The sequence below is a fragment of the Physcomitrium patens genome, chromosome 5, assembly GCF_059467195.1.
Source record: "Physcomitrium patens ecotype Gransden chromosome 5, ASM5946719v1, whole genome shotgun sequence".
Classification (NCBI taxonomy): Eukaryota; Viridiplantae; Streptophyta; class Bryopsida; order Funariales; family Funariaceae; genus Physcomitrium; species Physcomitrium patens.
In genome coordinates, this window is record NC_143414.1 from 14,286,916 (window position 1) to 14,347,863 (window position 60,948).

Genomic DNA, 60,948 nt, shown 5'->3' on the forward strand with positions numbered 1-60,948 from the left:
TGGTATTTTAGATCTATGTATTTAGTTTTGTTATGCATTATTAGATTTCTTACTAATTTGATGTTGCTTATATTATCACATAGTAAATGAATTGGTATTGTATTGCTAATTTATAATTTTGCTAGCAATCTATAAAATTAAGTACGTTTCTAGGAGCCTCAAAAAATACTTTGTATTCCACTTTTGTAGAAATATTGACAAAATAGGTTGTAACTTACTTAACCATGTAATAGGCAATAATCTAAGCTTGTAAAGAATACTGTATTGAAATACCAAAAAAAATAATCAACTACATATTAAATATCCTATACTAATTGTCACATACTATAGGCTATCAATAGGATTCTAACAAGTGAGTTTGTTAGTTGTAAGGATTCAAATATTGTATTATAATATAACTATTAAGTGAAAGAAAAAATTATGGATTATATTATAGAAGATATTAATTAAAAATTTATAAAAAAATTACCTTATAAGTATAGATAATAGTCAAGGAGGTAGTAATATTAATAAGTGTTAATATTGTTTCTTTGAAAAATAAGCTTCTATTTACTTTATACGGCCATAAATGAAGAAAAATAAAGTAGATAAAAAGAAAAAATTAATGGAAGCTTCTTTACAAAGAAGTTAGAAGTAATTTATTGCATCATAAGCTTAAAAAATCAAGAAATAATATCTACAAAGAATTGGTTGTAAATCAAGATCAAAATCAAATCCCAAGATATAAAACCATGTTCCTACAATAATTCTAAGGTTCTTTGATTAATTAAAGAGTAAGGTTTAAGAGTAGACTAGAAAACATTTCTTTGAGCATTGATTTTAAGTGATTTGAATCTATGATTAAATTATTAGTTAATAGCTATTATAAAAATTTTAAAAGCCATTGAACAGTGTAATTAAGAAATATTGGTATTGAAAGATTAGCATAAGATTAGAAAAAGAGATCAATCAAAATCCAAGCATATTTTAGAATTTATCTTTTATTTAGTAAGTTTGATCTTCTTCAAATTTTTTATATTTGTTTTCAACTTAGTAATTAAACGATGTATAATTTTTGAGTCAAAATCTACAATTAAATTATTAGTTATTTAGATTTTAATTTACTAGAGGATTACATTAGGATTTGGTTTAAGATTTAATTAAGATTTATTTTAGAATTTAAGATTTCATTAAGATTTGGTTTAGGATTTGATTAGGATTTGATTTAGAATTTAAGATTTGATTAGAGTTTAATTAGGATTTAAGATTTTATTAGAATTTAATTATATTTTTTTAAGATTTTATTATATTTTATTTAAATTTTTTATTTTTTTAATTTTAAAGGTTTTTATTTTCAATTTTTTTAGGATTTTTTTATTTTTTTAGAATTTTAGTAATTTTCTTAAAGAATTTTTAAGAATTTCTTTATATTTATTTAATAAATATTTTAAGATTTCAATAGGATTTGATCAAGGTTTTATTAGAATTCTTTAACTTTAATTGGAATTTATTTTTAATTCTATCAGAATTATTGGGACCTTGTTATTACAATTTCTATTTTTACCTTCTATAATTAAGTACCTCATGCATTTTCAAGTAAGAATTCACATAATATAATATTGGTTTCATTCTTCACTTTGTTTTTTTAAATCATTGGTATATTTTTTGGAATAAAAAATGTCATCTTAAATTGTTCTAAGAGCTTTTTTATATATTGCATCAAATAGAAGTAAATCCTTGTTGACAATAATGAAGTTTAACTCCAAAATAGATCTTTATGTAGCCTAAATCTAACATTTTAAAGGTACATATTATTTCTTTTTTGAGCTATAAGATATTTTTGTTGTCATTTCTTAATATTGGGATGTCATCTAAGTATAATAAAATAATTCTATATATATATATATATATATATATATATATATATTTTATCAAAAAGTATAGATTTTAGTCTTCTCTACTCTTTTGTAATCCTTATTGTTTTAAGTAGCCATCTATGTGACTATACCACGCTATAAAAGCTTATTTTAATCTATAAAGTATTTTTTTCAATTTGCAAATCTTGGCCTTGAATTCTCAAAATTTATCACATGTTTTATCTTTACTTTTTGTAAAGTAGACAAGATTTTTCTTTGAAATATTACTTATAAATACAACAAATTATTTAGATCTTTTTAATGATAGACTATAAATGGACGTTGTAAGGTTTGTATATATTAACTATAATACCTATGTAGATATTCTATATAATTTTTTTTGAAACTTTTCTAAGTATTGGCATTTGGCAAGGTAATTGGCAAAAAATTTCTTAGTTGTATTAAAAGTAGGTAGTCCATACATTCTTTTTTTTCTTGATAGATGTTGTAAGTTAGCATAATAGAGTTGTCCATATTGTCTATATCATAGGTCTATATTTTTATTTATTAAGATTAAATTTACTTTTGGTGGCTATGATATATGTATAATTTTTTTTAATCCACTCAAATAATCCTTAGTTTCTATTGCTAATATATATATAGATTTTTTTTATCATCTAGAATAAGAAATTTTTTGTTGGTAAAAACTACAACCATTCTTTCATTTGCTAAAAAACCAACTACCACAAGACTATGCTTTAATATAAGTAAAAGAATTTTTTTAAGTTTATTTTTTAAAAATTAGTATTTATATTTAAAGAACCAATTGCCCTAACTTTGTGAACTCTACTATTTGTAGTTTTCATGTTTCAATCAAAAGATCTTTTTTTTATAACAAGTTAGTTAGTTTTTTTTTTTTTTTTTTTTTTTTTTTTTTTTTTTTTTTTAATTACATAATTTATTGTACTAGAATCCATATACCAATGTTGATTTTGGTATTTTTCCAAGTTTATATCTACTAGTCATTCTATAACTTATGAATAATTATCTTTGTAGTGATCTTCTCTAATATAGTTTGTATTTGTTAGGTGATATCTTTAATTTAGATATTTTCTATAGATATGTTCATATCTTTTGTAATTATAGCAGATGATGCTCTTGCTATTAAACTGTCTTGTTCCAACTCTGTAGGTTGTTAGAAAAGTGTTTGCCATCACAAATGATATTGGTCCCTTAAATTGGGTATAAAAAGCTTGTTGGTGGAAGGCTTTGTCTTTGATGCTCATAGCCCTTATGATATTATGGTGGACTTTGTCCAAAGCCTTTTCTTTTGTAATTTCTACTAATGTATTTAAATATATTTAAAGTATTTAAAGTATTTAAGTATTTAAGTATTTAAAGTATTTAAAATATTTTGTAACTTCTACTAAGGTTTAAATATACCTTCACTAGGTTTTAAAATCATATAGATTAAAAAACATATTAATATACTTAAGCAAATAAAACTCAACTATGACTATATGGCAATTATGCCTTGTATAGTATATTTGTATGTATCATTGGCTTAATTCCAAACTAATAATCTGTAGTCAACTTGCTATCAAGGACATGAACTAAAAGATGATGCATAAACCAACAAAATTCTTGTAAAAGAAAGAGTAACAAATAATAATAAGGAAGTATGTATATTAAAAAGAAACTGGAATGGCTTATTGCCAAAAGATAAGAAAACTTGAGAGTCTTGAAACTAGACTAGAAGCAAGAAAGGAGTTGACAAGAGTGTAAGGCTTCACTCTTGTCTTTATATATACTATCTAACTAGAGGCTATATCGTGATGTTCTATAGGACCTCCAATATGTGTTGATTTTGTAGGATATATGCCTTGATAGAATAGGTTGTTTTTGAATTCAAACTTAGAAGTATTTTGGGACTTAAAAGAAGGATTCTTAATATTATAAACAAGAGGATCAAAAGACATACTTGATTGGATTTGTTTCACAAGGATCAAATCAACAATCAATGTTGATTTCATTACTCGAAGATGAAAATGCTTTGGCTTTAAGAGAGTTATTCAGGTCGATATATGATCTGAAGAAGGAGATGTATCTTTCGATTAACTTTCTTCATCAAAAGATACATCTTCTTCAAAAGAGTTTTCCAGATCGATATATGATCTTAAAATCAAATCTTGATATAGACATGCTCCAATGGACTAAGCGACAATTTAAAACACGCCCTAACATAAAGTACTTGAGATTCTTGTGATCCGTATATACAGTTATTGGATTAAAAGTGCCTTCTAGATGATGACACCATTCTTAAAATGAATCCATGATTGCAAGAGGTTCTTTGTCATAGATTTCATAATTAATCTTGGTTGGTGAAAGTTTTTGGAATAAAAAGCTACTATATGAAGTTTATCATTTATTCCTTTTTGTGATTATTACGCACCCAAAGCAAAGTGTGATGTATCTGTTTCTATAAAAAATGCTTTAGAAAAGTTGACATGATATAAGATTGGTGTAGAAATAAAAGTTGACTTGAAAGTTTCAAAAGATGCTTCAATTTCTTTGCTTCATTCAAGTTTATCTTTGCAAGTCAAATATGTAAGTGGAGCTGCAACTCGAGAGAAGTCTTTGATGAAGATCCGATAATAGTTGGCAAAGTCCAAAAAGCATTGGACATTTCTTATCGTTTTTAGAATCTTCCAATCTATAATTATATGAACTTTCTTAGGATCCATCATAAGTGCATCATTTGAAATGATGTATCCTAAGAAATCAACTTAAGTAGTGTGGAATATACACTTTTTTATCTTGGTGTAGAATCTTACATCTCTTAATTTTTATAAAAAATAATGAACATAAAGTTCATGTTCATCTATGTTCTTAGAATAGATTAAGATATCATCCAAATAACAGACAATAAAATTATCTAAAAATTCTCAAAAAATATCATTTATTAAATATTGAAAAGCTATCGGTGCATTCGTAAGTTTAAAAGGCATGACATTGTATTCAAAATGTCCATACCTAGTTTGAAACGCAGTCTTCCATTTATCTCTTTCTTTAATATGTACTAGATTGTATGCTTTCCATAGATCTATTTTTGTGTAGATCTTAGCTTGATTAAATTGATCAAAAAGTTTGGATATCAAAGGTAGAGGGTACCTATTCTTCATGGCGATCGTATTGAATTCTTGATAATCAACATACATCCACAATGATCTAACTTTCTTCTTCATAAATAAGATTGGAATTCCTACTGGTGATTTGGAATGGCATATGAAATTCTTGGTTAGATTTTCTTTAATATATTCCTTGAATTCAGCTAATTTATTTTGTAATAAACTATAGATTGGTCCAAATGGCGATTATGCTCTTTCTTGAAGGTGAATTGAATAGTCATAGAAATAATGTTTTGAAAGAGTATCTGCATTCTTCTTCTCAAATACATCTTGAAATTTTTGATATTGGCTGGGAATGTAACTTGAAGTCTTTGCATCATTAAAAACAAGCATGGCATAAATAACACAAGGTGTTCCTTCTTTTGTAGCATGCAAGAAAGCTCTTATATCTACAAACATAAGTTTAATTTTACTAAACTTATGACTTTCTATTGGATTAATTTTATTCTTCATTATGCTTTTAGAAAAGTCAAAGGTACAAGAAATCTAATCTATGTAAGGATTATACTTTTCTAATCATGATAAATCTAAAATGACTAGATTAGAAAGAGATCTAATTATATTAAAGATTAGGCAACTACTGTGACCATTTATTGCTACATCTATAAGAAGTATTTCATAATTAATATCTCCAAAAAATAATGGATGACCATCTATGATTTCTACATGAACAAATTTGGTTTTTTGTATTAATAGTATTTTATGACTTTTAACAAATTCTACATCTAAGAAACAAGCTAAGGCTCTTGAATCTATCAAGGTTGAGGCTTTATAATTATTAGGTTCTAAACGTACATCTATTATAAAACAAGGAGAGGATTCTAAAGAGAGGATAGGACCTTCATTAAAAATTGTATAAGATTTCAGTTGCATGATCCCTATTGAAGTTGGACAAATTCATTTTTTGATATATTGTCTTCTTTGACAAATGTGCTCTTCATTTTGTAATTTCATCACTTCTTTGAACAATGTTCATGAGTGTGTTTAGATTCTCTATAATATAAGTAAAATCCTTCTTAACAGCGATGAGTCTTTTCTTGCTCAGTAAGAGATTTGAAATGTACTATATCAATTTACATATCCTCTACTTTTGAATGTATGTGTTGAAGAGATGTTGGTGTTGCCATCAAATTATAGTAACGTTGAGGCCTATTTGTGCAACTCTCAAATTGAAATTCAAAAAGTTGATTGTCATATTTTACATCAAAGTCAATTGCTTGATTCAATGTTTGAAGATTAGGTGAGTTGAGCATCAATTTCTTTACTTCATATTGTAATCCATAGAAAAATTAGCTAATAAGTGCAGCATCATCCTACTTGATATTAATTGAAAGTTGTCAAAATTGTGAAGCATATAACATTACAAATCAATTGTTTTGTCACAAAATATGGATCTTGTTGGTTGCAACACGAATTGCATCATGTTTTCCATATATGGACCAAAATTCTCTCAAAAATACCTCTAAATTATACAATATTGGATCTTGTTGTTCAAAAAAGATGAAAACCATGATAAAGCTGAACCTAAAAGAAGTGTACTAATGAATCTAACTTGTGAACTTGGAATTGGATAGCTTTGAGGTTGAAGTTCAATCACAAGTTGTATTTGATTAATAAATCTTCAAAATTTGGATCTTTTACTATGAAACTTCTTGAACAAAGAAACTATTAGTTTTCTAATACTTGAAGAATGTTCCACTATAGGTAGAGAGACATGATTTGGTACAAATATTGAAGCAGCTCTAATCATCTCTATATCCTCACTTCTTGCCATTTTTGTTGATCCTTGTGGTGGTAAGCTAATTTGATGCATCGCAAGTATCAACTCTCTCAATTGCTCTTGCATTTGTGCCATTGCACTCTTCATTTCAATAAGCTTTGCCAAAATAATACTCAAAAAAATATCTAATAGCACTCAAGACAAGTAGAAGAAAGGGCTTGATGACAAAGAAAATACTAAGAACAATATTAATTTACAAGAGGGTAATCTGTAACTTCTAATATGCTTATGTCTTATCATGAGAAAGAAGTAATCCACTCTTAATCAAGACAAGACAAAGCTCTGATATTGTAAGTGTACTCTTGTCAATCTATCAAGGACATGAACTAAAAGATGATGTGTAAACCAACAAAATTCATATCAAAAAAAGGGTAATAAATAAAAATAAGGAAGTACGTATATTAAAAAGAAACTAGAATGGCTTATTACCAAAAGACAAGAAAACTTGAGACTCTTGAAACTAGACTAGAAGCAAAAAAAGATTTGACAAGAATGAAGATGGCTTCACTCTTGTCTCTATATATACTATCTAACTAGGGACTATATGGTAATGTTCTATAGGACCTCCAATATGTGTTGACTTTGTAGAACATATGCCTTGACTTACAAGGCAAGTTTTTCTATGTGTGGGCCACATAGTTAGCTTGGTCTTCAAGCTAACAACATGTGTGGTACATGGCCAACTTGTTGACCACTTTTTTAATCCAAAAAGTCAATTATAGAGACCTATAAAGTCAAAAAAATATTTATGTAACTTCTTAAAAGCTTCTATAGAAGATATTATAGAATTAACTTATTTTTACCTACTTCTATTTATTTCTACCTATTTATATAGATAATTACTAGCTTATATATATATGTCCGTGTGAAAAGATATTATATTAGTGGAATCTAGCGAAGAAATTACAACATGGGAGATATGGTAGAATAATTCCAGATGGAGGGTCAAATACAACACCTCTTAGGCTAGATAGCTTCTTTGCAAGGGCAAATAGAAGCCTCGAGGATAAGGGAGTTGACATTTGCTAGGCTAAAATTGAGTAAGCCTAGTACATATTTTGGGACTTCAAGATAAGAAGATATATGTCAATGGCTCTTCAACATATGACAATACCTCTAACTATTTGGGACAAATACCACTGAAGAAATTATGTATGCAGCTAGCTATTTGAAAGATGCAATGACCATTTGGTGATGACATCAAGTACAAAGCTACAGAGCTCAAGGTAGATTTTTTGATTAAAAAGAGTTTGAGATTGAGTTTAAGAATCAATTTTAGTACATCAATGTAGAAAAGATATTATGTGATCAGTTAGCAAATCTTACACAATCTAGATTGGTGCAAGATTATATCTCCCAATTCAAGTCCTTATGTCTCCAAATTAGCAATGTTTCAGAGATGAAGATAATGGATTGATTCCTATGAAGTTTGAAACCTAGGATCCAATGAGAAATGGAGCTAAAGAATAAACAAACATTTGAAGAGGTAATTTGGATTACTAAGAGGGTCAATACTATAGATTTCAAAAATTATAGAGCACGACCTATAGCACAAAGTCCTATACTGCTATTTAATACTATGATACAACAATCAATATCAATAGAGATTGATGTCCTACAAGGATCATTGATACTATAAAGATGATAAATATTGGTATAAAAGGGATTATATTTTTATTGTCGGGAGCTAAGTCATGAAATTAGACATTGTTCAAAATATCAAAATTCAAGCACCAACAAAATAAGGTGATTTCACAATCTCAAAATTCACTAAGTTGATAATGAGACAAAGCAAAAAAATGGTGCTTTCCAATAAAGGCATCAAGGATTAGTATAGGAATAGCTACTATCTCTAAAAAACAAATAGTATGGCCTTTGACAATTATAAAAAGAATTGATTGGTGCATCTAATACGATTATTAAGAAGACAACCATGTCGAGTGCTTATAGATTGTAGTTCTATGGAAAATTACATCTCAATTGAAATTACTGACCAACTTCGAATTAAAACTAAAGCAATCAGTGGAAGAAGTTTATATCTTGCAGATAATCAAGAAGACGTATTGAATCAGACATGTGAAGAAAAAACCTTGAGATTGATTGATACCTATGTCTTAAAAGAGAGGTTCAAGGTGTCAAAGCTTAGATATGATGTTATCTTTGCTATGCCATGGCTAGAGATGGAAAATAAGTAAGTTGATTGTATAGCAAGGACAATCTCCTTTAGAGATAGTGGACGTAAGTTGATTCTTTGCACCTCTATATGAAATGAAGAGGAAAGATAATTTGTAATTAAAGACTTACTTGTAGAAATGAACTTTATGAAGAAACAAATATAACATAAGCAATTGGTATATATGGTGATTCCAAATCTTGCACTAGTAGTGGAAAGATAATGAAGGAAGTAGAACATGTAGATCAATTCATAAGAAAATATCATGATGTTTTCTCAATTGACCTACCTAGTGGCGTGCCTCTTAATTGAGGTACTCTCTTTTAAATAAAACTATTGCTTGAAGCCAAATTAGCAAGTCGATCAATTTATTATCTAACATTAAAAGAACTTGAAGAGCTATGAAAGATATTGGACAAATTCTTGGAAAAAGGCCTCATTTGAATAAGCACATCACTATAGGGAGCACATGCATTCTTTGCACCCAAGAAGGATGGTGGACATTGCCTTTGTATCAATTATTGAGGCCTTAATAAGTAAAATTTTAAGAATGCATATCTACTTCTATGCGTGGATGATCTTCTTCACCAACTTCAAAGTGTGACCATCTTTAGTAAGTTGGATCTTCAGAGCGGCTATTGGTAGACACCTATTATAAGAGAAGATGTAAAAAAGATGGCATTTTATACATGCTATAGATATTTTGAATGGCTGATTTTAACTTTTGGCTTCATCAATACTCTAGCCTCTTTCATGGGTCACATGAATAGATTGTTTCAGGACCTTTTGGACAAGTGTGTAGTTTTCTTCATTGATGATATCTTTGTATATAGTAAAATTCTTGAAGAGTAGGAGCAACACCTATGAGAAGTGTTGTACCAGCTATAAGATAATCACTTCTATTTCAAGCAATCAAATTGTAAACTTTGAAAGTTGGAAGTTACTTTTTTGGGACATGTGGTGTCCTCCAAAGGCAAAGGCATGTATATGGAATAAGATAAGGTGAAAGCAATGGAAGATTTGCCAACTTCCAAGGATGCTTCTAAAATTCACTCATTTTTAGGCCTTGTTGGATATTATTACCATTTTATTTAGCAATTTGTATAGATTGCTACATCATTGAAAAATCTATTAGAGAAATAAATCCCATTTGAATGGAAATTGGAGCAAAAAAGTACCTTTGATAGGATGAAGTAGGCACTCATTACTGCTCCAATATTATAACTGTATGATCCCAACCTTCTATGTACGCTTGACATTGATGCTTTTGAATTTGCTCTTGCAACGGTTTTTCAACATAAATTTGGTAGGAACCTTCAACATGTAGCTTATGAATCATATAAGCTCAAAAGGGTAGAGCACAATTATTCTATATGTGATTCAAAGCAATTAGCGATTATACATGCCACAAAGGTATAACAACACTATCTGTTGGAAAAGCCAGTGGTTATTTGGACTAACCATCAATCCTTGCTATAAAATTTAAATATAAAAAATATGAAATTGCAACATCATTTTTAGGAAGAATAGTTGTAGCTTTTTGATATTTGGCTTGAGTACAAATAAGAGCAACAATATACTATGCTAGACAACTTATTACAAGAATCAAACTTGAAGGAAAAATAGAGAGATAAGGTAGAAATCGCTACCATTAATAATATCACTTCAAATCTAACCAAATAGGTAAAATAAAAGGGAGCTATGCATCGGGATGTTTATTTCAAGATGATTAAGAATCGGCTGAAGCTGGACAATATATAGTATGAAGATTATAATCTTAGTGATGGTTTACTCTATTTTAAGAAGCAGATTTATGTATCTGACAATGCTATACTTTGGATGCACATACTTCAAGAGAGATATGATATCCGAATATCTGGATATTTGGGGCAAGAAAAGATTTTAGAAAAAATTTCAAAGATATGGTTTTAGGAAGGTTTGGATTATCATGTTCAAGCTTTTCTACACTCTTGCAAGTCATGTCAATGTAATAAAGCACAAAACATCACATCTCCTAGACTATTGTAACTAATCTTGCTACCTACGGTATGTTGAAAGTAGGTGACTATGGATCTCATTATGTATTTATTAGAGATGCCTCATAATTATATCACATTTGTCGTCTTTGTGGATTGATTCTTGAAGCAACTTCACTTTATCACGGTGCACTCAAATATTAATGTCCCAATACTAGCACGAGACTTCTTTGATATTGTCATTTGTCACCATGGATTATTTTGTGTCATCATTTCAGATTGAAATCCACGCTTCACAAGAAGTTTTTTTCAAGCCTTATTCAAGCTACTAGGCACACGACTTATCATGTCTACAATCTTCTATTTCCAAATAAATGAACAAATAGAGCATGTAAATCAAACCTTAGAAGATATGTTGCAGATATTTGTGGTGATTCATTATAATAATTGGGATGAATACTTGATGCCCTTAGAGTTTGGTTATAATGATAGTATTCAAGCAAGTACCAACTATTTATCATTTTTTCTTAATACTTGTCAATATCCGATTATACTAGCAACTCTCCATCGTTCCATTAATACCAACAACCTGACAATAGAGTTTATATAATGGCTTACAACGGCATTACAAGAGGTACAACACCGCCTCTTTATCACATAAAATTGACATAAGTAGTATGCACATAACCATCAATAATACAAGACCTTCTAGGAGGGTTATGACATGTTATTTTCTAATGCCAACTTGCCACTTGCTACATCAACTCAAATCCATAAACTAGTACCTCAACGGCTTCAACTTTTTTATATTTTTAGAATAATTTTTGATGTTGCATATGACCTTGAGCTTTCGCTACATATTTGGGTCCATCCAGTCTTCTATGTTCTATAACTGAAGGAATTTCATATCAAGCCAATGTACTTTTTAGATCGATACCAACCACCACCACTATTAATTGTAATTGATTACTAAGAAGAGTATGAAGTGGACAACGTTTTAGAGCATTTTTACCTTTGTCATGGCAATGGACATCTACAACTTCAATACAAAGTTCTTTAAAAAGATTATCCCATCCACCATGTAATGTGGAAACTTGCAAAAAACCTCACCAATTGCCAAAAAACAATTTGGAGATACCATCAACAGCAAAATGATGAGGTTTTGTATTAGTGGAGGAAGATTAACTGTAACATGGTATAGATAAGATATTTGTATTATTAACACATAAAAATAGGTAATTAGAACCATATTTGAGAAGTTATGGAAGTTTTTAGAATTGAAGTTAGATTAAAGGATCAGGTAGGATCTATCATGGAATATTTTAGAAAGAATTTAGGGTGGTTATTTAAGTGGGGCCTATTATAGAACCTTTTAGAAGGAATTTTTAGACATTTATCTATGTAGAATCGATTATCTAGAAACATTTTAAAAAGTCTAGGGTGATATAACAAAGTATAAATAGAATTGGTTAAGGTCTTATGGGGCATTTGATCACATATGGCTTCAAATTCTTTTTCTTAATACAATTGGATTTTTTTATCTTCCTAACTTATTTTATTGTGTTCTAATTTAGATTGCTTAGTTTTGTCTTTTGTATCCCATTCTATTTATTTTTGTTCAATTTATTTTGGTCCAGTTTATTCTACTTTGTGATGAAGTTTCATGTTATTGTAGATTAGAAGAGTCGTATACATTTGAGATAGACCGGTCATGTTTTATATGCACTCACTTCATAAATACAAGTCCAATAATATACCAAAACATAAAAAATTTAATGACACGTTGTTGTATGATAACATGACTATATAGTAAAAAATAAAAATATGGATGTTAATGTAGAAGCGCCTAGTAGAATGATGTAGTAGAAAAATAAGAATAAATGATAGAAAGGTAGTAAAAAATTTGGTCCTAATATTGCCTTTTGTAGAAGGAACTTCAATTTACTTTGTAGAGGCATAAATGAGCCAAATCAATGTAAATGAGATAAGAAATTTATTTAGGCATATTTAAAAGAGAATAAAAAATATATTAAAACAAAACTTACCTCAAATTACTAAAAATTAATATAAAAAATAAAAAATAAAAAAATAGTTATTAACCATGATCAAAATTAGATCCCAAGGTACAAAACTACATCTATACAATAATTTTAGAGTTCTTTTTGTAGATTGGAGAGTAGAATTTGAGAGAAAACTTGAAAAAAGATTTTTGGACGTTGATTTTTATGTCATTTGAAATAATATTGAGATTTTGAAGAATTTTTAAATTTAATAATATTTTTGGTGAGATTAGGATTTGATAAATAAAAATATGTTTACAAATTTTAGGATTTCTTGAATTTTGTGGTGTATATATAGGTGAAATTTGGATAGTGTATTATTGTATTGATTGTAAATGTATATGCAAATTTTGAGATCAATAAAATAGTTAGATTGAAGTATATGAGGATTTTTGTGGATTGAGATCTCAAAAATTGGAATTTGAGGGTCAGTGAATATTTCTAAGATCTTTAGGAATTTGTAACTTGAATTAAAGTGATTTTTTTATGTGGATATTAGACTCAATTTTCAATATTTGAATGTAATTTGAAAGCAATTTGAAAGCAATTTAACATTTCAAAAAAGAGATGTAGGCACTGGAAGTTTAGTATTCAAGTTGGAAAACAAGGCTGCCTAATACCTCATTAGACTATCTTGCATTTCTCTCAATTGGTAAGTGTAATTGATTTCATCTTTCTTGTGCTTATTTCTAACTAAGATATTAAGAAGAATGCAAATTTTGAGTTGATATCAAGAGTTTGATCATTAATTATTGAGGTTCCATTTTGCTAAAAGATTTGTTAAGAGTTTGTTTAAGATTTAGGATTTGATCTAGGATTTGATTAGGATTTGGTTTATGATTTGTCTATGGTTTGTTTAGGACTTAAGATTTTATCTAGAATGTGTTTAGGATTAGGATTTGGTTTAGAACTTGATTAAGATTTGAATTAGGATTTGATTTAGAACTTGAGTAGGATTTAACTTAGGATTTGATTAAGATTCTATTAGGATTTTAATAAGAGTTTAACATAATATTTTATTAATATTTATAAAGATTTTAATTAAGATTAAATTAAAGTTTAATTAGAATTTTATTTATGGTTTTTATTTTTAATATTTCTTTAGGATTTTTTATTGTTTCTTTAAAAAAATTAATTTATAATATTTCCTTAATATTATTTTTATTTATTTAAATATTTATTTTTATATTTCTTTAAGATTTCTTATTATTTTTCTTTGAAATTATTTTAGAACTTCTTTGTATTTCTTTTATAACTTCTTTTAAATTTATTTTGGATTTGTTGAAATTTGATTAGGATTATTAAGGTTTACTTAAAATTTATTTAAGATTCTATGAGACTTTGTAGGATTACTATTGTATTCCTACTTAACTTCCACAACTAAGTACCTGGTGTATTCTAAAGCAAAACTACAAGTAATACAACAATGTGATTCTTTCTTTGCTTAATTTGATTTTTGATCCAATTTATAAGTATCCAAATTCTTGTATCTATATTTAAAATATGTTTAAAAATTAAATCTAGCATTACAATCCATACTCTCAAAATAATCTCAATCCATCTAAATCTTCTTCAAATCTATACGCAAAATTTGCTTGAAAAAAAATATATATATATATATATATATAGATATATTTGTAATATTACAAAAAAATCTATAAATCAACCAAGCATCCTTCCAATTATCACAAAAATTACTTGTCAATTATTTTTTCTATTATGCCTTTAAAATTTTAAAATTTTAAATTTAAAAATACTTCAATCAAGAATAATGGCAATTGAAAGAAGCTTCTTGCAAACAAATGATGTATAGTAAATTTTGTTGTTCCATCACTCAATCATTAGTTTGTTATGTGTATATGGATAAAAAGATAATTATATAAGACTTTTGTTGGTAGTTCTAGCAATAATTTCTTTAATTTTGGTAAATAGAAATATTTTTTATATCTTTTTATTACATCTAAATTCTTTTATTATATAGATACATATTTAAAATTAACTAAATCTAAATTTTTTTTGATATATTATTATACTTTTGAATATTAAACTAAAATTATTCTTACCATAGTAAAAAAAATCTTTCAATAAGTTATCTTTTGTTAGACTATAATATTTTATTGTATATTTATACTATTAACCTTTAAAATATTATATATTATAAATATTTTTTAGTAAAAAAATAATTTAATTTAATTTACAAGATTATCATTAAAATATTTGATTTTTTTTTTATATAATTCTAGCTCCATTTTTTTTACTTTTTTTTAATAACTTTCCAAATAGTATTCAAATTCTAAAATAAAGTGTATATGTATGTGTGTGTGTATGTGTGTATATATATATATGTATGTATTAAAAAAACTAATCTTTAAATTCATAATTCTTATTTATTTTAGTTTATTTTTTAAAAATAATAAAAAAAATATAAAAAATAAAAATGATTCATTTTAATCACACTACTATGTGAATTTTTATTGTAGCATACTTTTATAGTAATCAAAAATATCAAATCCAAGAATGTCAATATTATTTTGATAAAGACATTGACCTTATTTTAATACAAACAACCAAATATAAGATGAAGCCAAAAAGCAATGTCTAATTTATTCTTGTACAAGAACATGAATATTTGGCAATTGTCTGTAATTTAACGAGCTCTACTTCAAATAGCTTATATACCTGTATGAGTCACATATTTAATTCTCTTTTATATTTTAATACAAAAAATATAATTATGGTGCTTTAAGTCACTAATTTAGTGAGTTATTATAGGATTTTTGAGATAAATAATTAATTAAATATAATAGAATATTAATTGTTAGAATGGATCTTTTATAGAATTATCCTTGAGAAGGTATTTTAAATTACATATTTTCTCTTTAGATTAGCTAATAGAAATGTATGTTTTATTAATATTAATCTTATCCCCATTAAATATCTAATTGGACTAGAATTTAAATAGAATCCTTGATCCAAACCAATCCAATAAAAAAAATACCTTGGTAGTTTTAAACAAATAAAATAGAAAAAAAACAATAGAATAGAAGAAAAAAATGTTGAGAGTAGGGAGAGAAAAAAAAGGTAGAATAGAATAGTAGAAGAATAGAAAATCAAAAGAAGGAGAAGAAGAGAAAGAAGAGGAGAAGGAAAAGGATAAGAGGAAAAAAAAAAAAAAAAAAAGTGATGAAGAGGGCCAGAGGATGCCCAAAAAAGACAGCATCTTCTTCATCAATGAGGGTCCGGCCGCCCAGAGCCTTGTCACTCTTGTTGTTGTTGTTGTTGTTGTTCTTTTATTATTTATTTATTTATTTATTTATTTATTTATTGTACGGATTTCGGCTCTGATCATGATGGAGTTTGTTTTTATGTTTATTCTCTGATGGAAGTATGTTACTATGGTGGTGTTGCGGTAAAGATCAAAAGTGTTTATTTATTTATTTATTTATTTCTCTTGTGCGGTGGTTGGTTTCGACAAATGTGGCATAGACAACAACCATGACAGCAAACTTGATGTGTCGCGTTTGTGTTGGTTTCTCCTTCTTCTTAGACTTGGATCTATGAGTTGTTAATTGTTGGAGACAAAACGGTTCTTAATCTTTGATTTCTCCTTGAAGGAATTTTCAAACACCCATGGTGAAGGCAAAAACTATTTTTTCTCCATCGACGTCTTGAGTAGAAGGATGCCAGCTACAACTTCGATACCTTTATCAATCTAAAACCTTAGTCATCCACGTCCTTCACAATTATTATTGGCAAGATGTAAGAGAAAGAACATTGTGCATAGCTACCAAGATACAGTCATGAGTATTGGAAGTAACGATAAGCTTACGATCTTAGATCTGTACTATGGCATCCTATTGGGTTAGCACTGGAGACATTCCATGCAATCTAGATCTGTTGGTATTGCTTTTGGTCTACCATAGTATTAAGAGCATTAAATGTAGTCAATGTTGTCCATACTATTTACTGTTCATCTTCTCTTTGTATAAAGGATATAACCCTATTAATAAACTCATTTCTTGTATGTGTGTTTATATATGTATGCATACTACTTCTAGCTCTTGTCTTTTTTTTTTTCTAAAATATTCTCAACACATTATTATTAAGATTACTTTTATGCTTTAGTCTTAGTTCTTAAAAACTCATGTGCATTTATTCTTTTTTTTATTTTTTTATTTTTTTTTTTCCTCACTTCTTGCACTATTGATGTTGTTGTTGTTGTTGTTGTTGTTATTATTATTATTTTTATTGTTATTGTTGTTGCTACTATTGTTGTTGTCCTTTGTTGATGTTGCTATTTTTTCTTCTATTATGTTTTTATTGTTGTATTGCTGTCATTGACTACTGCTAATCGCTGTTGATTGCCGCCAATTACAGCTGACTACCGTTGATTGATGCAACTTACTGTTGACTATCATTTATGTTTCTAACTATCACCACTACATCCCAACATTTTCAAGCTCTTCTATTCTACCATTGGTTGCTGATGGAAATAATTATCTATTATAAGAAAAAATGACAAATAAAAATTTATTTGTAGAACAACTATCAAATATAATTCTATTTGAAGAATCTCCTATTGTAAGTACTTCAATTTTTATTGCTATCTATTGGAAAGTACTTCTTTCCTTCGTTGACATCTTGTACCTACATTACAACATCAATATTTAAAAATGGAAGTTCCAAGAAAGCTCTAAGAGAATCTTAAATCCAAATTTGATCATCAAAAGACCATTTTTCTTCCACGTGCACATCATACTTGGACACATTCACGTGTCTTGGATTTTTCAAATTTAAATGCTTTCATCAATGAAATGTATCATATTGTCTCATAGTTATGATTATGTGTCTATAGATTCAATTGGTTTTGATGATTTAGAGGCTTATATGAATGACAAAACCTCTAATGATGAATCAAATGATGTACTCATTCATTCTGCAACAACACATACTATCCTACGGGATAGATGGTTTTTTATTGAAAAATTATTAACTTAAAAAACTAGAAATTTGATGACTATGGCTGGAAAAAATGTATTTTGTTTCCAAGAAGGAATAGCAATGGTAAAATTGATTGTGAGCTTTATCATAAAATATAAACATGTAATGTTTGTATCCTTAGTACCTCAAAGTCTAATTAGCTACCAAGTTGTGCATGCCAATGGTTATTACCTCTCAATTAAAATTCTAGATAGACAAGAGATTTTGGTTCTTGAAGAAAACCATAAAGTTATAGAAAAAGTCTTTGCTGCAACAAATGATTTATATCGGATTGCAATCTGGCCTCCTATTATATTTAATTTTGCATCATCTATAATAAAGAGTCATGTTTCTCTTTGGCATGGACGATTGGAATATCTAGGATCTACATTATTTTAGAAGATAATTCTATGTATAATTGGAGATAATTTAAGACTTTCAGATGTAGATTTTATAGAATTATGTTATACATGTGTGCAAGATAAGATGATTGCTAAGCCTTCAATTTAAAAACTTCTTTAAGAATTACCACCAATTCTTAAAAGATTGTATAATGATATTTGTAGTCCTATTAATCCAATTTCTACACCATTTCATTATTTTTTGGTCCTTATTGAAGCATCAGGCAAACAATCCCATATATCATTATTATCATTTCAAAACATGATATTTGCTAAACTTATATCTATGCTAATTCATTTTTGAGTATATTTTCATGATTATCCTATCAAAACATTGCATATGGATAATGCAAAAGAATTTGAATCAAAGTCTTTTGAAGACTATTATACTGCAACAAAAATTGAATTGACATATTATGTTCCAAATGAACATGTTCAAAATGAACTTGTAGAGTCATTTATAAAGCATATACAATTCATTACCTAGCCATTCTTTCTTCAAGCAAATTTACTTGCATCTATGTAGAATCATGCAATTTTGCATGCTGCAACATTAATACAACTCGATCTTTCTTCTCTTGAAATTATTACACCATAAGAGCTTATTTCAAGTCATGTTCCAAATGTATCTCACCTATAGATATTTGGTTGCCATACTTAGGTTCTACTACCAAAACCTCAATGCCATACCACTAGAGCTCATCAATGAGAAGGCATATATATTGATTTTGATTCACCAAGTATCATTTGTATAGTTGACCCATCAATTGACACATTATTACGTGCACGTTTTTAAAATTGTCATTTTAAAGAGAAAATATTTCTATCTCTTTTAAGAAGAGTATTTAATCAACAAAGAAATATAGTACTTGCATTTGGAATACAAAAAATATTTATAATGAATCCTGATTCTAGAACATCTTTAGTTGAAAGTGAAGTTGTTAAGATTTTGTATTTAAAACGGATTGCAAATTAAAAACTTGATGGCTTCAATGATGCTCCTCAAATTACAAGAATTCCAATTAATAAAGCTCAAAATGAACTTGCTCAAATTGCAATACCACTAACAAATATACCTCAGGTTATAACATCAACAATTAAAAGGACTCGTAGATCAAATGAATAACTACGAAAGAAGAAAGTTATAATATGTGGTGATTTTGATATTGTTTCTATGGAAGTTCCTACTAAACCTACGGGACCATCACTTAATGACAATATGTCTATACACATTATATCTTCATCTCATGCTATAAAACAATTTGAAATCATGAAGAATAAAACCAAGTTGAGTATAGAATTATTTATTTTATATTATACTACAAATAAAATTTGGGATAGACAATCTATTATAATAGATGAAACATTTACATTCATGATGGCAGAAGCTCTTTCTTATAAGAAAAAAGATCGTGAATCTTAAACCATTCAATAAGCAATGCGTTGCTCTGATTGGTTAAATTGAAAAATTGTCATTGAAGAAGAGTATGCTTCTTTGCGTAAGAAGAAAGTCTTTGGTCCAATTGGGGATACTCTTACTTCTCGCCCTGTAGAATATAAGGTAGTATTAATATGCAAGTGAGATACCTAAGGTCAAATAATCCACTATAAAGCTCATCTTGTTGCTCAAGGATTTATCCAACGGTTGGGCATTGATTATAAATCCACATATTCTCTAGTCATGGATTCAATTATATTCCAATATATTATTAGAATGGTAGTTCATGCCACCTTTGAGATGCATCTCATGGATATGATAACTGTACATTTGTATGGTTCACTTGATGTAAATATTTATATAAAAGTTTGACCTAGTTTGGAAATAGGAACTCCAAATGCACCTACTCTAGGATGATATCATGGTATTAAATTATACAAGGCCTTCTATGGTCTAAAATAATTTAGATGCATGTGGTATCAATGTCTTTAAGATTATTTAATTATAAATAAATTTATAAGTGATCTACTAATCCCTTGTTTATTTATCAAATGAGATAAAATTAGTTTTGTGATCATCAATGTATATGTTGATGATCTTAACCTAGTAGATACTAGATCTGCATGCATTGCAGCTACTAACCTACTTATAAGTGAATTTGAGATGAAAATGCTAGAAAAAATAACTTTTTGTATTAGACTTTAGATTATGTATTTCATAGATGGTAGCATTTTTCTCTACGAAGTAACATGTATTAGATAAATCTTACAAAGATTCAATATGATTGACACTTATGCATTGTCTACACCAATAGTTGGACATGGTTATGATGGTTATAATCTATATCATCTATGTAAAGAAGAAGAGGAAGAAATATTAAAAGAACAATATCCATACTTTGTAGCGATTGAAGCACTTTTATATTTAGCCACATCTACTAGACCACATATTATATTTGTAGTTAGTGTTCTTATAAGATACAATGCACGTCCAACACTACAACATTGGAATGGCGTCAAACATTTACTATGTTATTTAAAATGTACTAAAGATTTGAGATTATACTATACACAATATGTAAATTTAAAATTGATTGGATATTCTGATGTAGGATATAAATATGATATTGCAACAGCTAAATCTCAAATAAGCTATGTATTCTTAAGACATGGAGTTGCAATATCATAGAAATTAGTGAAACAAACTATAACTGCAACTTCATCCAACTATGCAAAAATCATTGTCTTGTATGAAGTATCTCAAGATTATATTTGATTTCAATCAATTGATAAATTTATTCAAATAACCTATGGATTTTTATATGATGATTCTCCAACTATCTTGTATGAAGTTAATGTATGAAGACAAAGCATATTGATCCAAAGTATTTTAGTTATACCCATGACTAGAATACTGATCAGGTACTTAAGATCAAGAAAATTGAATTTACAAATAACCTTCCTAATTTCCTCACCAAAGCTCTCATTTTGTGCAACCATCACCGACTTTCTTATGGCATTGGCATGCAGAGACTTGCTTTTCTTGAGCAAGAAAGTTAATGAACTCTTGAGATAATGTTATACTCTTTTTCTTTCATCTATGATTTTATCCTTAAATATAATAAGGTTTTCTTAAATAAGGTTTAAATGAGGCAAAAATTATTGATCTTACAAGATTACAAAAAAGTATAGATCATAATTCTATGCATATAAATATTATGACATGCAAGGAAGAGCATTGAGAGCATTAAATGTAGCTAGGACTGTCCATGCTATTTACTATAGTCTACAATATTTATTATAATTATAGTATTTTGGAATGTAGTGGAGAAACATCATTTATCTTCTATTCTTTTCTTTGTATAAAGGATATAATCCTATCAATAAACTCAATTTTTGTATGTATGTGTTTACATGTGTGTGCATATTACTTCTAGCTCTTGTCTTTCTTTCTCTAAAATATTCTCAATACATAGCAGCTCATAGGTGACTAGAGCCTGTACACAGCACAATACGTCAAACCAATGCAACTTGATTTCTTGTGCAACTCTTATGGAACTAGTATATTGTACAAATTATAGATTGCTGCAGTTGTTCGTTATCACAAAGACTACAGGCTAGGCAAGTTGCAGAATTTTACCAACTTGGCTGAGAGAGCCCTTTAAGTGTATAAGCCAAGTTACATTGAACCAGCATTGGAAGCATGAACTTCCTTATCCATCGAGCACTTGATCGATCAGTGTGGTAGTCCTAGATTAGCATAGCATAGCCTTAATTAAGAGGATCAAGTCATTGTCATGATACATCAGTGAAAGGAGGCTTGCTTAGACTCAAGAGATTGTGTGCAAAGGCACTAGAATTTTATCCCTGAAACAGCAGTTTAGTAGTTCAAGTGGAATTTGGTTCAAAGATTCATGCAAATTGACACCCTCCTACTTGGTGAGATATTCAAGAGAGATGAACTTACATTAGAAAGTTACATTAGGATGATTTAGGGTAGTTATATGGAATTAATTAGGATTAAATTGAATTAGGATTTTTTTAGATAAAGTAAAGAGAATGAATTTTTATAATTAGATGAATTATTATACTTGAATGAATAGTCATTCAAGTATGAATTTTTATTGATGGATAATTTTTAATTAAAAAAATAAAAAATAATAGTAATGATAATTTTTAAAGTACATAACATTTTGGAATGATTTACTCTTGTATGTGATAGTTAGTAGTAGGGAGTTTTTTTCTTTAGCACATTAAATTGGATTAAATAAGAGCTACAAATTGTCAAAATTCCATAGTTAATTCACTTGTTGTGAGCTAGGAATAACTCCAAATACAGGAGGTTGTTTTTTTCTCACTCATGGGTGATTTAAGGGGGTTAAGAGTGATTTGGTTGAGGTTTAAATAAGAGTTAAAATTTCAAAGATTTTCATAATTAATTCACTTGTTGTGAACTAGAATAAACTTCCAACTAGTAGAGGTTTATTTTGGCTCACAACCAGCCATAGAGTCTTTCATCAAAGCAAAAAAAATAAAAAATAAAACCATCAATGTGCACTCAAAACCAGAGCACAACCATTCCAAACCCACTTACTTCAAAATTTGAACAAAACAAAATTCACCTTCAATCCAAAAGAACAATCCTTAACAACAACAGCGACCCAAAGTACTCATGTGGGACCCACTAGAAATATCCGAGGACGCTTTAGAGCTTTCCCAACGGGGGAAATATCGAGACTGTGCCGGGGCGGGGCTTCCCCGGGCCCATCACCCAGCCCAGCCTCGAGGGCGCACCCGCTTTATCCACTCTACCAAAGCAGCACAGTGTCAACACTCCATTGCTCCTGCCAAAGCTCGTAAATCGCATTGGTTTGTTGCATGACCCTATGACCTGGATCCGCGTAAGCCCTTCCCAAGCGTCCCTTATGTTTCGCTACCTCGTGTGCGTTGCAGCTGTGTTGATTAGAAGAACGAAGAGTGCGGGAGGGGAGAGGGAGCTTGAAAACCGGCGGGCTTGTGAGACTGTTGCTGCTGCTGCAGTGCCATTGGTGTTGAGCGTGTATTCGTCGTTACGTTTGTCACCATCGATTTAGGTGAGGGAATTTGGTGACTCGGTTACGTCGGGGGAAGCAGCATGATTTCCTCTGCTAGTAATTTTGATTTCATGTTCGTTTTCGTTTTCCTTCGGACTATCCAATGTTTGCACTTCGGAGTATCCAACGTTTTTTTGCTTGTTTTGTTTCTGACGCAAATTTCATACGGAAATTTCATTTGGTTGCTGTGCTGCTGGATTACGGAGGAGGGGATTGTGTCCGAGATTTTCGTAAGATCAATCTCTGTGATCCATGTCTGGTTTGAGGTTACTAGCCGGTCGTCACGTCTCTGCTTGTCTTGTTTGAAGAATTGGAGTAGAGGTATTTGTCAGCGGTGTGTTACATGGTCCATGACATCGCAGCAATTCCCCTTCATTTAGTTTGAATCTCCTGACTGAGTTTGTTCTACGTTGATTGCTTCAGGGCCTTGACTGTTGACGAAGCTACTGTATCAGCGGTGGAACAGACGAATCATTGAATGGACTCTCAATTCTTGCTTTACAAGGCTTAATCTCGTGATCATGGATGGGGGTGTCAGTTACCAAATGCACTCCTGTCGCAGGGTATATTCCCGATTGTCCACTGCTAGGTCACACTTTTCCTACTCTTTTGTCACGAGCTCTTGCCATGTGGAAAATCGTTGTTTCCAAATACGGCGGTTCGGTCTAGGTCAGCCGAAGCTTATGCTGGACGAGTTGCAAAGGACTGGAACACTGTGTTCAAGACGTTGCAGCGGTAATGAAAACCTTGGGTCCTCAGTCAGGTGTGGGGTGAATCGGGACGTTCCAGATAAATCTTTCGCGTATTCTACTAAAAGTGACAAGCAGTCGCTGCCTACTATTCGAATTTGCCCACGAAGAGAAAAAACTAGCACCAAAGAATGTGCACCAGTATCATTTGATAATTACGAGGATCAATTTTATGAGTATCATAAGGCGTATGTTCCTGAGCCTGCTTACGAATTTGAGGATTTGCGGGTTGATTCATCCCATCCTGGTCTCCGTAACGAGGACGAAGTGAAGCAATCACAGGCCTCCTGTAGCGATCAATCACCGTCACCATTGGATTCCGGGATTGGAGCACTTGAAGAGATCGTAGTGAAGCAATGGTGGATGACATTCATAGAATCAATTGATCCTCATCGTCAAGGGATAATTATACTCAATGTGCTTACATTTTTTTACGGTATGTGATGTCCAAATTCGTGTATGTCCTTGACAATTCTGGATGTTTAATTTTGATCCACTTAAACCAAATGCCACACCAGTTTGTTCTGTACGCGTGCAATCCTGATCGAGTTCATGTTTAAGCAGGTAAGCATTCTGGTTGTTAATTAATATTGGACAAATTCCATGTTATGAATTAGAGTAGTGATGCTAGACACTGACGTTGAGAATGTGTGCTACAGGTAGCAACATAGCAGTCATCAAAGAGACAACACTTGATGCTGCGTCGTTTTCGGTAGGACGATTCGTTATAGCGGCTGTTGTTTTTGCGCCCTTCTTAAAAGATGCAGTTAAGGAACCAGGCTTGACTGAAGCTGGCCTTGAACTCGGAGTGTGGGCAGGCATTGGTTTTCTTGCTCAGGCACTCGGCTTGATGACTACCGATGCTGGACGTGCTTCATTTTTCACTACATTCACAGTGCGAATTTCTGCCTTAACCTTCTACTTTAAGAATTGTTATGAGGACGCATGTTCAGGTTTGTTTTTATCAGAGACGGACTGCTTATGAAAATCTCATCAGTGAATTCGAAGACAATATCACAGACAGGTTAAGGCCTTAGTGACCGTAGTAATGATGGAAATTCTCTGATGGTAACGTTGTTTCGGTGCAGGTTTTAACGGTGCCATTCATCGCAGGTTTAATGGGAAAAAAGATCCCGCTTCTCACTTGGCTTGCAGCTGTTGCTGCACTGTTTGGAGTTGGACTTCTTGAAACAACTGGTGCACCGCCGTCGGTGCGTCCACCCCCCCCTTTTTTTTAGAAGTTTTCTGTCATAGATCGAGATATTAATTCCATATAACAATCCGAAATTGAGAGGGTTAATTACACGGGAGTGTTCAGATTTTCATGGAAAATTATTAATTAACTTGCATGTTTGTCACAGATTGGCGACGCTTGGAGCTTATTAAGCGCTGTGGTCTTTGGAATTCACATCATCCGAACTGAATTTCACTCGCGTAATCATAGCACGAGTGCTGCTTTGCCTTTAATTTCTCTTCAGGTCCTTAACTGCTCCAATTCTGAAGCTCTTTCGGTGATTATTTGATACTAGATACGGCCAAATTTCTTTACTCAACCTTGGAGCTTCAAGTTGCCACTGTTGACTCCATTAGAAATAGAATGTAATCGAAACACTGCTTTGTCTTCATTGTGCAGTTGTTTGTGATTACTGGGAGCTCCTGCATGTGGTTCATTGCGAGCCACTTAACATCCGGTAGCGCGCTTCCAAATCTTGCTACTTTGGACTGGCCTGCCTTATATCACACCGCACAGGAGTTGCCCTGGGGCCCTATGGTTTACAGTGGTCTCTTTTCAACAGCCATTTGTTTATCTGCTGAGGTATGTTGTGCTATCTCACTCCATATTCTTTCCTTTCCACAAATTAATGTTCTGTCTCACTTCTTTCCTCTCCTTCTCTCTGCCTGATCTTATTCTAAGTGTTCCAACAAAAATCTAAATATTTGGATGCTTTGGCTGTTTTAAGCTATACTTTCTCACAGGCACGGTAAAAACAGCTGGAGTTTAGGAAGTCCTTACATTAAGTATGATGCTGACGGATTTTAAATTTCTATGTAGATTTTTGCAATGCGAACTGTGTCTGCCACTGAAGCTGCTGTGATTACTACAATGGAACCGCTGTGGGGAGCTGGCTTTGCCTGGTATGTACTTGGTGAACGGTGGGGATTGCGTGGTTGGGTAGGTGCAGCTTTCATTCTAGGTGGTAGCCTGGCCACTCAGATTTGGGGCTCTGATTCTAGGCGGCATTGACGTGTCAGAGAAGCAAGTTGACTCCTCACTGCTATGATATAAACGTTCACGCGGACATTCAGTAAAAGATCTTACGCACAGATGTTCTGCTCACAATTTGATAAATTTTTAAACATCATCTGAAATATAAGATGAAACAGGAACGATGAAGCAGCAAAACCAAGCTTAAGAGATTCAATTTTGCTACATTAAACATAACGGACTTTGTGCCTTCTGCCCAATCACAATTGTCGTGAAACTTACACTCCAGCGGGACTTACAATAGTGTAACTCCGAACCCAATGAGAAATGTTGTTTCAGGTACCCCGCATACTCATGAGAGACTATCATTTGAACGTGTCCAATGTGAGGCTTGTCGATGGAATTTATCAATTGCTCAACTCTCTTGCGTTTGCTTTCTGAGATATTAGTGTAGATGGGAGTTTTTTTGGTATGTACTGATTTGCTAATGGATAAAACTAAGGCGTTCAATATGAAATGGAATGAAATCGGTGAGCCTGTTATTACCGAAGTCTCGTCGTGGACAAGTGACGGTGCTTGATGTGCCATGAAGTACTTATGGTGGACCCAAGCTTTGAAAAACACTGCATTAGGTTAGGCAAATGACTGCAACAGGAAATTTTTAGGAAAATTCAGAAGGGAAAGATTGCCCACAAATCCCAGCATCTGCTGTCAGCCACGAAATCTTGAAGGGTAGATTCGTTTTGTAGTGCTTTTAAGTTTAGTCTTACAAAGTGAGATAACTCCTACCCACAACAATAGAAAATGCAGGCCGAGGGAATTACTCACATAGCTTTTCCTCACTTCATATATGACAGGTTGTAATACATTCCGAAAACATCTTGTTACTTGGTGTAACATTTCTTGGGTTGTGTTTTAATAATACCGAATTCCTGGTGAATAAAGTTGGGTAGAAATGCTGATGTTATGATTAAGTTTATTCCATCATCCTTCCATGCTTGAAAATAGAATTAGGTGGAAGTGAAACTCTACTTTGAAGCTCGCTTGAAGGTTGTAATGTCTTCTTTCGTACTGAATTTTTATTCAACAAAAAGAAAAAGAAAATCAATTGAGACAGCACTCATAAAACGGAGGACCATGGCGTCATCAGTCATCGAACGTGCCTCATCCAGTAGATGAATGAAATCCCGGCGCTCATCTCGCGGGGCTTTACAGTCGCGGCGAAGGATTGGGCGCTCCAACCAGATGAAGCGCAAGAGGGTGGCGATGGAGCGCCATGGAATCACACCCGAGCACACGCATTCCCAACTCAATCCATGCCCCGCTGAGAGCTTGTTCCCCTCCAATTCACAGCTTCTCTTGGGGTTGTGAGTTGCTGAAACGCGGCGCTACTGCCACTGGGATTTGGTCGCGAACATGTTTTGGTTTCGGAGATAATGTCGCGAGGTCGGGTGAGGAATGTTAGGATTTAGCTCGTAGTGGACATCGCGTCTTCTCGAATTGTCAAGTAGGTTTGCGGATATGCTGTTCATGTGCGCGCACCCGGCCTTGCGGCCATCCGTTTCTTCCTGCTTTCTTACTGGGTCGCTGCAGCTATGGAGTGGGCGCGGCCTGGCTATTGAGAGCTTGCTGCGGCGGTCCGCTGGTCGCAGGACCTGCAAGCGCCTGTTGGTATTTGTGTCGGCGAGCGGACAGGTGAGACGTTAGTAGTGTGCTTTTGCAGTCTCTGTGGTCTTGTTGTAGTGATCTTTGTTTTTATTTTATCAGTGATTCGGATGCTTGGATGTAGTCAAGGTCGCCATAGGCAATTGATGTCTCCTACGAGCTGTCGAACTGCTGCAGTGGCTACATTCTGTTGATCGCTGCGGCAACTTTTGTTTCTCACAGCAGTCACGATGATGGTGGACTTGATTTCATAGACATGGCTTCATCGTTGAAACTTCCGTTTGCTGTCGCTTTAATAACCCGAACTCTCATTAAGATAATCAGATCCTCGAACTAAGTATGGTGTTATCCATCGACCTAGAGCTCTTAGGTGTGGTTGTCGTAAGGTGAAGGGTAGTCATCAGAGTCCAAAGTTATTTTTACTTCGTAACCTTCAGCAATGTGGTCACAGAGTGAGCTTATTTTGGTAATGTCAATATGAGTTCTTTAGGGGTTTGTTGGGGCTGTGTTACTGTGTAATTCCTGAGTTGCAAGCATGTGCGATCGCCTCATATGGGTATTTTCTTTATGAAAGGTGGACGAGCCAGAGGATGGAGATGGCAAGGGCGATGAGCAAGTGCAGGATATGCTGGTAGGCATGGTGCGACTCCAGGCTGGGAAAATGCGTGTTACTGAATTTGTTGACGAGCGCTCCAAGTTGTTGTCTGACATTGCCGATCAAGCCAAGGAGGAGTATGATAAAATCGCTCAAGATGCCATGGGGAAGATGGACGAAGCAAGCTCCAAGGTACTAATCCTCATTGTTTACTTTTCGTTAGGAGAGAATTCGGTATCTACGAACTGGTGAAGTGATCATTTATTGCAGAGGATGCAATTTTTGTCCCTAGCCACTTGCTTTACAGTGATGTCTTACGCGGGCCTCTTTTAACTGCGTATTTCTTCTCGTGTCACTCGTGATCATTTTTCCAATTGATCGAACATTGTTATGTGAGTCTCAGCTTCTGTAATACCTTGTTTTGCAGATTATAAGTAGCGTTGATGCAGAAGCGCAAGCAATGGAGGAGGAATTGGCGTCTGCGAGGGCTCAAATGGAAGCCGACAGCCGGGAATTCGACGAATTTGAGGAGAATGTTGACAAGGCTCGCAGTGAAGGTTTGTTCTTCAAAAGTTTGTACAGTAAACCTTTAAAGCCATGGAGCGACCGCACTGCTGACGAGAAAAAGAGCATCAAAGAGGAGGCAAAGATTGTCTTCAATGTTGCTAGGAAGTCTGGATCGTCTAAAACTCGGAGGTTTTTGTATGGGGTCCTCATTTTCTTGTTGAGTTTGTCATTAGTGGAGGCTGTCTCGAACGGTGAGCATCCATGGCCAAAGTTGGCTTTGTATTCTTTCATTCTAGTGGCACTTGTAGTTCAGCTAACTTACGAGAGTTTTATGGCCTCTGATGGGGGCGACTCATCACAAAAGTAGGGTAGTCTTAGTTAATTCTTTCTAGTATGTATAGAAATAGCTTATCCCCATCACTCTAGGTCTCAAACGCTTTACTGCTAAGTGTGTCATTATGAGATTATACATGTGGTTTCGTACCTCAGCCATGAATGAAGTGCTCTATCTCTAAGTTGCAGTATCCCTGTGAATGTTGAACATTAGAGGGCCAAACATTTCATTGGACAAGTCAGCATGTTAAGTACCCTAGATCTACTACTGAAATTAACGCTTACTTTGTACACAGCAACAGACTTCCTAGCGTTTTTCATGAAGCAGCAACTCGATGGGGCCATGCTCCGTACTTCCGTTTTGCAATTTCACCACCTTACAGTAAAATTGTACCATTCCGAGGTACTGGTGGAATACTCTTTAGTGTCAAGTAACATCGTCCGCAACAGCTAGTACTTTGCCCGCCAAACATGCTACATATGTCTTTACACGCCTTTCCCTTCAAAATCTCATTTAGAAATACACAAGTTAACACATTCTACACTCTACATCTACGAGATTAAATTAGTAAAAATCTCGCTGTTGTGTGCCGTGCCAACTTTGCATTTGGCTATAAGTAAATGACAGTATTTATGAGACTCATTCTGAGTGCGCTTTGCAAACAAAGCCACTTAACTTTCGTCCTGGGATCTAAATCGACTTCGATCGTTGCAGATAGGCACTCATTGATAACTAAACAATTCTTATTCATTGAAAGAAAAATGTCAATAGGGTAATTAACAACCCCTTCTCAATGTGTGAAAGCCGGGGGTGCATGCCCGTATGGCCCTGTTGGCCTGGGTTGAGGTCTTGGATTTCGATTAACATCCCTCCTATTCCAATCTCGGCTCCGATCATGCGGCCCCCATGGGCCCCTATCTTCTCTAAGATCCTTATCATAACCCCACCCACTGCCGTTAACACCAACAAGAGGCGAACCCCTATTCCTCCAACCATCTACACTTCCAGGTCTGCCATCCCATTTCCGACGGTCTGTTGCATTGTGGGGTCCAATGGGGGGACCTCCAGGTGGGTCCTCTCTCTGCCGTCGTTTCCAGGGTTCATAATCCCCTCGACTAGGCTCCCCTACTTGCGCACTTGTATTTCCAACGTGATTTTGTCTCCTGTTACTGGTAAGGTGGCTTTGTTCATCCCTTCCACTAGGACCAGCTGCACTACCGTGATTGGGATCCTGGGATGTCCCTCTGGCATGTTCATGCGTAGGTTCCTGTCGCAATTTCTTATATATTTGTGCTAGTTTATCCCCCGTCAGATTCGAAAATGTAGACACATAATTCCAAAGTCTGGTGGCCATTCCTGCATCCAATACAACAAAAATAGTTTTGGTGTCAATCATCGAATGTAAAGGATTTAGAGATCAAAAAACAACCATGAGATACACCTGAAAAGTACTGAAAAATACGAGAAAGTTCATGTTGTCGATAAAAAAAACCACTTACTATCTGGATTAGGATTAGCTTCATTTTCAGCTAGGATGGAGTCGATTTTCCGGCCTAGAGTCTGCAAATACGTCTTCACTCTTCGAAGAACCTGCAGAAGGTAGATGCAGCAGAGTGTTTGGATGTTAAAAAAAATCGTAAATTTGCCAAAAGACTGAATTCAACTAAAAACAAAGAAATGTAGAATTCTTCTTGGCATTAATTATGGCCCTCTAAAAGGTCGCTGTACTAAATCTCGTGAACGACATTCGGTCTTATATCCACATACGTAATGTTACTATGTAACTAGTAGTCGAAAAAAATCACATCAGCGTGAACATAGGACAGCAGAAGACAAACCTCTTCTTTAGGTAAACTGAAATTCGTTTGAAGCTTTTGTAGACTTCCCAGTGTACGAGACTGGTCTTCCATCATTTGAGCACACCAGAATTGCCATTTCTCTTCTTTAGACTGCCTCTCTGTATTGTCCTTATTCCTTCCACGTCCGCGCGATGGCTGTACGCCACCTTCATCGGTGCCCGAGATTTCGCCTTCCTCCTTGACATCTTGATCGGTTCTAAAGCGTTTTGCAGCTCGGTCCCTAGCACTAATTTTCTGTGGGCCGGACCCTCCAGAATTTTTCCTTCCTAAACCTGAACTTGGCTTAGCAGACCTATCTTTTGCGCTGTCATCCAACCAATCACGTTTATGTCCTCCTTTAGACCTCGCAGGCCTTTCAGACTCGTCATTCCCATTCATCTCACCTGAAACTTCAAGTTCCTGTAAGCCATAAAAGAAGTCAATCATAGTGCTCTACCTTTGGCACAAGAGAACCGCTCCGGGTATCCCAATTTTGTTCTAGCTTCAGACAAGCCTACCAGTATTTAGGTGAGGTGTATGAGATATAAGGGTGCTGGATCTACTACTGATTACTAGTCCCAGTGGTAATAAAGGGTGCTAAACAATTCACACCTTGAAATTTTCGAATCAAAACGGCTGTACCTTCCGTAAGAGAGCATTTACACGAGCCTCAAGATGCGTTGAACGAGGCAAGGACGTATCAGCGGCAGTAGCACCTTGCGGAGCCAATTTATCGAACAGAAAGAGTTTTTCATCCAGTCTTATCTTCTCCCAATTACCAAGTCCATGGTAATAAACACCCAATAGTAGTCTTGCGTCATCAACTACGAACATATCACACAAAAAAATCGACATTCCAGTGGTTACAAAGCACAAAATATAATTTTCTCATCCACTAAAACACAAATCGCAAGCGCAAGAAGGTGACAAAATCAGTGAGTAAAATAATAAAAATACCGCCGCCTGAATCTGTGCGAGAATACCAAACTTGATCAAATTATGTGCTGGAGCATTTCATAAAACGAGTAATTTTGGGATAATAACCACAATAAGACATCAGAATATAATTATACCTTGGCTCCACTCGCATACTTTCGACCAAGAAGGTACTCTGGGATGGGACTTGAGCCGAAATTGAGCAACGGGGTCTTTGAAACGCTTTATACGTTTTCCTAGCAGAGTCAATTCTTTGATCCTACCAAGCACATCTTGTGCTTTGACAGGTACTCCAAAAAAGTCCAGAACAGCGGCCTGCAGCGCAGCAGCAAAATCCAGAATCAAAATGTTTTTCTCACAGAGGACAGCATGGTCATGATCATGTGTGAATATCTGAAGGACGTCCCAATAGCTTAAAGCCGACTCAGCCTTCAAAAAACCAAAAGGATGACGGACAAAACAGAAAGAATTACTGACAATACAGAAATAAAATTGAGATATCTTCACAGGCTTACGACTATGTATACCTTACTATCAGCTCCTGCCCTGCGCAACGCATCTTTACAACCATTGACAAGTACATCCCATAACTCAGATTGCAAGCTAGTGGACGTCTCTGAGACTGGTTCTCCTGCCTCCTTGGCAATGAGTTTCATCCTACTCGAATCACCAAATCTTTTAACCTGGACCAGCATCATCCGACATTCGTCAGTGCCCAAATGCCAGAAGTGACCGATAAGATGTTTCTTCGGTTCCACTTCAGTACTCTCAATGCTCAGCACACTACGACATTTAAATATATGCTCAAAAGAAGAAATTTCGTAAACAAACCGCTTTGATAAACAAATTGGCTTCTTTCTTTGTAAGAACACCGCCTCGCCACTCAGCAGCACGAGCAGCAGCTCCCTCGATTTCAGATGGAGGCACGTATTCTTTACTAGCTTTGGTTCCAACTTTGGGAGCCTTCTCTTTAACATCACCTCGTCGTCGTTTCCCATCCCTTTCAGACCTAAAATCTTCAGAATAGTTCCGCACAGTTCTTGCCACGCGTGGGCCTGACACGTCCTGTATGGGGACAGCCTGTACGTGAAACAAGGCTTAACGGCCTGTTTAATTTGGAATGTTAACAAAAAGTAAAAATAATAAGAAGAGAAGACCTACGACATAGATGACATGAGAGTTTTGAACCGTACTTCTGCTTGCCTCGATGAATCATGAGGAATCAAGCGGCTCCAGAAGGTGGCATCATCTTCTGTATTGCTGAAATTTGCAACCTAGAACAACCCGTAGTCAAGAATTATAAGTGACATGAGGTACGGCCATATACAGCATTAGTTCACCTCCAAATCTATGCGAATGGCGAGCTGCACCGAAAATCTTACAGATACATTTCATCATAAAAACAAACTCTATGATAGGAAAACAGATCTTGGATCAATCATTCAAAGAAGGGGACCTGAAACTGTGGATGATAAATACCTTGAATGCACCTAGGAGCTCATTGCCCTCAGCGTCCACTTCGGCCGCCGATTTAGTCTCCACTTTCTCAGCCCGGGCCAAAATTTCATCAATATCCATGTTCTCAAGTTTGTTCTTCTGATCCTCCTCATTCTTATCATCCTTAAACAATTCTTCGGCACCAAATCGCAAAATAGCAGCGAGCTCGTTCTGTACGAGATATTACAAAATGCGATGAGCAAGGTCTGACATAGCTACTCAAGAATCCAAATTGCGTGAGAAAATAGGAATGCTTATATTTCAAACAGTAGCAATAATGAAAAGGTTCCTTGTTAAGAACTGAGTAAACTTGCAGCAATAAGGTAATCTATTACACAAACGAGAGTGCTTCAGATATGCTACTGGGGATAATGTTTAATGTTTACAATACCTTATCAAATCCTGTTCCCTTCTTTGCTTCTTTCTTTTCCAGTCTGCCCTGTGCGTTGAGCTTCTGAATGACCAGGTGATCCAAGACCTGATACAAGGAGAACACACGAAGAAGGGAATGGATACAAGCGAATAAGTGTTCCTAGTCCAAACATGTGCGCGATCACTCAGAAAAGATTAACAATATTCGTGAAATATGGCACATTAATAAGCGATTTCAGCAAACTAGTAAAATACGAAAGAAAATTTTAATTCAAAACAGTTGCATAGTCAACAAGTGATAAACTTCGGCCTCCAGACAAACCAGAAAGTGATCTGCAAATTCAATTATACTCTGTCTAGAAAATTTAAAATTCTCTAGAAATTCGTTCTGTGCGTTCCAATTTTTACGGCACACAGGAATTCCGGCAACAAAGTCAGCGAAGCCAAACTTGCCATCTTCTTCTTCGCCCGCTCGAGAATATCCTCCTCAACACTCCGACTAATTACAAAACGATATATATTCACAACATCCCGCTGCCCAATACGATGTGCTCTACTCATTGCCTGCAGGAAACAAGCTTTTCAGAAAAATGCAGTTATTACTCCAAAGAAATGTTAAAGCAGACGGTTGAAGAACTCTAGCATCCATTTAAACAGATTCATTAAGTTTTTACATAGCGCATACAACACTTCATCTATTTAAGCAGGTAAAACCTTCAGGAAGCAGACCTGTAGATCATTCTGAGGATTCCAATCCGAATCGAATATAATGACAGTATCTGCAGTGGCAAGATTAATGCCTAAACCACCAGCTCGTGTTGACAATAAGAAGCAGAAGTCTTCACTTCCAGGGGCATTAAAGTGCTCCATAGCTTGATGTCTGAGGTCTGATCGTGTACTACCATCTAAACGCTGAAACTGGAACCCTCGCAAACTCATGTAATCCGCTAAGATATCTAACATCTTCACCATCTGAAAAAACAACAACACCACCCTCGGTTTTGTGAGACAGTCAAGATGTATAAGATACATGGATAATATTTCAACATCTTCGACAAAATTTAAATCAAGCAGAGCTACCAGCAGAATGTGACAGATATAAGTTTCCTACTACACAGTCTGCAAAGAGAGTAGTTACCTGTGAGAAAATAAGAACACGATGGTTTGTTTCTTTCAGGCGTATCAACAACTTGTCAAGAATGGCAAGTTTACCGCTACTTAGAACAATGCGCTGGACTTTGTTGTTATCATTCATGTTCGCATCTCCACCATAGCCATGGTCGGCACTTTCAAACAGAAATGGATGATTACAGCACTTTTTGAGCTCCACAACTATGTTCAGCAAAGAAACCTACAAGATGAGATAAAAAGGCACAGTAAAACTTTAGCTTCTTGAAAATGCAGGAGAAAAACAAGCAGCAGAAAAAGAAATCACAGTTTTAACCGGTAGTCGCACTCAGAAATTTTGCAACCATTTGGATGATGAATTCATCTTTAAAAATAGACTCCCTCTGAAACGCTACATGTTTCCATGCCACGACGTGCGACGAGCCTAGTTCATGCTTTACGTCAAGATAATTGAGAACTTTGACCTGATTTACGCGAACGCCCTTATTCAGATCATTGAAGTTGCGCTCCAAGATCCATTTGTAATACCTTGAAAACATAAAAATGGTAGATGTTAGATATATTTCTCAGTATTTATATACTAACGTTCCACACAAACATTGCTGGCAAGCAATGATTTTCATGATTTTCCACGCTTTGTACTGCTAAACGTAAGATTAGTAACATGAAACTCACTGCTTTTGAAGAGGCGACATTTCCACTCTCAAAATGCGCTCAATTTTGGGTGGCAATGATTTTTCCACATCTTTAATTACTCTCCGCAACAAGTGAGGTCGCAGCTCTGCGTGGAGATTTGCAAGCTGACAAGAGAAGAATAACACATAAATTCAGTATAACATATCAACTTAAAATAAATTTATCAAGAAGACTGGTCAACATTGTACAAAATAATAAGCACCATCACATGGAAAGTCTGCGGAAAACAGCATTCCTAAGTGCTTTAGTGTTTAACAGCTATCAATTGTTAAATACACATGCGAATCTTGAACAATATAATCTACAATGAGACAACCCTTAATCGAAGATAGAAAGTAAGCAAGCCAGACTCAAAAACAGTTCTGAAATAAATTACAAATAAGATTCACTCATTTGCATGCCTAACTTTGTGGCTGAATGGACAAAACATACCTCCTTTTCATCGAAGGAACTCAAATTCTTGTAGTGCTCCGTGAATTGTTCCTTGCTCTTGAATTTATCAGAATCGAGAAAGTGAAGAAGCGCCCTGAGAAGTACAGATAACCACCATAAAAAAATTAACGTGATTAAATACACTAGACTTATTAATCACAAGCAAAGATCAGTGAACTGGGTGCTGAAAGACATTAAAAATTGGATGAAAGTCACCTTTGCAGAATCCAGAATGATAATCCAACATGCAGGAAGTCCCAAGGTAAGCCACATATTTAACAGAAAAAGAAGCGTTCAAAATTGGCATACCAAAGTTCCTCAACACTGTTCTGTAGCGGTGTTCCCGTGACCAGTACTTTGTTTTTGGTACTGAACTCCTGTTCAAAAATAAGTGAAAAAACAATCAAATCCAGCATTCGCAACAAGAAACATGAAAACATGGTACAGTCGTTTAAAATCGTCGGTGATACATCCCAGTTCAACTTCCATGACACCCAACACTACCAGGTGACATATCAATGACAAATAGAGGTACGCAGAAGACATGCGAAGTATAAACCAAAATATCTATCATACATAGATCACTATCAAAGGTTCCAGGATCACAGTACTTGTAGAGTGGTGTATAAAGAGGCTTCGCAATTTTTCAGCCTGTGGGCTTCGTCAACCATCAGATAACACCATTTTATCCTTGATAACACGGCCTTATCTTTCAGTACAACTTCATATGTAGTTAAAAGTGTGTTGAACTTTATGGTCCGCCCAGTCTTCCGCCCAGTATAAAATTCATGTTGTTGACATGTCTGCAAATTTTAACATGCCAATTTCAAATCAAAATTCGCAAATTGGTAAATGATAACAACTCAAGCATACCTGTATACACAACCTTCTATCGATTGTTCCTTGAAGTGTTCTATGATGTAGTCATTTATCGAGTGTTTCGTTGGTAAATGATACTAAGTCTAGAACGACAACATGCACTTAAATATTATAAGAAATTTAGTACTAACTTCACCCTCCTAAGATTCCCCCTCATGTATAGTTACTTGACAAAACCGAACGAAAAAGACAACTAGCGCGTAACCCCAAATAGCAAACTTGACGGAGAGTTACTGAATCATTCATGTTAAGCATAATAATAAGTGCATCCAAATATAAAAATAGATTAAGAAAGATAAGATAATGACCAAAACAATAAAACCAAATTTGCGACCAGGATATGTTTGATAAAACCAAGTTTAGGATGGAAAAGTCTACAAGTCTAGGACACTCACCTCCCGACTAGCTCGGTTGCCAACATAAACAACTACATTCATATCCGGTAACCATTTCCGAAACTCTTTGGCCCAATTTGTGATGGTGGAAAGCGGTACAACTACCAAAAAAGGTCCAGGTATTTGTTGAGCATTCTGCAATAAAAAATATCCCAGAAAAAACATAAGGTGCAGTTAAGACATGTTCATTTTGCAAGAAGCAACAACTTCCTGTGGAAATCCAAATATTATTCAGCACAGAACTCAGGCTATGCTCCTTTTCCAATCAGTCTTATGAAATAACTTCAGAGCTTCAGTATAACTTAGTTGAGGAGCCAAACTAAATACACACCAAGCCAACTCAAAAGCTCAAATCACTTCATTAGAATCCAGACGAGGTGAAAACTTTAAGCGCAACATCAATTAACAATAAGGTAGATGCATATGTTTTAATTTCCGTATTCCTGCATGGTATAAAAAAAAATAGCATAAACCATCTGAAAAGAATGCTTTAAACGCACTCAAATCATATGAACGTAATTTAACTTTGGTTAGTTGGAATTAAGGTCGTTAACCAACGCCATAATTACCCTTCTACATGCTATTCTAGAAGTCTATGTCAACCAACTTCACAAACCCATAAAAAACTGCTGTTTACTCAGAAAAATGTTCATACAAACAGGTTTTATTTGTGTTTCATTCGCTCATAGACATAAGAAAATAGTACTAGATTGTGTTGTCCGTCTCTACACACTTGAAAAATCAAACAGAAATAGGGCCTTCTATCTTACCTAAATGAAAAAACGGATAAAAAAATAATAATAATAATAATAATAATAAACTTAGTTTTTTTAAAACATCACATGAACAAAAAGGAAAAAAAGAAAGTAGAGCACTAAGTCAGGTCCACACCTGCAAAAATCCAAGCATCGAGACTGACTGAACTGTCTTGCCAAGACCCATTTCATCTGCAAGGATAACATTGGTGTCGTTCCTCCAACTGTTCACCCACATAACAGCAACAAGGGCTCAGTAGAATACCAAAACCAGACTTACCTTAACTCACCCACTCGGCGACATCAGTGACTCGTTACTGCCACCACTATTTCTATCCACTAACATTTGTCCTCAGTGAATATGCCACTGTGACGTTGACAAAATCGCTGCAATTTGGTGCATACCTGTTCATCAAAAAATTTAATCCTTCCAATTGATAGTCCCGTAGTGTTCCACCTTTCAGCCATTCTGGCTGCTCTTCCAATTTCCGCATGCTAACTGGCATCCGTAAAATTATGTCAGATGAATCAAGCTCAGAATGCGGAAAATCTCAGAGAATACTCAAGATACTCATGCCTAATCTCTAGCTTGAAAGGCAAAAACCATGTGAGTGGAATGTTCGAAATCAAAAAGTAGGAAAAAAATGCCTACATTCAGAGAGCAAAAATCTTCCATTCTGACGGCCTCATTTACAACAAGCAGCAAATACAACCAATATGTAATGCAGGATCTACCTTTGCCTTTTCGTCTCTGAGCATCTACAAGCTTTCCTTGAAAAGTTGTGGCAGCTTCACGGGCCTGTCAGGCATAAGGAATCGCGGAAGTAGTAGCGTAAATATAGAATTAGAAATGCTAGATAATGATAAAGATGAGAGACATCATAACAAGGTGACCAACGAATACCTTATCATAGAGTGAGTTGTGTTTGAAAAAATAAATCAAAATAAAAGGAAAAGTGCAACTTTTTGACGAACTGAACTGACCTTATATTCATCAATCTGAGCCTGAGCGAAGGCGATATCCGTGTCTTTCTCCCTGCAAGCAAAAGAGATGTTCATTAAATTAGGTTATTTATTGATGACAGGTAACCAATGAACAAAATGGTCATACGGCATTGCGACGGTACAACAGTTTTAAGATAGTAACCACCGATTTCTTGCAACTAACTCACATTCAATCAAACGCAACCTCACGCACACCCGAATATAGCACCACCGACAACAGGTATGAAATTGTACCATGTTGAATCACAATAGGACAGTCCTTTCCATTTGACCAGATACTCTATGATCTCTTCATCATTGTCCATTCGATTTCTATCAGCAAACACCCGTTCCACCTGCCAATAAATTCACCAAAAATAATCGACATTTAATTTACAAACTTACGAACTCCTCGACAACATAGATGGTTCAAGAAGCAGTCACATAGGATCGAAGTATCACAAAGAGTACAGAAGTTGAATCTAATTTGCGACTGGGCGCTTCCAATTCCTAGTTAATAAGCTTTCAAATCCCTTTCAGAGGTACCTAATAAGACGTACCTGGAGGTACTGTTTAAGAAGGTCCAACTCCATCTCCTTGCTCACATCGTGTAGTTCAGCCTGCAAAACAAGGAGTATCAGACAAGAATATGCACAAACTAAACGTTTAATACGTTGTACACCTATGCTGTAGTACAATAGAAGAAAATTATGATGCCAACACAGTTTGATCCCTAAGCACTACAGCGCCTACCTCCACGGCGTAACATGAGGGAGTAACATTTATCACTAGTGGTAGGGTGAAACTCAACACGCAAACACTATAAACAACAAGAACTAGTTGAAGTGAACAAGAAAACCAGGACTAATAATCATAGAATATTGGATCTAGCAAATATAGAGAAAACATACCTCCTCTGGAGAGAGCGACTGACGAATTTCTCTATCCTCGTCGACCTTCTTCATGTAATTTAGCACTTTCTTATATCCACTTAGCTACGGATGCCAACACATTACCACGATGAAAACATCGAGATAGAAATCATGAGAATGAAAGCGATTTTCGAAGTCCATCAAACGATTACTCCGACTACAATAGCATGAACTAATGTTTCGAAGGAAGCTGACAACAAAACACATACAATCAAAACATGCATGATCACTAGTGAAAGCTAAGCTTGACTAACCGGTTCGAGCTCTGATAAGAGCATCCATTGACAATGTAGATATGACTGGCCTTTCCATTTTATGTAAAATTCCTGATCGTCCCAGTTGAGTTCAGCATGCGGATCTGTATCAAGCACAAATGGTTCTGCACGACTTCCACCAGCGGCTTCTGCCTCAGCAATCCCTATAGGTTGATGCCACAAAACCCTTTCAATGGCATCACCACTGTCCTCCTCCTCCTCTAGCTCCTCTGCTGCGACCTGGAAACAAGATAGAACACTTAAGAACATGAACCAATTCTGACTAAAAAAGTACTGAACAGCAGGACTTTAGCTCAACTAAACACATGGCTGAAAGAAAACTTCAGCATTATAAATGTAAATAATGCAACACGCTGAAAAACATCCATAGCAAGCCACTTGCTCATGTCAATCATACCAACCAAAAGCCATTTGGAACACAGTCAACACATGTTAAAATAAAATGAAATAAAATAAAGAAACCCAAGAAAGTTCCAGAACAAATATGTATCCTAAAGCTTTTGAAGATAAGAAGTGAAATAGGAAGATAATATCCATACAATAAGGTAAGCTTGTACAAATTCTCTGCATAAAATCACCTCTACTTAACGTCCATAACAACGACACCCGAGCCTGTCATCACCAATAACAGATAAAGTGATGGCATAGCGGCAACGAAAAGGTCCAAACCTTGAGACGCTTCTTTTCTCGCTCGTCCTCTGAATCCTCACTGTCCTCGACTTCTGCATACGACTTCCTTGGAAGCGTTCGACTAGACGTACGAGTGCGGGCTTCCCTAGCAGAGGCATCCCTATCTCTTTTTGAGATACGAGGTGATCCCGATGTCTCCTGCCTTCTTCTGCTATTTGAAGTTCCTGCTTTGCGCTGCGGACGACCATAGCTCGAATCTTCGTCACTTTCGTCTTGTTCACTGTCTTTTGCAGAGGATTCATCATCACTGCTAGAGAATAAGCCCTGTACTCTGAGTCTTCGAGTGGGAATAACTCGGGTTCGGTTGTGATTGATTCGAGACGTTCGAGTGGTTTTGCGCTTGCGCGAGGCCCTCCTCTTTCCATAATCATCATCACTATCATCTGAGAGTTCCAGACTCTCATCCGAGTCCTCCTCAGAAGGTTCATCACTGTCTTCAACAGCGCCGGCACCCTGTCAAAGTTCAAGTTGTGATAATAGTGTAGACGATCAATTAGTTTAGAACGAAATACGACTTTAGCCCCAATCCTAGCACAAAGTAGGCTGCATTCAGGTGATAACACAAAATTATAAGATTTATTCTGAAAGTTGAGATCGACTTCAAATTGCAGAGATAACATTCGATGTCAAAGGGCAGTTACGACTAAATGAGCAAGGCATAAAGAAGGTTAAGGATAGTGTACAAACTAAGACTTACGTGCCTTCCACCACGACTGGAACCCCCATCCGTGGGGTCGAAGTCCGAGTCCTGAGGATCATCGGCAGCTGTACAACACAAACATGGACCAGGCCCATCCAAAATCATGCATGGTATCCTTACAAAGAAAACCTAGCACACACATCGAAAGTGAATTGTAAAGAGAAATTTGACCTACAAAGGGAACTGTAGAGAGTGAATCAGCAATGCATGGTGCATATGTAAAACAAAGCTGTTCTGTGAATACAATAAGAAATGATGAACCTTGATACTGCAAAGGATATAATATGCCGTGTATTCGAACATCTAAATATAAATACAACAGAATTACGCATACCACACAATCATGGCTTATACGAATTCTGCAAGGTATACGGTCCCATAATTATACAAGATGAGAAAAGCATAACTCACGATCTTCATCATCCTCTTCCTCTTCATCTTCCAATTCGTACTCTTCTGGTTCTGGTTCTACGGACTTCTCACGCTTGACTGGTCTAGATACTGGCCTTCGAAGGACTGATTGAACATTGGTCCTTACACCTCCAAAGCGCCGCGCATTTGTTTTTGGAAGCTCCTTAGCATACACTATTTGTAAGTCACCTTCATCTTCGTCAGAGGCATCGAAGTCCTCCTCAACCTAAAGATAGAACACATGGTTGATTCAAAACACTTTATTTCAGTGCCTGTTTCTGCAATATCTATAACAAGAATAGAGATTTGGCCTCAATATTTTCATATATCTCTTGCAATCAATCAACAAGAGCGGTATTAGAAATAGCGTTGCAGCCTGTAAGCCTACCTGATAATCATCATCAGAACCTTTATCGTCAGCCTCAAGCTCACTTACGTCCTTCAGATCATCTACATCTTCTCTGTTCCCAATATCCCCTTCCACGAACTCGTCATCAAGTCCCTTCTGATCAGTAACATCTTGTTCAGAAGGGCTGCCATCATCACTGAACGCCTCCTGTCTGTTGGTTGCTAGCTCAACCCCTTCTTCATAATCTGAGCCATGTGATCCATCCCCTGATACATCTCCAATCTCTTGTTTCGCTACTCTCACACGACCAGAATTGGTTGACACCGATGTATGCCTAACGTCCTCCTCAAAGTCGTCCCCCTCATTTCCAGAATCATCTCTTCCTCTCTCTTTGTCACTCACGCTCTCAGCTGCTACTTCCGGATCACTCTCACTTGAAACAAGCTCTTCCTCACCTCCGACTCTCCCAAACTCTAGATCACTAAATTCTTCCTCAGCTCTACCATTTGCGCTGTCTTCACCTACATCTCTTTCATCTCTTTCACTCGATACACTCTCATCATCCTCGTAGTCTGACATCCCGCAACACCCTAATATTTACAGATCCTCTGTTCATCAGCTCAAGCCTCACTAGCTACCTGCAAAAAAGACATGATTTCCACAAATAGATATCAGTGTAATTCGAAAACCTAATTGGATTAACAATCATTACAGATACATTTAACGACCAAATACAAAGCAACAGCCGTTTTATATTCTGCATGTAAGTCAAAATATGAAAGAACACAAACGTGACGAATTGAAAAGCAAAAAGATAGGCATACGAATAAAATGTGCATTGAAAGAGTGAGCCTCAAATTTACATTATCGAAGTAGACGTCATGAATTCGGTGGAGGCTTTGTTTCAACCGAGTGGCTTCTCCACATAACCAAAACCTCCACACATAACGCAACTAACCTCCTAATGATCGCAGGAATAGCTGCTCATGAATAGGAAATCCTTGAAACTTTCACGAGATTTAGCATTCAAAATCACAATGATACCAAGGAAGTCACATATTCGAATCCTACCATATATATACAAAAGAGCTCGAATTGTAGGACGGTCAGTTGGTTCTAATCCAGATGTTTTGCTCAAAATTCATAACTACAGATTGAAACCCTGAAAGCGAATCAATCCCCTAAAAAGAAGGATATCTAACTTTCGTAAAACTGACGCATATGCAGGTCTCTAAATTGGGTTTGAGAGTCGGGCATCGATCTTGCCCGACGAGCACCTAGTGAAGATAGAGTGCACACGAAGACAATAACACAAAAAAGATGCACCCACCAATTCATAACGAAGGATAAAGATGCAGGCAGTGGTGCGTCAAAGGAGAAAATACACTATCCCACCCAAAATCGGAATAGACTGCGTCAAACACAATCGGAATTAAGAACTATGTCGCATTACAGCGCACTCGTCGTTATTGTAAGCAATTAGGTTAACAATAACGGGGGCGGGATTACTACATCAAATTGGGAGGAAAAGAACTACTAAGAGCTCCTGCGAAGTACCGCAACTTCACCTAAATCATCACGTGCTTACTTTTCTACTAGAAATCAAACGAAGCCCTCCCTTAAACCCTCTTTCGAAACACCAAGACCACCCTAGGGTTCCCTTCCATTTCTACAAGGTCACACGAAGACAAGGTACCGCGCGTACAGTCACAACCCAGAGCAAGAAGGAGACGATGCCAGCTCTCGACGACAAATCTACCACGCGAAACACTTAGGTCACCGTCTGAGAGACCTCAGTGACCACCACAGAAAAACGCCATTTCCGAAACTAAACAACAAATTGCACCCTGCAGGCGTAAAGACACAGCAAGAGGATCAATCCAAGCGCCATCCTAACCGTAATTCACTGATTCTCATGGCGAGGGAGCCGATCCCCGACACAAGGCCCTGCAAACAATTGCTCCATACCCCTTTTTACGATTGAATCCCGTCCGGGAGCATCTCGCCTCCAAATACGACACTTCCACGTTCAGCTTGAAGGGCACAATGCGACCTACGCAGTGGTGCGATGCTCCAGCGCGATGTCGAAGCGATCATTGCACAATCCGGTTCTAATCTGTGCATCGGGAAGCAAGGGGGAGGGGGAGGGGGGGAGAGGAGCTGGACGCAGCAGAAAACGATTCACTTGTCAAGGGGGTCCCCTTACCTTACCCAGGTCAGGTCTCCACACCCGTTCCCCTCCCGTTCCCACGTACTCTTTTTAGTAACTTAGTAGTAGTAGTAGCAGTAATTCCACAACCCCCTCCCCCCCCCCCTCCCTGACAGGACCTGTCCCCCACGCCCATCATCCGTTCCCTGCCCCTTCGTTCCCTTGTTCCCATCTCGCGTTCCCTTTGCTTGGGGTTGGGGCACTGGTCGGGGGGCGTGGGGAAGGGCCATCGCATCTTTCTCCGTTGCCCGCCAACTGTTCCGATGTCGTTCCAACGTTCCCTAACTCTGCTCCCCCTTATTCCCCGCTCTCGTTCTCCTCTCGGTTGATACGATGCTCCTTACCTGGTTCCTTTTCTTCTTTGCTTTTCTATTTCTTTTTCCTTTTTCGCCTTTGCTTTTCCTGTTTTGGTTTTACGTTACAGACATCGTTACGCATACTCAAAAATAAATAAATAAATAAATGTATTAATATATCTTTTAAATTTTTGTTTTATTATTTTTCTGATTTTTTTCTTTGTTTTGAAAGTATTCACATAAATACATCAATAGCTTCAATTATATTGCATTTTAATTGATTTGTGTGTATATGTTAGTTTTAAACATGTGAAAAAAAAAATTTAGTAATTATCCTTAAAATAAAATAAAATAAAATAAAATTCAGGAACACATATTTTTTAATATTAACAAGTATTATAGACTAATTTTTTATAATTAATTTTATTTTTATTTCTTTTTAATAATAAAATATTCAAAAAATATATCTTAATTTATTGCAACTACTCCTCAAAATTGATTACAATATTATTAACAAATAGCTTGATTATAATAGTTTTGCAGCATAGTGATCTAGTGTCATGGACATACATATTTATCTACATATGAAGTGCTAGATAAAAGATAAATGTAGATAGATTAACTTGTAGCATAGCTTCTTAGAAGCTTCATAGACTTGTGTTTAACTTTACACATGTTTATAATTAATTGATAGGTTAGAAACTTAGCTAATAAGTTAGCCGTGTGTCGCACATGTAAATAGCTTGTGGTACAAGCTAATGATGTGGCAAGCTTATAGGAAACTTGCCTTATAAATTAAGACACGTGTCTTACAAATTGGACATGTATTTGAGGTCTTTTAGAACATTCCCATATAGCTTCTAATTAGATAGTATATATAGAAGCAAAAGAGAAGTCTTCTTCACTCTTGTTACTATATGTGTAGTTTTTAGTCTTATTTCAAGATATTTTAGTCTTCTTGACTTTAATACTAGTTATTCTAATATAATATATTACCATCTTTCAATAATTTTATAATTTGCAAAGCAAGTGACAACATAATTGAGATAAAGATCCTTAAGAATAATAAGTTCTTTCTCAAATAGATGGCAAGATATAATGCATTTGGTATCACAACCTTAGAAGAGATTCTTAATATTTGTTGATTTTATTAGAAATAAGAATGACTTCTGATGGTCTTATAAATGTTTTGTTTGAAGGAAGTTACAAAGGCCTCAACAATGATCAAATAATGGGATGTTCATCATGTCTTGGAATATGACATTATTGATGGCTAAGAAGACTTATCAACTACCTTCAAAGCAAATAAAGATTAGAATATGTAACAAACACAATTTATTGCATCTTGGATTTTCTCAACATATGATGACTATTCTTCATGGGACTCATATCTAGAAGGAAAAATAATGTTATAGACATATATATTTATCTAGACTAAAAGTACTGGATAAAAAATAAATGTAAGTAGATTTGATATTAACTTATGGCATAGCTTCTTAAAAGCTTTACAAATATGTATTTAACTTTATATATATTTATAGTTGATTGGTAGGTTAGAAACTTAGTCAACAAATTAACCATGTATCTCATATATGGGTAGCTTAAGATATAAGCTAATGATGTTGCACACATTTATAAAACTTACCTTATAAGTTAAGATATGTGTTTTTCAAATTAAATACGTATTGGAAGTCCTATAGAATGTCGTCATCTAGCTTCTAATTGAATAATATATATGGAGGCAAGAATAAAGCCTTCTTCACTCTTGTTAATGCCTTTTTAGTCCTTAGTCTTTTTTCAAGCCTTTTTAATCTTCTTGGCTTTGGCAATTGCCATTTTAGTTCAATATATTACTATTCTTGAGTAATATTTTAGTCTTTTTGAGTAGCATAAGAATATAGTGAGATTTTCTTTCTTTAAAATTTATATTCTTGATATCTAATAGACACATGGGATATATTTAAGAAAAAATTTGATACAAAAGACTAATAAAAAATCATGCTTTTAACAAATAAGCTAAATAGAATATTGATGATAGAAGGAAGAAATATAAGCATTTTTATCAAAAAGGCCATAGATATGAAGAATCAACTAAATGCCTTTAATGAAATCATCACTCATTAATTACTAATCAATATCATTATAAATATTTTTTTTAAAGCTACAAAATTGAAATAAGATTGGATTCTCTAAGGTTAAAATCTTATCAATTTCATAAAAATAAAGATCTCAACACAATGTAAGACCAAGGACACTAGAACAAAACTGAAAGTAACTAAATAAAATGAAACATGAAAAATAAGATTGAGTGAAAACATAAAAGATTGGATGGATCCAAATATGTAACAAAAACTCAAGGCAATATAAAATATCAAAAATTACTACAAAAATGTAAAAACATCCAAGCTATTGAGGCGTTAGTTTATAGACTTGGGTTGATGTAGGAAATAGAAGGTTGGCATTGGAGAGTAATACCTGATTATCTTCTTGGAAGGTCTTGTATTATTGGTTTTTATCTGCATGATACTTTTGTCAATTTAGTATAGTAAAGAGACAGTATCATGCATCCTACAAAATTCTTATAAGTTATTGTATAAACTCCTCTATTGTCAAATTATTACTATCAATGGTATAATAAAGAATTGTTGTCATGGATATACATACATACTTTAATAAATACCTATATGATTAAGTAGAAGTAAATAAAAATAGATAAGAATAGATTAATTTCATAATATCTTTTAGAGTAGCTTCTTAGAAGCTTCATAGATGCTGCTTTAACTTAACATGTGTTTGTAGTTAATTGATAGGCTAGAAACTTTGTCAACAAGTTAATCATGTGTTGGTAGCTTTCAGAATAAGCTAATTATGTGGTACACATATAGAAAACTTGCTTTGTAAATTAAGATACATGTCTTATAAAGTCAACTTGTTTTGCAGGTCCTATAGGGCATTGCCATGTAGTTTTTAATTAAAAGTATATATAAAAGTAAGAGTGAAGCCTTCTTTACTCTTATTAATTCATTTTTAGTCTTTAGTCTTATTTCAAGACTTTGTAGTTTTCTTGTTTTTGGCAATAGCCATTCTAGCTCAATATTATATCATCTTTGAGTGACTTTTTATTTCTTTTCAGTGATACAAGAGTGTATTAAAAATTTTCTTTCTTCAAGATTAATATCCTTGATAGTTTTATAATAATGATAACTTATTATTTTTAACTTATTTTAGAAGTTAGTGGATTATCCCACTTCTATTGGTATATTTTAAAGCATAGAGATTATCCACCTTTAAACAAAAAAATCTTTTTTTTTATCTTTTTTTTTTTTTTTTTTTTTTTTTTTAAAGAGAGTGAATTATCTTTCTTTGTAAAAATTTTCATTTGGTATTGTAGGTTGCCGATCACCCTCCTCTAATTTAACTTTTTATTTTTTTTTGAGTTGTCTATGAAAAGAAAGATTATAGATGCTACTCTCAACAAAAGTGAAAATAGATTTGCAACTATTATAGATCTTCATGAGCTTGTTAATACTCTAAGAGTATAAATCTTTTGTATTTTCAATGTAAATCATAGAGATATTATGCCTACACCTATAGAAGAAGTTTAGAATCTATGAAAAGAAATTGTACAACTAAAAGAATCAAGTAGATTGACCTTACAGCTACAATTGGGGCTCTGTGGCTAAAATCTTGTGTATTTCCTAGTAAAGGTCTTATTCTTTCTTCAAATCCCTCACCTTATTTTACAATAGAAGTTTATTTAGGACCAAAAAATCACAAAGTCTTAGCTTTGTTAGATTCAAGAGTCTCAGCCTATTTTATGAATGAAGATTTTGTCAAAAAATAAGAAATATTGTTAGTAAAAAAAAATTAAACATATACATGTAGAAGTCATAGATGGTTGTTTGCTATCTTTTGGAGATGTTTTGCATGAGATTTTTTTTTTCAATTTAGTAATTAAAGATCATAATAACATAATAATATTTAATATAATAAGATCTCCATCTAATTTGATTATTTTAAGATTATCTTGATTAAAAAAGTATAATCTTTAAATAGATTGGATTTCTTATAACCTTAATTTTTTTGATAGTTTAATCCAAATATACATTAGTCAAGTAGAAATACATAAGTTTAATATATCCAAAATCTTATTAGTAGAAATAAGAGATTTTATGCATGCTGCAAAAGAAGGATTATATTTTTTTTATATGCCATGCCCATTTTTGTTAGTGAGAAGATGTCAAGTGATATTTTTAGTGAGTATTAAGATTTTTAAGACGTTTTTTTAAAAAAAATATAGATATTATTCTAAAAAAAAATCTTTATGATTATTCTATTGATCTTTGCAAAGGAACTCAACTACTATTTCGACCAATCTATAGCCTATTACAAAATGAGTTGACTACACTCAAAAAATAAATTGATGAAAACTTAGCTAAAAATTTTATATGTCATTTTAAATCTCTACTTGGAGTTCCTATCTTATTTAAGAAGAAAAAAGATGGGTCTCTATAGATGTGTGTAGGTTATGAAAGAATCAATAAGATCACCATCAAGAATAGGTATTCTCTACATTTGATTTTACGACTTCTTAATCAAGTGAATCAAGCAAAGATCTATGGAAAAATAAATATATGATGAGCATATAATATAGTATGTATTAAAGAAGGAGATGAATGAAAAACTACATTTCAAACTAGGTATGGATATTTTGAATATAATATCATGCCTTTTGGACTCATGAATGTACCAATTACTTTTCAATATTTAATAAATGATGACTTTTGTGAGTTTTTTGATGATTTTTTTGTTTATTATTTAGATGACATATTAATCTATTCTAAAAATAGAAAAAATATAAAATTCATGTTCTTTATGTGTTATAAAAATTTAGAGATGTAAGATTATATGTCCATTTAAAAAAGAGTGTATTCCACATTACTTAAATTGACTTCTTAAAATATATTATTTCCTAAAAAAGACTAATGGTGGATCCAAAGAAGGTCAAGACTATCATAGATTAGAAGATTCCAAGAACAGTAAGACATGTGTAATGTTCTTTAGACTTTTCTAATTACTATCAAATCTTCATCAAGAATTTTTCTTAAATTGTAGCTCTACTTATACATTTGACTTATAAAGACAAATTTGAGTGGAATGAAGAAATGAAAGCATCATTTGATATTTCAAAAAAAGAGTTTATTTCTATACCAATATTATATTGTGTTGAATTTTCTAAGATATTTTTCATGGAAATAAAAGCCTCAGACTTTGCCTTGAGTGTAGTATTATCGCAAATGGGAGTAGGTGAGAAACTCCATTTTGTAGCTTTTTATTCCAATTTTTTTTAATAGTTAAGATTAATTATGAGATCCACAAAAAAGAGCTCTTTGCAATCAAAGATTCATTTCAAGAATAGCCTCATTATTTAGAAGGCACCTTAAGTCTAGTCACAATATATAAAAATTATAAAAACCTCAAATATTTTATGGCAATACATGTTTTAAATCATCGCCAAGCTCATTGAAGCATATTTTTATCAAGATTTAATTTCAAAATCACTTATCAACCTGAAAAATAATAAGATTTGTTGGACATCTTTTCTAGACGTTTTTATTTTGTACCAAAAGAAAAAAAAAAATATCAACAAAGAATAATTTTTTTGAAGTTGGAGCATTTTCAACTTTGAGCAATAAAATCAACATTGACTATTAATTCAATCTTTGTTAAGCAAATTCAATCAAGTATATCTTCTGATCTTCTTATCCATGATATTAAGAATAATTCTTCTAAGTCTCATGATATTTTGAAGTTTGAGTTCAAGAACAATCTACTCTATTTTGAGAGAAAATTATACATTCTAGAAGGTGGGAAATGATCATGAGTTCTTCAAACTTGTCATGACTTTCCAGCAGCTAGATATTTTGGATACAATAAGACTTTAGAACTCATATCAAGAGATTTTTGGTAGCCTCAAATATCAAAGGCAATCAAAGATTTTGTATAATCATGTGATATTTCTTCAAGATTTAAAATTCTTTGTCATTGACCTTATGGACTTTTTCAACCATTACCTATTCCAGAACAACCATGGACTTCTATTTCTATGGATTTTATCACGGATCTTCTAATCTCAGATTTGTATGATTTTATATTTGTAGTAATAGATCATTTTACCAAGATGGCATATTTTGTACCATGTATAAATTCTATCACAGGTAAAGAAATGGCTAAGCTTTTTCTTAACAACATCTATTGTTATTATAGATTACCTAACTATATTATATTAGATAAGAAGACTCAATTTATATGAAGATTTTAGAGAATCTTTTTTAAGATTTTAAAAATAGATATAATGATAAAATAAATATTGGAAAAATAAAAGATATTACCTTACGTAAGTTGCTAATGATTAAAGGGTAGTAAAAGATAATAAGAAAGTTATCAAGGTAGTAGCTAAGATTTATAGTGGCGGCTAGGTTAAGCGGTAGCTAGGATTTGGAGTGATGGCTAGATTAAGTGGAATCTAAGGTTTAATTGGATGAAGTAAAGATGAATGAAAATGAAGTTGAGCCACAATGGATATAAACTCTATCTATAAGTAAAGGATATTGGAAGTGAGAGGCATGTCATTCCACAATTCTCTTATGTCTAACTTTGTTGATTTTCACTTACTTGTGTCTTACTTATTGTGTTTATTCAATATGTTATGGACCTTCACATCTTGATTGTGATTCTCAAGTAAGTTGAAATTATTTGCTGGTTGTTGCTCTTGTGTAGAATAGATCTTATAGTGTTTGCTGATATTAGAATTTATATGATCTAATCTTGTGTTTTAACTTGTGAAGGTTCTGATTTGGGCCTTATAGATTCCTAACATTTGTTTGAAGGTTCTTAATTCCTAGGATTGAGTGATTAAGACCTTATACAAAGTCCTTGATAATGTCTTTGCTATTGTAGAAGTTTTAGTGAGAAAGTGAATTTTATAAATTAGAAAATTTGATAGTGAGGCTGATTGGGTCCACATATTTGTTAGAAGCTTTGAAAGTTGTATTGAGAGTGTTTGGAGTGAAAAAACACTCATTTATTCACAAAAGGGCATTTTGAGATTTTGCGAATACAAATTTTTTTTAATGATTTTAAGAACATAAAGACTCCTTTTCTTGATATTTTTTGATAGATCTGTTTTTAGACATGGCTTCTATTGAGGGTGAAGATTTGAGAGTGATTGAAAAGTTTAAACTATTAGAATTTCTACCATTGGAAGGTAAAAATAGAACTTTTGTTGGCAATTTTGGACCTTTGGAATATTGTAGATGAAAATAAAGAGCCTCCAAGCATGCATGCTAATACTAAGAAGAGGAAGGACTTTACAAGACGTGAAAAGAAGGCTTTTGACATGATTGCCACCAATTTGGATGAAGCTAATTTTTCTCACATCATCTCTTGTAAAGGACTAACAAAAGCATGGAAGAACCTTTGCAACATATATGAGAGCAAGAACTTATCCAATATCATCTCTACAAAGAAGAAATTCTTCACTTGTAAAATGGAAGAAGAAGATGACCTCATCACTCATATCAATAAAGTAAAGGCCCTTGCTGATCAACTTGCAATTATTGACAAGCCTTTAAAAGAGAATGATATTATCATGACCTTGCTTATGAGCCTTTTCAAGTCCTACAACTACTTCATTGTGGCATTGAAGTCCATCAAACTAAAAGAACTCAAAATAGATTATGTGACAACAAGACTTGTTCATGAAGTAACTAAGAAGAAAGAAAAAAGAGCCTCAAAGTGAAGTTTTGGCTCTCTTTTCAAGACAAGACAAGGGAAGTTATTCTAATCAATGTGGCAATGCAAGGACTTGCTTCATCTATAGAAAACCAAGTCATTTTGCTAGAAATTGCTATAAGGCTAAGAAAAAAGATAGAAAAAGTGTAAACAATGCTCGTGATGAATATAGAGGTGATAATTATGCATTCATGGCAAGTGAAGGTACTTCCATAGCTGCCATATCCAAGTAGATTGTTGATTTGGGTGCCACCAAATACATGACTCCATATAAGTGTTTATTTGATACTTATGAAGAAATTTCAATAACAAATATATTCATGAGAGACAATGGCTTAGTACAAGCTATTGGAATGGGCTCTATTGTAGTAGAGATTGTTGTAAAAGGCCAAACTAAGAGAATCAAATTGAAGGACGTCTTACATATACCAAAGATAAAGAAAAACCTCTTTTCGATGAATAAACTTGTTTCACATGGTTGTAAAGTGCAATTTGATAAGAATGGGTGTTTTGTGAAGACATTGGAAGGAGATGATGTTGCAAAGGGCTTTAAAGATGGCAACTTCTACTTCATTAAGTGTAAGAAGGTGAATAGAGTTGAAGTGGCAATATTTGCTGAATTTCCTCAAGATCAAGAAAAGTTTGGCATTTGGCACAAACGCCTTAGTCATTTGAATGCTAAAATCATGAAGGAGCTCCAATCCATAGTAAGTAGCTTAGATCTTGGTCATATAAGCCACAATGCTATGACACTTGCTTGTGAAGGTTGTATTCAAGGCAAACAACAAAGGACTACATTTCTAAGTGGAATTACAATAGGTGTAACTAAGTTGTTGGAGAGAATCCATTCTGATGTTTGTGGACCTATGAGGATGCCATCAATAGGAGTTGTAAGGTACTTTGTCACATTCATTGATGATTTTTCAAGGAAGGTGTGGATTTTCATCCTCAAAGCAAAGAGTGAGTTTTTCACAAGATTTAAGGAGTTTAAGGCTCTTATGGAAAAGAAATGTAAGTACAAAATTAAGATATTGTGTACAAACAATGGAAGTGAATATATATCAAAGCAATTCAATGATTTCTTGAAGATACATGGTATTGCAAGATAAACCTCTATTCTTTATACTCCACAATAAAATAGAGTTGCTGAAAGAGTAAATTGCACTATTCTGGAGATGGCAAGGAGTATGCTACATGTACAAAACCTTGGATTTGAGTATTGGGTAGAAGCCATGATAACAACAGTGTATACAAAGAATAGGTGCCGTATAAGTGTACTTACATCAAAAACTCTCAAAGAAGCTTGGAGTGAGAGGAAACTTTATATTTTACATATGACGACTTTTGAATGCATAGCATATACAAAGACACCAGATTATATGAGATCAAAATTTGATGCAAAAGATACAAAATGTGTGTTTGTTGGATATTGTGAAGATATAAAAACTTATAGGCTCATGTGTTTGGAGACCAAAAAGATCATCAAAAGTCATAATGTTGAGTTTTTAGAACAGAAGAGTGCTTGTGAGCACTTGGAGATGTGTTCAAGTGGGAGTAATAGTGTGTTTGTTAAGTCATCTCCAAATTCAACAAAAAAAAAAGAAGACCAAGATAATGATAGTTGTAAAGGTAGAAATGAAGATGAAGACGCAAAGAAGGTAGAGAACAAGGCTTTTAAATATGCTAAGACCAGCAATGAAGAGCATGAAGATGTTGATGATGATGGTGATGAGAATTATCAACCTTTGAGTGACAAAAGACTATCTATTAAAGAAAAGAAGATTGGAAGAGACCATAAAATGCAATAAGTTGAATCTTCTCCAAATGAAAGAAGATATCTTTTGAGAGATAGAAAATAATGTGGCAAATAGTAGAAGAATCACATCTTTCCTCAACTAAGTGAAGAACATATCAATGTTGTACTTCATACTGATCCGTTGAATTTGTATGATGCAATGAATTCCACAGATGCTTTGAAGTGAGAGAAGCCATGGAAGAAGAGTATCAATCACTCATGGACAATGGAACATGGAAATTGACTCAACTTCCACCAAATCAAGCTTCAATTGGTTGTAAGTAGGTGCTTAGAATAAAGAAAGATGCAATGGATAATGTTGTGAGATATAAGATAAGATTGGTTGTTAAAAGCTACTTATAAGTTGTTGGTATTGATTTCAATGAGATATTTGCTCCCATGGCTAAATTCACCACCATTAGAACTATTGTGGTAATTAGAGCAGCAATAGACTTGGAGATGCATCAAATGGATGTGAAGATGACTTTCTTAAATGGAGAGTTGGAAGAAGAAATTTAATTGACATGAAGTATTATACAATAGAAGATATGCTTATTGATTTACTTACAAAAGTATTAATGAAGGATAGACATTATAAATTTACAAAGGCATTAGGATTAAAAATCTTTAACCAATAGCAAAGTAGAACTGATAAAGTAAATATTCGACAAATAAAAGATATTACCTAATGTAAGTTGTTAATGGTTAAAGGACAATAAAAGGTAATAGAAAAGTTACCAAGGTGGCGGCTAGGATTTATAGTAGTGACTAGATTAAGAGGCAGCTAGGGTTTGGAGTGGCGACTAGGTTAAGTGCAATCTAGGGTTTACTTAGATGAAGTAAGAATAAATGAAAATGAAGTTGAACCACAATGGATGTAAATTCTACTTATAAGTAAAGGGTATTGGAAGTGAGAGGCATCTCATTCCACACTTCTCTTGTATCTAACCTTGCTGATTTCTACTTACTTGTATCTTGCTTATTGTGTTTATTCAATATATAAAGCTCTCTTTGGCTTTTCATTCTCAAACTGATGGACAAAAAGAATAGGTGAAATAAGTTTTAGAATAGTACTTGAGGTATACCATCAACTATTATCAAGATGATTGGACAATTCTTTTATTATTGATAGAGTTTGCATATAATAACTTGGTACATTTTTCTATTTCACAAACACCTTTTTTTGCCAATTATGGTTATCATCGATAATTTGATACTTTTGACTTTTCATAAATTGATAATCTTGGAGCAAAAGATTTGGTAAATCATTTGTTAGAGTTACATATAATATTAAAGACAAAATGAAAGAGAGTTTAAGAATGACAAAAGATTAATGTAGATGCATATTCCAAGGAACAACCATTATTCAATATAGATGACAAGATATAGTTACTTTGTCGTAATATCAAGAGTACATATCCTTGTGATAAGTTGGATTATTGTATGCTTAGACCTTTTTCTATTATTGAACAAGTCAATCATGTTGCTTATTGATTATATCTACCTAAGTTTATAAAGATCCACCTTGTATTTCACATGTCTCTTCTTGAGCCATATAATATAGTGAATATTTTGGAAAAAAGACAAATGCCACCTCTTCCTATAGAAATAGATAATAATTAAGAGTTTGAGGTGGAAGAAGTTTTAGATTTAAGGTAGTGCCAAAATAGATTGGAATATCTTATTCATTGGTATGGATATGATATTAGTGAACGCACATGGGAGAAAGTAAAAAATCTTACAAATTCAACAAAGAGAGTTGAAGCTTCTTATTAATAACATCCATCAAAATTAAGATGAAAAATAGCAAATCTTTGCTATAAAAGAAATAAGATCAAAAGAAGATAACATTCTACCTTCTATCCTTTTTTATAGCTTCTATATATTTATGACGCTAAAAAAATAGAGAATCAATAACTAATAAATTCAACTCAAGAGCTTTTATTTACTAACTTATCAGAGAAGATATTATAATTGTCACAACCTTTAAGATGACATAATCAAGATGAAGATCTTCAAGCACTACATATCTTTCTTCAAATAGATGGTAAAATACAACGTGTTTGATATCACGACTATGAAAGAGAGTCTTGTTGTTTGGTGATTTTATTAGAAGAAGAAAAAACTCTTTACAGTGTTATAAATATTTTATTTAAAAGGAGTTCCAAAGGCCTCAATAATAATCAAATAATAGGGTGGTTTTTTCCTGTAATATGAGATACTATCAATGGCTAAAAGGACCTATCAACTATCTTCAAAGAGAACAAAGATCAAAGTATGTGGCAAATATAATTTGTTGCAACTTAGATTCCATCAATACATGAAGACCACTCCTTGTGAAACTTGTCTCTAAAAAGAAGAATAATGTCATAGATATACGTACGTATTCTAGTAAATAATTATATGATTAGATAGAAGTAAGTAAAAATAAATAAAAAATAGATTAATTTCATAATACCTTTTAGAGAAGCTTTGTAGACAATGCTTTGACTTAACATGTATTTGTAGTTGATTAATAGGTTAAAAACTTAGTCAACAAATTAACCACATATTGATATCTTGTGGAACAAGCTAACTATGTGATACACATATAAAAAACTTGCCTTACAAGTTAAAATATGTGTCTTACTAAGTCAACACGTTTTAGAGGTCTTATAGGATATTGCTATGTACTTCTTAATTGAGAATACATATAGAAGCCAAAATGAAGCCTTTTTTATTCTTGTCAATGTCTTTTTAGTCTTTAGTCTTGTTTCAAGACTTTGTGGTCTTCTTATTTTTGGCAATAGCCATTTTAGTTTAATATTATATCAATTTAAATAACTTTCTATTTCTTTTCAGTGACACAAGAGTATATTGAGAATTTTCTTTTTCAAGTTCATGTCTTTGATAGTTGCTCACGTAATTGGATATTAATCAGTGTTAAAGAAGAATAGTGAATAATTGGTACTTACTTAAATACTATCATTGCAGGCAAACTCTAAGGGCATCAAATATTCATCCCAATCATTATGGTTAATCGCCATAAATACCTATAGAATGTTATCTACGATCCAATGGTATGCTCTACTTGTCCATTTGTTTGAAGATAGAAGGCTATAGACATGGTAAGTCGTGTGTTTAGTAGCTTGAATAAGACTTGCCAAAAAGTCCTCGCAAAGCATGGATCTCTATTTGAAATGATGACATGAGATAATCCATGGTAACAAAAGATAGTGCCAAAAAAGACTTGTATAAAATTTGGGGCATCAATATCAAAGCACATTGTAGCGAAGTGAAGTTGCTTCGAAAGTTAGTCTACAAAGACAGCAACTGTAGTGTTATTAAGAGGTGTTTGCAATAAATACATAATGAGATCTATAGTTACCTACTCCAAATATGCCATAGGTAATAGAATTTGCTGCAATAGCCTAAGAGATGCTATATTACGTGCGTTGTTATGCTAGCATGATTCACAAGAATCTATAAAAGTTCAAACATTATAATCCAAACTTGCCCAAAATCATGTCCTTGAGATCCGTTCTAGAATCATTTCATGCCTTAGGTGTCCAGATATTGGAATGTTGTGTCCTTCTTGAAGTATGCATATTCAAAGTATACCATTATCAGGTATATAAATCTGCTTCTTGAAATAAAGCAAGCCATCATTAATACAATAATTTCAATATTTCATATTATCTACTTTCACTCAATTGATAACTATCTTCAAATGAGCATCATAATACATAGTTTTTTTCTATTCTACTCTTCTTATTAAGTCTCAAATATTACTATTAATAGTAGTAACTTTTGCTTTATTATTTGATTCAAATTTTAAGTCGGTTTCGCATAATAAGGTATCTAACAAGGTATATTTTTTTCCTTGCTTGTACTCAAGCTGAATATTAAAGAATTGCAATTACTTTAGTTGAATTCGATTGCCACCCATTTGATTGCCACCCATCATGGCAGTCATAATAACATCCATTCGATTGTCCCTACCAAAGTCTTGTTGAAGAATTGTACCAATAATAAAATCAGAAGCATCAATGTCAAGTGTACATAGAAGTTTGGAATCATACAATTATAATATTGGATTAATAATCAATGCCTCTTTCAATCCCTTAAAGATCCTTTTTTGTTTCAGTTTCTACTCAAATGATGCACCCTTCTCTAATAAGCTTGTCAATAAGGCAACAATGTATACAAATTACCAAATAAAATGGAGATGATATCTTGCAAGTCTTAAGAATGAGCATACTTCAAAAGTATTTTTGGGAGTTGCCCAATCTTCCACTACTTTCATCTTATCTTACTCCATGCATATGTCTTTGGAGGATACTATATATCCCAAAAAGATGACCTCTGACTTTCGAAATTCATACTTTGATTGCTTGTAATAGAGGCAACTATCATGTAGCTGGTGCAACACTTTCCATAGATGTTATTCATGCTCCTGAGGGATTTTATTATAGACTAGGATATTATCAATGAAGACATTTATATACTTATCCAAAATATTCTAAAATAATCTAATTATATGATCATAAATAAGATTAAAGCATTGGTGAAGCCAAAAGATAATATAAGTCATTTAAAATATCCATAGTATGTATGAAATGTCATCTTTTTTATATCCTCTTTTAGAATAGGAATCTATCAATAACAACTCTAAAGATTCAATTTGCTAAAGATAATTGTATCTTGAAGTTGATCAAGAAGATCATCTATACATAAAAGTGGATATGTATTTTTGACAATCTATTTATTGAGACCTCAATAATTGATGCAAAGTTGAAGACCACCATCTTTTTTGGATGCAAAGAGTATAAGTACTCTCCATAGCGACATATTTTTTTGAATGAGGCCCTTCTCTAAGAGTTTTTTTAATGACTTTTATAATTCTTCAAGTTCATTTGGTGCTAGGCAATAAATTTGCCGACTTGTCGATTTGTTCTCAAGCACTAGTTTTATTTGGAAGAAGGCACCTCGATCACATAGCATGCTACTAAAGAAGTTGGTTGAAAAGACGTCTTGATATTCATGTATGAGTTGTTCTACTCCTTCTATCCTTTTGGCTATTTTTTCCACCACTAAAAGAAGATTCAGAACCTCTATGTATATCAATTGTTTATGCCATATTTTTTTTCTTTATAAAGATCATTCTTATGAATAAGCTCTTAGTCGTAGATTATTTTGATATTCTACTCAATACATGGGCATGAAGAGTTACTATGCATCATCCAACTTTGAAAGAGATTATCCTTGCTAGCCAATTGACTTATTTATTTTCCACCCCTAATTATAGCATATCAAGGATAATATCGTATCTAAGTTTTGTTACTCTAAACTTCTCTGTTAAGGCATAGGTGTCACTTTGTCTTGGGATTTCTTCTTTACTTGTCTCACTCAATACATTCTCTCGATCATATGCTAGGTATATACTTTCTTCTTTGATTATCTTTATTATAATCCCAAGTCAATTGGCAATTGCCATCAAGATGTAATTTTTGTAGAGCCACAATTCACAATCACTCAACATAATTGTCTTTTTAGTTGACCTATTAGACACATCAATTGACCCTTCTGATAATTCTCTAAGGTAATGCCATTTGTCTCTCAAAAATAGTAACTATCTCCAGTATTGGTCCTTGGTGCTTTTACTGGGAGCCTCATTTTCCTACTCCACTTTTTTATTAATTTGTTGGCCCTTAAGTTTATAAACCTGCTATAATTTATTGATGCTTGAACTTTGACATTTTGAACAATCTCTAATTTAATGGTTTGGTTCTCAAAAGTAAAAGCACAATTCCTATTGTACTAATATTTTTTTTATCTTTGTGGTGTTAATAGTCCTTATAGAACATCAATCTTCATTGACGTTGCTTGTTGTACTATAGTATTGGCTAGTGGTATATGACCTTATGCTATAGGTCATACTCTACAATTTTTAAAATCTATATCATTGATCATCTTTACAATTCTAATTGCTTCTTCAAATGTTTATAGATCCCTTAATTTCACCTCTTGTTAGACCATACGTTTTAACTCTTGTACAAATCAATCCATCATTTTGGCCCCTAAAATGTTGTCAATTTGAAAACATAGGAATTTAAACAAAGAGATA

The 60,948-nt window shown here is 33.6% G+C and overlaps 3 protein-coding genes across 7 annotated transcripts; 2 read left to right on the forward strand and 1 right to left on the reverse strand.

Annotated features, from left to right (window-relative positions):
* Positions 1–23,297: 23,297 nt before the first annotated feature.
* Positions 23,298–26,497, forward strand: LOC112282514 (uncharacterized). Of its 2 annotated transcripts, none has more exons than XM_024520179.3 (7): positions 23,298–23,653; positions 23,847–24,608; positions 24,832–25,067; positions 25,261–25,383; positions 25,534–25,650; positions 25,806–25,988; positions 26,226–26,497. In XM_024520179.3, exons 2-7 carry the CDS (start codon positions 23,945–23,947, stop codon positions 26,415–26,417), a joined length of 1,515 nt encoding a protein of 504 aa, XP_024375947.1. In that variant the 5' UTR covers positions 23,298–23,653; positions 23,847–23,944; the 3' UTR covers positions 26,418–26,497. The 2 variants fall into 2 exon arrangements, with proteins under 2 accessions (XP_024375947.1, XP_024375946.1); XM_024520178.3 differs by having other exon boundaries at positions 23,298–23,423.
* A 1,199-nt stretch (positions 26,498–27,696) lies between these two features.
* Positions 27,697–29,660, forward strand: LOC112282515 (uncharacterized). The gene is made up of 3 exons (XM_024520180.3): positions 27,697–28,073; positions 28,618–28,830; positions 29,066–29,660. The coding sequence occupies exons 1-3, from the start codon at positions 27,900–27,902 to the stop codon at positions 29,510–29,512; spliced, it is 834 nt and encodes a 277-aa protein (XP_024375948.1). The 5' UTR covers positions 27,697–27,899; the 3' UTR covers positions 29,513–29,660.
* Positions 29,661–30,204: 544 nt separating this feature from the next.
* Positions 30,205–44,917, reverse strand: LOC112282513 (protein CHROMATIN REMODELING 5). Of its 4 annotated transcripts, none has more exons than XM_090250608.1 (32): positions 43,612–44,917; positions 42,788–43,386; positions 42,400–42,625; positions 41,986–42,053; positions 41,268–41,741; positions 40,578–40,817; positions 40,303–40,386; positions 39,952–40,011; positions 39,647–39,747; positions 39,392–39,443; positions 39,143–39,206; positions 38,813–38,906; positions 38,544–38,631; positions 37,653–37,787; positions 36,990–37,181; positions 36,688–36,755; positions 36,379–36,472; positions 35,926–36,050; positions 35,715–35,778; positions 35,261–35,473; positions 34,852–35,094; positions 34,576–34,686; positions 34,142–34,228; positions 33,733–33,921; positions 33,447–33,527; positions 33,085–33,318; positions 32,781–32,936; positions 32,391–32,568; positions 31,960–32,141; positions 31,318–31,737; positions 30,979–31,069; positions 30,205–30,835 (listed from the first exon to the last, which is right to left on the reverse strand). In XM_090250608.1, the coding sequence occupies exons 2-32, from the start codon at positions 43,325–43,327 to the stop codon at positions 30,270–30,272; spliced, it is 5,520 nt and encodes a 1,839-aa protein (XP_090106734.1). In that variant the 5' UTR covers positions 43,328–43,386; positions 43,612–44,917; the 3' UTR covers positions 30,205–30,269. The 4 variants fall into 4 exon arrangements, with proteins under 4 accessions (XP_090106734.1, XP_024375941.1, XP_024375940.1 ...); XM_024520173.3 differs by having other exon boundaries at positions 33,085–33,333; XM_024520172.3 differs by having other exon boundaries at positions 33,085–33,333; positions 44,717–44,912.
* Between the last annotated feature and the right edge of the window lie 16,031 nt (positions 44,918–60,948).

Excerpts from the sequence above, each read along its gene's own strand:
- LOC112282515 (XM_024520180.3), top strand. The coding sequence starts at position 27,900 with ATGCTGTTCATGTGCGCGCACCCGGCCTTGCGGCCATCCGTTTCTTCC. Across the intron at positions 28,074-28,617 it reads TTGTGTCGGCGAGCGGACAG|GTGGACGAGCCAGAGGATGG; the intron begins GTGAGACGTTAG and ends TCTTTATGAAAG. Across the intron at positions 28,831-29,065 it reads TGGACGAAGCAAGCTCCAAG|ATTATAAGTAGCGTTGATGC; the intron begins GTACTAATCCTC and ends CTTGTTTTGCAG.
- LOC112282513 (XM_024520173.3), bottom strand. The coding sequence starts at position 43,327 with ATGTCAGACTACGAGGATGATGAGAGTGTATCGAGTGAAAGAGATGAA. Across the intron at positions 35,779-35,925 it reads ATGTCGCCTCTTCAAAAGCA|GTATTACAAATGGATCTTGG; the intron begins GTGAGTTTCATG and ends TATGTTTTCAAG. Across the intron at positions 34,687-34,851 it reads ATCCTCAGAATGATCTACAG|GCAATGAGTAGAGCACATCG; the intron begins GTCTGCTTCCTG and ends TGTTTCCTGCAG.
- LOC112282514 (XM_024520179.3), top strand. The coding sequence starts at position 23,945 with ATGGATGGGGGTGTCAGTTACCAAATGCACTCCTGTCGCAGGGTATAT. Across the intron at positions 25,068-25,260 it reads CATTTTTCACTACATTCACA|GTTTTAACGGTGCCATTCAT; the intron begins GTGCGAATTTCT and ends GTTTCGGTGCAG. Across the intron at positions 25,384-25,533 it reads CAACTGGTGCACCGCCGTCG|ATTGGCGACGCTTGGAGCTT; the intron begins GTGCGTCCACCC and ends TGTTTGTCACAG.